Source organism: Lactuca saligna, chromosome 2 (assembly GCF_052625555.1).
Source record: "Lactuca saligna cultivar CGN05327 chromosome 2, ASM5262555v1, whole genome shotgun sequence".
NCBI classification, from domain to species: domain Eukaryota; kingdom Viridiplantae; phylum Streptophyta; class Magnoliopsida; order Asterales; family Asteraceae; genus Lactuca; species Lactuca saligna.
In genome coordinates this window covers 27065584-27137672 of record NC_136418.1, presented here as the reverse complement: position 1 = coordinate 27137672, position 72089 = coordinate 27065584, and the positions used below count along the sequence as shown (strand labels likewise).

The window sequence follows — 72089 nt, the reverse complement described above, 5'->3', positions numbered from 1 at the left end:
AAAAGTCCATCCTTAGAAATTGTTCCGGTGAAGTGCAACCCAAATGGACCATGCTACTGTCGGGTCAAGTTCATATCAAATATAGTTATGGAGTTAGACACCTTATCCAACAAATCCCTCATTTCTGCCTCACCAACCACCTTACTCCCATGTGTGAAACCCTAATCGTCCATATTGAGCTAAGAGAGAAAAAGAGCTAATTTTTTAATGTTTTTGTGAACTATTGGAAGAAAAGATAAGAGAATCAAAGCAAGGAACAAGGAAGGACTGTGGTATCCAATGTCATCCACTTTGAGCTTCGATTGGAAGGTAAAGGTCACCACCTTGCTCATCATATTGATTAGATCTTGTTGATAGGAAGATTTTAGGGATTTTTCCATATTTCCTTGATATTTTGAGAGAATTGAGCTTGCTAAGCGTTTGAGACATCAGATCTAGACCTTGTGAGGTCCCTTAAGCCCAAAGGTCCAATCTTTATCCAACTAGAGGAGAGTTTTGTTGCTTTGGACCATAAATAGAACTTGTTTTGGCATTTCAAGCCCTAAGTGTCACGCATAGACGTAAAGCTTGCAGCTTTACATGGTATCTCAGCCTTGGGAGGCTAGACCTAGAGTTTGGGGGTTGTAAATTTGCGTTAAAATATCTGGATGAGAAAAGTTATGCTAACCAACGATGATCAGATCTTGAGTTTCAGGTGAGGTATTTCGTGTTGTTGAAGGTGTTGCCCTGGAAGGGGATTATCGGGTTTTGGAAGAGAGGCAAGTTGGGGACTCGGTATATAGGTCCATTCAGGATCACAACCTGGGTGGGCAAGGTGGCATACCACTTGGATCTGCCGGAGGATATTAGCCAAATTCACAACACCTTCCACGTGTCTCAGCTTTGGAAGTGTGTCACTGATGAGTCTATAGTTATTTCGTTGGACGATATTTAGGTGGATAGGAGCCTGAACTACGTCGAGAGGCCGGTTGCCATCTTAGATAGGAAGACAAAGGGTCTTCGGAATAAGGAGGTGAAGCTGGAAAAGGTGCAATGGTAGCAACGAAGAGGCTCCGAATAGACTTGGGAGGCAGATATGGAGATGTGGGAGCATTATCCCGATCTATTCACAGCCACAGACTTCAAGGACGAAGTCTAGTTCAAGTGGGGGAGAGTTGTAACACTCCAAATTAGGTATACTTTGAAACCCTTGAAGAAATCAAATTTTTGTATAATAGTCCTTTAAGTACGTTAGGCGTACTATGCATGGATGATCGCAGAGGGGAAACACGTACGCTGGGCATACCAGAAGTATGTTGGGCGTATGTGCCGGATGACCAAACCCTAATTTTCAGACTTGAGGCCTATTTAAACGTCCTTAAGCCCCTTGGACTAAACCCTAGAGAGCCTCCATAGCTTTAAAACGTCCTTTTACTCCAGAGAGAGCTTGTGAGACCATTTTAAGCTTAGAAGGGGTGTTGGTGGCCATTTTTAGTGACATTCAAGAAGGAGAAGTTGTCAAGGAAGCTTGGAGTGGTAGTGAGCTTCAAGAATCTGCATCTAAATCACCTTAAGGAGCTTCTGGTGGTATAAAGATTGCACCTTTCCACCTTAATCACTAGATTAGCTAGGGTTTTGTAGTTTTGTCCCCTTTGTTGATTTTGGATCTTTTCTTGTGAGTTGACCAACTGCATAGGATGGGAATGTTTGATTATGTGAATCCCTAACATTGGTTAATATTATTATTTAGTGCGGGTGGTTACAGACTGTCAGGAGAGCAGCCTTTGGATTCTACAGACAAAAGGTGAGTCTTCTCACCATACCAATGGGTCTAAGGCACCAAGGTCGGCCCGTTTTATGATAGTTTGGATACTTGTTGTGTAGAGGTGTGTGGCATGATTATGTGGTAATATGCAGTAGAGATAGCCTGTATGGTTGATGGTAGAGATAGTGTCTAGGGCTATGGTAGAGATAGCTTTTACAGCTAACGGTAGAGATAGCCTGCATGGCTAATGGTAGAGATAGCTTTTATAGCTAACGGTAGAGATAGTCTTTACGGCCGATGGTAGAGATAGATTTATAGCTAAGTTGATATGTGATATGTGGTAGAGATAGTTGTATAGCTAAGATGATATGTGATATGTGGTAGAGGAAGCTTTCATAGCTGATATGATATGTGTTATGTGGCTTGTATGTGTGGGTATGCTCTGGGAACTCACTAAGCATTAGCTTACAGTTTGTGGATTTGTTTCAGGTACATCGGAGCCCAAGGGCAAGGACAAAGCTTGATGATGCGGAGTGCACTCTCTCAGGCATTTCAGGGGACACTCTGATGTTTAGAATAAAAGTTGTATTTGACTTATGTTTTGAAAACAATTATATATGGATTTCTTGATGTTGGAAATATGTTTGATTATTCAAAAATGAAAATTTTCCATGTAAAAATTAGGTGGTTACAAGTTGGTATCAGAGCCTTGGTTTGAGGGATTCGGGCACACTCTCGGGTGTGTCGGGACTCAAACTAAGGAAATGCTAAAATTGTTTCAAAAATAACATAAAAAGCTTTTAAAAGAAAGGAAAAGAGGAGAGTGCAACATGCGTGATCAGCCGAGTCAAGTAAGTAGTTCCCCAATATGTTAGCCATGTTATACTGATATTTGAGCTTTGATGATTGTATGGAACTTGCTATGTGTATGCTTTCAAAATTGTATATGGTTAGGAGCTTATAGCCTTAGAATGATTGATTTGGCTTTATTTCCTGTTCCTTGTTTGGTTATGGTCCTAGGGTAGAATCTTTTATTTGAAAGTCTATTTGATCCTTTTCTGTGTATAATTTGCATGCATAAAGGCAACCTGTTATGATTGGTCTAGTTGATATGAGTAGAGAAAATCTTAGGACATCCTAAGAATTGATGTATGCGGTAGTTGGTGGGATATGGTTTAGTTTTGGGACACATTGAAGTTATCACATAAAGCATTGGGGAAAGGTACAAGTAGGTGTGGAAGGTAGTATTGGTCCCGTACTACTGAAAGCAGAGGACCTGTACCCGAACCAATGTTAGATCTGACGACTTCAAGGAGGACCGGTGTGGAAACATCCCTTATATGGAAATCCTGATCGTTGTGATTTATGACATTTCATTTCAGCATAGTTGTGACACGATTTGGAGCAGGGGGGTCAGGATCGGGATCTGGATCCGAGGCTGGATCAGGAGACACTACCAGTGACATTGATGAGAGGCTGTGCGAGCTTATTGCAGCTGAGGTTATCAGGGGCATCCTTGACTCTACCCCATTCATTTTCGGGGCGGTCAAGGAGGGTATGATGGAGATTATGGAGGAGAGACTCAGGGCATTTGGGGATGAGATTGTTGCGGGTCAGGTTGGGGCTCGAACTCCCTCATTCTAGGAGTTCAAGGCGTGCGGGGCACCAGAGTTTTTCGGTGTCCGGGACCCCATTGTTAGGCGATGCTGGGTGGCAGATATCAAGAACGCCCAGTGGACGATTTCTTGCCCGGATGTGGCAAATGTGGGATTTGCTTCTTGTATGCTGAGAGACAGGGCTTGAGATTGGTGGGGCGAGGTTACTAGCCAAGTAGGACAGCTGGTGTGGCTGAGATGTCATGGCCGAGTTCGTTCGGCGATTTGACTTGGAGTTTGCACCAGTTATTGAGGTGCAATGGCTTGTGAGAGAATTTCATGATCTGTAGTAGACCAATGAGATTATGGCGGAGATCACCGCCAAGTTTCGGGAATGAGCTTTATTGATCCCACAATACGCTACCGATGAGGATATGCGGAGGATGAGATATCATTCCATACTGAGGGATGATATCTAGGAGTTTGTGAGTTTTACAGGGTGTAAAACCCTGAATAAGATGGTAGAGAAGGCTCGGGAACGGGAAATGGAGTTGGACTTCCACACCAAGCTGAAGTCGGAGCAGGCACAGGCAGCGGAGGGTCAGGCTAAGAATCCTAAGACCTCAGACACTTCCAGCAGGGGTCAGCAGGGTCGGGGATGGTGTGCCAAGTGCAATATTGTGGACAGTGGAGCTTGTCATATCACAGGCTCGGGATATTATGCATGTGGCCAGCAGGGCCACTTGAGCAGGGACTGCCCCATGAGGAGCTTGATTTGTTTTCACTACAACCAGACCGGCCATAAAAAGGTAACATGTCCAAGGTTGCAAGGAAGAGCGGTGGTAGCGCCAACTCCCACCACATTGAGCATTACCGATGGCTGCCTTGCCATGGTGGATGTTCCAGCAGTGAAGAGCTACGCATTTCAGTTGACCACTGAAGAGGCTCGAGCAGCGCCAGACGTTGTAGCTGGTACGTATCTATTATTCTCCACTCCTTATGATTTTTATTACTTATGTGTACATTATGCTTGTATAGGAACTTTTTTGGTCAATGGTATGTTGATGCATGTTTTGTTTGATTCGGGTGCTACCCAATCGTTCGTGTCTCTTGCGCTTAAAAAAGAAGTTCTGGAACGCGCCTGGAACTCTGGTTTCCCCACTCGAGGTAGAAATTTCAGATGACCGCACCGTTAGTGTTGCGAGGGTGTATTGAGACTGTGTCCTAAATGTGCTTGGTGAGAGGTTTCGTGTCGACCTAGTCCCGATACCGTTGCGAGGGTTGAAGGTGATTGTCGGGATGGATTGGATGTGGGCCAACGGGGCCATGATCGATTGTGAGCACCAGTTAGTGAGGGTTCGAACCCCAAGTAGGGGAGAACTGGTAGTACTTGGTGATAGGGCATTACAAGGGCTGACTCTATGTTCGGCTGCGAGGGCTAGGAGATTTCTGCAGTAGGGATGTATGGGATTTTTGGCTTATATCTCAGATACAAAAGTTGAGACCCTGGCGAGTATGGGCAGTGTGCCAGTTTTACAGTAATTTTGGGATATCTTTCTCAAAGAGATGCCACGGGTGCCTCCGAAGAGGCATGTGGAGTTTCACATAGATTTGGTGCCGGGTACCGCACCGATATCAATGGCACCATATCGGTTGGCACCGCCCAAGATGCAGGAGTTATTTACGCAACTTCAGGAGCTGCTAGACTGAGGGTTCATCCGTCCGAGTAGTTCCCCATGGGGAGCACCGATCCTATTAGTGAAAAAGAAGGATGGATCATACAGAATGTGCATCGAATACCAAGAGCTGAACAAACTAATGGTGAAGAACCATTATCCGTTGTTGAGGATCGATGATATGTTCAATCAGCTACAGGGTACGTCTTGGTTTTTCAAGATTGATCTTCGTTTGGGGTACCATCAGATGAGGATTCGGGATGAGGATATACTGAAGATAACTTTCAAGATGTGGTATGGGCATTATGAGTTTGTGGTGATGCCGTTTGGGCTCACTAATTCCCCTGCAACATTCATGGAACTCATGAAAAGGGTATGTAGACCGATGTTGGATCGGTCGGTGATCGTTTTTATGGATGATATCATGTTCTATTCTAAGACCAAGGATCAACATTTGAGGGAGGTACTGCAGACCCTAAGGGCGGAGAAGCTTTATGTTAAATTCTCCAAGTGCGATTTATGGCTGCGAGAAGTACAACTTTTGGGGCATATCATCAATCAGGAGGGTATTTCGGTTGATCTAGCCAAGGTTGAGGCGGTGATGCTGTGGGAGGTACCGAAGAATGCATCATAGATCCGTAGCTTCTTGGGTTTAGCGGGTTATTATTGGATATTTATCCAGGATTTATCCAAGATAGTTGTGCCATTGACCCGCTTGACCAAGAAGAATGTGACATTTTGGTAGGGCACGGACCAATAGTTTGCTTTTGAGACCCTGAGATAGAGTTTATGTGAGGCCCCGATCCTAGTACTACCCGAGGGTTAGACGATTTTGTGGTGTATTGTGACGCATCGATTTCGGGGTTAGGTGCAGTTCTGATGCAGAGGGGGCACGTGATAGCTTATGCCTCGAGGCAGTTGAAGCCTCATGAGGCAAATTACCCTACTCACGACCTGGAATTGGGGGTAATGGTGTTTTCCCTTTAGATTTTGAGGCACTATTTGTATGGAGTGCGGTGCACAATTTATATTGATAACAAGAGTTTAATGTATTTTATGGATCAACAGAACCTCAACATGCAACAAAGGAGGTTGCTGAATATGTTGAAGGATTATGATTGTGAGATCGTATACGTTGAGCCGCAAGACGGCGGGGTCCCTGATTGGTACCATTTGTATGAGGATGACAGTGGTTTCTCCTTTGTTGTATATGATCAAGAAGGCCCAGGTCGAGGGAGTGAAGAAAGAGAATTGGAAGATAGAGAAAATTCGGGGACAATATCCTCCGTTTGTTAAGGATAGTCGTGGCCTTTTGATGTAGTGTGGTCAAGTGTAGGTACCTGTGACCGGAGGAGTGAGGTAGGAGATATTAGAAGAGGTGCACAAGTCCAAGTTCTCTATACATCCATGGGATACGAAAATGTATAGGGACTTGAGACTGAGTTATTGGTGGCCCTGCATGAAGTGAGAGATCGCCGGGTACGTAGAGCGGTGCTTAACCTGCAGGAAGGTCAAGGCCGAGCATCAACATCCTCATGGAAAGTTACAACCACTACCCATTCCCATGTGGAAATAGGAAGAAATCACTATGGTCTTCATCACAAAGTTACCTAAGACGGCGAGAAGTGTGGATGCCATATGGGTGATCGTGGACAGACTGACGAAGATTTCCCACTTCATTCCGATTTCTGAGAGTATATATGCGAAAAAACCTGGCGAATATTTATGTATGAGAGGTGGTGGCTAGGCACGTGGTTCCCGTATCGGTAGTCTCTGACCGGGATGTCCGTTTTACATCTAGGTTTTGGAAGAAGTTCCACGAGGATCTGGGCACTCAGCTACATTTTAGCATGACGTACCACCCCAATACTGATGGCCAAAGCGAGAGGACAATCCAAACACTATAGGACATGCTTCGAGCATGCGTGTTGAATTTTGGAGGTAGTTGGCACACGTACCTCCCACTGGCAGAGTTTTCATACAATAACTGTTATCATGCCAGTATCGACCGAGCTCCATTCGAGATGTTATATGGTCAGAGGTCCAGGACCCTGGTTTGTTGGGACGAGGTTGGGCACCAGGTCATGGGGAGCACTGAAGTAGTGCTCAAGACCACCAAGCTGATTCAGCAGGTGCGCAACCGACTGCGGGTCATGTAGAGCCGTCAGAAAAGTTATGTTGATCGATGACGATTAGATCTTGAGTTTCAGGTGGGGGATTTCATGTTGCTAAAGGTGTCGCCCTGAAGGGGATTATTAGGTTTCATAAGAGTGGCAAGTTAGGGCCTCAGTACATAGGTCCATTCAGGATCACATCCCGGGTGGTCAAGGTGTCATACCTATTCGATCTGCCAGAGGAGCTTAGCTAAATTCACAACCCCTTCCACGTGTCTCAGCTTCGAATGTGTGTCACTAACGAGTCCGAAGTTATTTCGTTGGACGATATTCAGGTGGATGCGAGCCTGCATTAAGTCAAGAGGTCGGTTTCCATATTAGATAGGAAGACAAAGGGTCTTCAGAACAAAGAGGTGAAGCTGGTAAAAGTGCATTGGCAACATCGAAGAGGCTCCAAATGGACTTGGGAGCCGGAGGAGGAGATGCATGAGCATTATCTCGATGTATTCACAACCATGGACTTAGAGGACGAAGTCTAGTTCAAGTGGGGGAGAGTTGTAACACTCCAAATCAGGTATACTTTGAAACCCTTAAAGAAATAATTTTTTTATAATAGTCACTTAAGTATGCTAGGCGTACTTATGAGTATGCTTAGCGTACTATGCATGGATGATCGCAGAGGGGCAGCACGTACGCTGGGCGTACGTACCGGATGACCAAACCCTAATTTTAGGACTTGAGGCCTATTTAAACGTCCTTAAGCCCCTTGGATTAAACTTTAGAGAGCCTTCATGGCCTTAGAATGTCCTTATACTCCAAAGAGAGCTCGTGAGACCATTTTGAGCTTAGAAGGGGTGTTGGTGGCCATTTTTAGCAAGGTTTTGAAAACCGGACCGAACATCGAACAGCCGTGTTACAGGTTCAATGGTTCAAGTGGTCCGACCGGTCCTAAAAACCAGAAAAGTGTGAGTGTGTGTGTGTGTGTGTGTGTGTGTGTATATATATATATATATATATATATATATATATATATATATATATATTCACGTTTGTCCATATGAAAAGAAATGTTTTATGAGTTAAAGTTGAAAGGAAATATGGCAGGTTTCATCTTTAAAATGAATTGATAAAAAAAAGAACAACTATATATGTAATAAGTAATAAGATACAAAGAAGAACGGAAACAATCCCACATCGATGAAATGTAAGAAGTATGGAGGTGTGCCTTCATTATATAAACTTCTCCCACTCCAAGCATTTGTTAGTAGTATTGGCGTCCAACTGTATGGCAGTGGGCCATGTTACTAAAGTGGGCTTGTTTCTATTTAAATGGACCCAAAGTTTAGTCTTTTTAAATTTTAAATTTTGTGAAATCCGATTTTCACTGGTTCAACCAAGCCGGTTCTGACCGGTTTTTTACTAAACTGACGGTTTTTTCGGTTCATAAACTGATGGTTTTTTATGGCCACATAATGGTGTTTATGGCCAAGGTGTTCACGACCCTATGACTTTACGGCCATAGGGTTTATGGCCCTATGATTTTACGGTCGTAAACTCATGAAGTATTGCTCCAAAGAGGTGATTTAAGGTCTTGCAAGCATCAAGGAAGTGTTCTAGACCCAATCCAATCCTTAAGAAGAGTTTATGGCAAACTAGTAGCCTTAACAAGGGTTTACGGCCAAGGAAGATACTCCTGGACGTAAACTCTATTTGTTATTGGGATTTGGTTGATTTCAAGGATGTAAATCAAGGGCTTCTACTAGATAACAAGTATAGGGGAAGGATACTAACGATATGGAAGCAAGAAGGGTTGATTTCGGCCCAAAGAACTTGAAACATCCCAAAATACGACCCAAAAATTTTTGTTTAACAATTACTAAAAACACTAAGATAATATCATAAAATAGAACTCATACGTCAATATCACAAAACAGTCGCAAAGTATTATGTAGAACTGTATCAAATCACATTTATGCAAAACTAAAAACATCTCCCAGGACAACTGAAACTGTGGTGTATGCGATGCCATCAACCCGAGCTCTTCCCTTTGCTTACGGAAGTACCTGAAACCAAAACTGAAACTGTAAGCACAAAGCATAGTGAGCTCCCCCAAACTACCACATACCATGCAATACATATAAACACATACTGGGCCTTGCCCACTGCATCGGACCGAAGTCCGGGAACTGCATCAGACCAAAGTCTGGAACTAACCAGGGCCTTGCCCTCTGCATCGGACCAAAGTCCGGAACTACTGAGGCCTTGCCTCCTGCATCCGACCGAAGTCCGGAACTAACTGCATCAGACCGAAGTCCGGAACTAACTACATCGGACCGAAGTCCGGAACTGACTACATCGGACAGAAGTCCGGAACTACTGAACATAGCATAGCATAAATATATCAACTAGCATGAACACATAAACTGCATACTGCATCGGGCTGTAACCCGGAACACATAACACATAAATCCTGTCTGAGCCACGAAGGCATCAAACATACTAAAATCTGCATCAGACCGAAGTCCGGAAACTACTACTAGCTAAACGGGCCGGCATTGTGGCCTTAGACCTGTTCCTTCTGGAAGGAAACTCACCTCGTGATCTGGCTACTGAGTGTATGGCTCTGGAAGCTATCTGTTGCTGCTCCGGTATCTCCCCGACTACAATTCCACAAATACACTCAATCAAAAACTAATAACTGCATTGGGGTAAAATGACTCTTTTACCCCTGGCTAAAGTCAACTCTCCTGGTCAAAGTCAACTCTTCTGGTCAAAGTCAACTTACAGTTGACCTGACTCGCCGAGTTGGGCTGCCAACTCGCCAAGTCCCTACTTTCATTTCTCAACCCTGCTCGCTGCTACTCGTCGAGTATGGCATAAACTCGACGAGTTCCCATTCGATTCTAAAACTCAGGCTATCTGCATCCGACTCGCCGAGTTGTATGAACAACTCGACGAGTTGTTCTTGAATCTAAGAATATTGTCTCAGACTCGCGGAGTTGTATGAACAACTCGTCGAGTCCCTCCATTACTGAGTCTAACCTCCGACTCACTGAGTCCACGCTACTACTCACTGGTCCCCACTAGGTATCACTCAAAGGGGAAAGATCGGGGACTCGCGACTCGACTCGCCGAGTCCGAAGAACAACTCGCTGAGTCACATGCATGCAGTTACTAAAAAATCGATTCTGCTCAAAACCACTGCATACAATTTATAGATCTGAGTTTCTAAGGCTGGTTTACCACATAAAGTTTCCAACTTTACGTGTACATATGCATGAAAAAGGATATAAAGGCTAAAAAGGCACTTAGAAGAGTAGATCTAGGGCTATCATGCAAAATGGCTCCATAAAGGTGATAGATCTACGTTTTTGGAACTGAAACATGGCTATATCCGAAGGCTAATCAATCTAATGTGATCTCTCTACTATGAACAATCGAAGGAATGGATAAAATGGGCTAAATATGCTTATAAAGGAGAATCAATCATAGAAACAGAAGGAATCCGATTATTACCTCAATAAACTCTGAAATGGGTGCAAGACCTTGGATCTTCTTCTTCTCCTTTGGATCTAGCCTCTTTCTTCTCTTCAAAACTTCAAGATTCACACAAGAAATGCTCAAATACTCAAGGGAATGGTTAGGGTTTGCTAAATGATGCTCTGAGGGTGAAGGAGACGATTTTGGGGCTCATATGATGGTTTAAATAGGGTGCAAACCCGGGGATTTAGGGTTTCTACCTGGCAGGCGGACTCGCCGAGTCGCCGATCTAAACGCTACTCAAGATCCCGTCTCTACTCGATGAGTCGGGTAATAGACTCGCCGAGTCCCTCTGCAAACTTCTAAATAAATAATATAAAAAAAACAACATACCATAGACGGGTCGTTACAATTCTCCCCCACTTGACTCAGACTTCGTCCTCGAAGTCTGCTTCGGCTGAATCTGCAAATAACTTTGGGTAGTGGTCTCTCATCTCATCCTTAGCCTCCCACATCCACTCAGACCCTTTCTGGTGCTCCCACTGCACCTTCACTAGCTGACTTACCTTATTCCTCAAGGTCTTTGTCTTTCGGTCCAGAATCGCGACCGGCCTCTCAATATAATTCAAGCTGATATCAACCTGAATATCTTCTAAGGGAACAACTGCTAACTCATCCACCAAACACTAGATCGATCTTGGAGAACCAAGACGCTCCCTGAAGCTGATCAAACAAATCATCTATCCTCGGAAGTGGGTAACGGTTCTTCACCGTTACTTTGTTCAACTCCCGATAATCAATGCACATACGATGCGACCCATCCTTCTTCCTCACAAATAAGATCGGCGCTCCCCAAGGCGAACTGCTCGGCCGAATGAAACCCTTGTCTAACAGCTCCTGAAGCTGTGTAGACAACTCCTGCATCTTAGGGGGAGCAAGTCGATACGGTGCCTTGGCTATCGGAGCCGCACCAGGAACTAGGTCGATCCTGAACTCAACCTGCCTCTCTGGAGGTATCCCCGGCAAATCCTCAGGAAACACATCCGGGTAGTGACGAACAACAGGAACATCATCAATCGCCGTCTTTCCCTTCTCCCGGGCATCCAAGACGTAAGCTACAAAACCGGCGCAACCCTGCTGAACATAGCGCCTCGCCCTCGCGGAGGAACAAAAGATCGGTCCTCGCTGGGGCCTCTCGCCCTGAATCACTATCTCTCCCCCACTGAGAGTGCGAACCCTCACTAGCTGTAGTTTACAATCAATCACCGCCCCATTAGGGCTCAGCCAATCCATGCCCACAATAACTTTATTCCCACGCAGGGGAATAGGAACCAGGTCCACTGAAAACTGCTCATCAAATATATGAAGGGAACACCCTCTATGTACTCTGCCGACCCTCACGGTCCTATCATCTGCTATCTCAACCTCTAGTGGACAATCCAGCTCCCCGGGAGCTCTGCTAAATCTCTTGCTAAGCGCAAGCGATACAAATGATCGGGTAGCCCCCGAATCGAACAATACCAAAGCAGGGATGCCGTTCACTGAGAACGACCCTAAATAAAACATATCATCAAGTAACATTCAAACGATATAATAACAATTAAAGATGAAGGAAAGATTCATACCCGTCACCACATCAGGAGTCGCTCGCGCCTCCTCTGCTGTCATCTGAAATGCCCTGCTCTTCGCCACTGGCGCATCAGCTCGGCCCTGCCGGCCATCCGTAATCCTCAAGGTGGCAGGGGCAGGTGCAACCACCTTCCCTGCTGCAGCTAAACTGGGACACTGGGACCTTTTATGTCCCCTCTGATTGCACTGAAAGCAAATCAGATCTGATGTTGTAACCGTAGTAGAAGGGGCCGTACAATCCCTACTCAAATGCTCAGTCCGACCGCACTTGTAGCAGCCGGAACTCCCTGCCTTGCACACCCCCCTCGTGCAATCTCCCACACTTGCCACACCGACCGTGGCTCTGCTGACCCCTAGACCTGTGATCTGAAACCTTGGGCTTTTTGCCCACACTGCCTGAACCCGAAAACACCTCCGGTTTCCTCTTCTTCTCCATCTCGAGATCAATCTCCCTCTCTCTAGCTCTGGAAATCACGTCGTCCAGCGTTTTACAACTGGACCGGCTCACAAACATGCGAATTTCACTCCGCAACATCTCATGATAACGGGCCTTCTTCATCTCCTCATCGGCTGCATACTGAGGAACAAGAAGGGCCCTCTCCCTGAACTTGGCGGTGATCTCCGCCACTGTCTCTGTAGTCTGGGTAAGGTCCTGAAACTCCCTAGCTAACTGCTGCACCTCAATGACTGGTGCAAACTCCGCCCTGAACCTGGTAGAGAAATCAGCCCAGGTCATGGCATCCAATGCCGCATCATCCCCGATGGCATGTCCGACCTCCTCCCACCAATCCCGTGCCCTGTCCTTCAGAAGACAAGACGCTAATCTGACCTTGTCCCCCTCGGGACAACTGCTAGTGCGGAAAGCGTTGGCCACATCCGCCAACCATTTGGTACTCGCTATGGGGTCCCGCGCCCCATGATAGTCTGGAGCCCCGCATGCCCTGAACTCCCTGAACGTAAGTGTGCGCGACCCCATCACAGCCGCCATCTCTGCACGGAAAGTACTCAATCTCTCATCCATCAGCTCTAAAATACCCTCCTTGATCGAACCGAAGATCACAGGAGTCTGCTCTAGTATGATGCGGGTAACCTCAGAAGAAAGGAACTCCCTAGTCTGCTTATCCATCTGCCCGGCCTCCGGGCCTGATCCCGATCCTGATCCCCCTCCGGCATCTGAACTGTCGGCTGCTGGCCTCGGACGCAAAACTACCATTCTGAAACATATCATAACAACATCAGAACACTGAAATATCTCAAGGGATCATGATACTACTACTAGCTTCCTGGTCTTGTCTTGGCCTTCCTTAATTCGAGTACGGATCCTATGCTTTCAGTAGTATAGGCCCCTACTACCTTCCACATCTATCCGTACTTTCCTCATGAACTGCCTTGACTCCACCAAGTCACTTCTACTACTGCTATTCTCTGCTACTCTCATCCTAGGCTTGCCCTAGAGAAGCCTCAAGCTCAACACGACTGGTCCTCAGCTGCTGTAGGTCTCCTCATAATGTCAGCTAGCCACCACCTAAACACCATCACATGTGATGAGGATCAGATAATCCTTCAAGTAAAAGATCTGTCCCTACAACGATTGGACTCAAAGAAGAGCTGCGCAATAGGGCCAGTCCCAACACTCTGGGATTATTCAAACCTGCTCACATGTGGTGTGACGTGTTCACCCAATGGCTAACTCCCACTACTCAGAACCCCACCAAGCACGAAGCAAGCAACATTCGGACAAGGGAAACAGACTCAGGCAAAACTATTCTTATAACAAGAAACTGCACTAGCATAGGATGCTAAGCTCGTACTATCAGGCATAACCTAAACAGGCTATCCTACTGCTGTCTACTCAATTCTAGCATGCAATACTCATAAAGCTGTAACACATAAACAGGCACATAAGGCATTCTCCTAGATCCTTAGCCCTATACTAGCATGCTGTTCTACTGAAACTGAAACTGAACATATAACTTGTATGGGTAATTTGGAAGTACTTACTTGAGCTCGGCTAACCGCATGCACACACACCTCTATCTTGTTTAAAACAATTCTTTCTTTCTAAGTGCTTTCAAAATTCTTTTTGTAAAACGTTTTTATCTTACTAAAATCTTTTATTTCCCTTAGTTTGAGTTCAGATACACCCGGAAGTGTATCTGAATCCCTCAAACCAGGGCTTTGATACCAGCTTGAAACGACCCAAAAACACGACCCAAAAATTTTCGTTTTTCCATATAATCAAAACCATCATATAAGTATCATAACATAAAACATATGCGATGTATCCCCAAAACATAATAAAATATTGTGCGGAAAACTGTATCATACTACATCAATCCAAAACATCAAGAGACATCCCCAGGATAAAAGCTATGCTGTGGTGTGTGCGATGCTGTCACCCCGAGCTCTTCCCTTTGCTTGCGGAAGTACCTGAAACCAAACTGAAACTGTAAGCACGAAGCTTAGTGAGCTCCCCCAAACTACCACATACCATACAATAACACATAAACACATATTAGGCCTTGCCCACTGCATCGGGCCGAAGCCCGGAACTGCATCGGACCTAAGTCCGGAACTGCATTGGACCGAAGTCCGGAACTGTCTGGGACCTTGTCCCCTGCATCGGACCGGAGTCCGGAACTAACTGCATCGGACCGAAGTCCAGAACTGACTGCATCGGACCGAAGTCCGGAACTGACTGGGACCTTGTCCCCTGCCTCGGACCGAAGTCCAGAACTAACTGCATCGGACCGAAGTCCGGGACTGACTGGGACCTTGTCCCCTGCATCGGACCGAAGTCCGGAACTAACTGCATCGGACCGAAGTCCGGAACTGACTGACTGAACATGGCATAGCATAACACATCATCTAGCATAACACAAATACGACATGCTACATCGGGCCGTGGCCCGGAACACATAATACTTAACACATGAAACATAGCACACAGATCTTGTTCGAGCCACGAAGGCATCGAACATACTAACTACTGCATCGGACCTAAATCCGGAAACTACTGCTAACTGAACGGGCCGGCATTGTGGCCTTAGACCCGTTCCTACTGGAAGGAGACTCACCTCGTAAGCTGGCTGCTGAGTGTGTGGCTCGGAAAGCTAACGGCGGCTGCTCCTGAATCTCCTCGGCTACAAGTCCATAAACACACTCAATCAAATACTAAACACTGCGCTTGGGGTAAAATGACTCTTTTACCCTTGGTCAAAGTCAACTCTCTTTTGGGCTGACTCGCCGAGTTGGGCCACCCAACTCGCCGAGTCCTACTCTCACTTTTCACTTTTACTCACTGCTACTCGTCGAGTTTGGCATCGACTCGACGAGTACCCTCTTGATCCAAGAACTCAGACAATCTTCATCCGACTCGCCGAGTCGTATGAACAGACTCGACGAGTTGTTCTTGATCCCAAGAAGATTGCCTTGGACTCGCCGAGTTGATGAACAACTCGCCGAGTCCCTCAATCACTGAGTTCACCCTCACTCGCTGAGTCCACTCTCTAACTCACCTCGTACACTCGACACTGATAAAACTGAAGAACTCGGGACTCGCGACCCAACTCGTCGAGTCGTTCTTCCGACTCGCCGAGTTGCCGCCATGCAACAGATTTTTACTCGATTTTGTTTGAATCCAATGCATACAATTGATAGATCTGAGTCCAATAAGCTGATTTACCACGTAAAGTTTCCAACTTTACGTGCACAACCTCATGAATAAGGGAAATAAGGCTAAAAGATGCATAAAATGGGTAGATCTATGGTTATCATGCAATATAACTCCAAAAAGACAGTAGATCTGGGCTCTACAACACCCCAACATTCAGATCCATAGCTATTTCGACTTAATAAGATGTTCATGCAAGTGTAAGGCTTGGAACAAGCATCAACTAGCTCTTAGGAGAGCTCTAATGGAAGTTTAAAGCATATAACAAGATGGAACTCCGAAAATACCTCAATTAACTCTGATTTGGCCTTGGATCTTTGCACTACAACACTTCTCCTTGCTTCTTCCTTCTTCTCCTTCTTCACACCTTCACAAAATGGCACCAAAACACATATAAGCTCTTCAAGGGAGGTTTAAGGCTCTATCACTGCGTTCTCAGGGTGAGGGAGGCGAGAATGGGGGCTATAAGGTGGTATAAATAGTGGGCAACCCGGGGATTTTAGGGTTTCACCCAGACAGATGGACTCGTCGAGTCAGAGATATGGACTCGCCGAGTCCCCGGCTCGCGCGTGCCCTAAGGCGCGACCCTACTCGGCGAGTCAGGCTAGAACTCGCCGAGTCCCTCTTGAAAAACTCACTATAATTACCAATAAATCAACATACCGGGAACGGGTCGTTACAACTGCCCCCAACTCTAAATCGCGGGTAGGATAGTTAGCCTCGTGAGGCTTCAACTGTCTCGAGGCGTAAGCTATCACATGCCCCCGCTGCATCAATACTGCTTCCATACCTGTGATTTAGGCATCACAATAGACTACAAAATCCTCTATTCCCTCTGGCAGGGTAAGGATCGAAGCCTCGCACAACCTCTGCCTGAGGGTCTCAAATGTCGCCTGCTGCTCAGGCCCCCAACGAAACACCACCGACTTCCTAGTCAGTCGGGTGAGCGGTACTGCTATCTTGGAGAAATCCTGAATGAGTCTTCTGTAATACCCTACCAAACCTAGGAAGCTCCGAATCTCAGATGGAGACTTCGAGACCTCCCACTGCATCACAACCTCTATCTTGGCCGGATCTACCAAGATACCCTTCTGGTTGATGAGGTGACCCAAGAACTGCACCTCATGCAACCAGATTTCACACTTGGAGAACTTTGCGAAAAGTCTCTCCCTTCTCAAAACTTCTAGCACCTCCCTCAGGTGCTCCTCATGCTGCTCCTCAGTCTTGGAATACATCAAGATATCATCTATGAATACTATCAAAGACCGATCCAACATCGGTCTGCATACGCGATTCATGAGATCCATGAACGCGGCTGGAGCATTAGTGAGCCCAAAAGGTATCACCACGAACTCATAATGACCATAACGGGTCCTGAAAGTAGTCTTTTGCACATCTTCACCTCTAACTCGCATCTGGTGATATCCGGAGCGTAAATCGATCTTGGAGAACCAAGGCGCCCCCTGAATCTGATCAAACAAATCATCTATCCTCGGGAGGGGGTAACAGTTCTTCACCGTTACCTTATTCAACTCCCGGTAGTCAATGCACATATGGTGCGACCCATCCGTCTTCTTCACAAACAGGATCGACACTCCCCAAGGTGAACTACTCGGCCGAATAAAACCCTTGTCTAGCAACTCCTGCAGCTGCGTAGATAACTCCTGCATCTCAGGGGGAGCTAGCCGGTACGGTGCCTTAGCTATCGGAGCCGCACCAGGAATTAGGTCGATTCCAAACTCGACCTGCCTCTCAGGAGGTATACTCGGTAAATCCTCCGGGAATACATCCGAAAAGTCTCGCACTACCGGAACATCATCAACGGTCGTCTTGCCCTTCTCCCGGGCATCCAAGACATAAGCTACATAACCGGCGCAACCCTGCTGAAAATAGCGCCTCGCACTCGCGGCTGAACAAAAAGTTGGTCCACGCTGTGGCCTCTCGCCCTGAATCACTAACTCTCCCCCACTGGGAGTGCGAACCCTCACTAGCTGGAACTCGCAATCAATCAGTACCCCGTTGGGACTCAACAAATCCATGCCCACTATAACCTTATTCCCTCGTAGGGGAATAGGGACCAAATCCACCGAAAACTGCTCGTCGAACAACTGAAGAGAACATCCTCTATGCACCCTGGCGACCCTCACGGTTCTCTCATATGCCATCTCGACCTCTAGTGGACAATCCAGCTCCCCTGGAGCTCTACTAAATCTCTTGCTAAGCGCTAGCGATACAAACGATCGGGTAGCCCCCGAATCAAATAATACTGTAGCAGAAATGTCGTTCACAGAGAACGACTCTATACAAAAAATATAACCATAAACAATAATCAATAATAATATAGAGATGCAGGGAAGATACATACCCGTCACCACATCAGGAGTCGCTCGCGCCTCCTCTGCTGTCATCTGAAAAGCTCTACTCTTTGCCATTGGTGCCTCTACTCGGCCCTGCCAGCCATCTGTAATCCTCAAAGTAGCAGGGGCAGGTGCAACCACCTTCCCTGCTGCAGCTAAACTCGGACACTGGGACTTTTTATGTCCCCTCTGATTGCACTGAAAGCAAATCAGATCTGATGTTGCAATAGCGGTAGCAGGAGCCATTGTGACATCCCCAAAATCTCGGCCAGAAAAGACCGATTTCATTTATGCTTTTTAAAATAATTTTCAGAGTAAATCCTTTTAATTTTAAAAGAGATGCGGAATTTGTTCCCAAAAACAAAACATGATAAAATAGATATTTATCAAAACATTTCATAAAGAAATATGATTTCATTTCATAATCAAAAGTCGGGATGTCATGTTCCGATACAGGTCATAAAGCATAAACGATAACATTACAAGTCGTTCAACAAATATATACATATACAGACTTGTAAACAAAAACAACTTGATGTTCGCCCATCTTAAGCTCTTGCGCCACTTCCTGTAAAATAAATCAACTGAGTGGGTCAGGCTTGGGAGCCTGGTGAGCATATAGGGTTTTCAAACCCACAATAATTATATTTAATTTCAACCATCAACAATAAACCCGATTACCCATTCCCGTTATCCTCACCTTACGTTCCTAAAAATAACGTCTATCATAAGGAACTTATTTTAGGATTTTTCATCGGGACGGATATTACTGCAGAGGGGCTTCCTCAACAATAAGTATCCTAAAGGCAACCATGTGGGGGATAGAGTACACCGGTGAACACGTCGTTCACAACACCTACAGGTAATGAGCCTGCTAGTGTTCCACAGGACAGTCTAGAATAGTCTGTGGTCGTCATCCATACTCTGCTGAATGACTAGAATAACACCAATAACACCGAGGCCTCTCATCTGTTTATTACACACCAATTATCTACCCATGTTCTACCCAACATATTAGTAGATACAAATATACGTTTTTATACATAGTTTAAAAACCTGTATAACATGTTTTAATCAACACATCTTCCACATAACAGATGAGACATGCACACATAACACGTATTTCATAGAGAATACATCAGATCTATAAGATAGAAGAGAGTGAATATACACTCACACGTATAACAACCAAGTATATACACATAACACGTATTTTATAGGAAATACTTCATAATATTGCGTTGGAATGAAAATAACTACACACTCACCTGATCAGAAGATGATCGGGCAGCACTACGGCTTGCAGAAGAGGTATTTCTCCGTAGATCTGGAAGATCTTCACAAAACCGGGCTCCTCGCGGGCAGCGTTTCGGCTCGGGAATAACGCTCTTCGGGATCCTCGGGGCTTCGGATCTTACTTCGGGGCTCGGGAATATTACCGGGGCTTTGGGGTATGATTGGCACGCAAATCGAGGAAAAACTTAGAGAGAGGGAAGAGTTTGAACAAGAGAAAATGGCTGAATTCGAGTTCTATTTATAGGCTGCTGGGTCTGGGATTACGCGGGGCGTACTCAAATTACGCGGGGCGTACTCGGGTTACGCGGGGCGTACTTTGACGTCACTGCGTGCGTCGACTGGTGGCACTCGAGTATTGGTCAGACAAGTTGCATCCGACTGAGTACGCGGGGCGTACTCAAATTACGCGGGGCGTAATTGACTTGTCAAACTTCTAAATTGCGTAACTTTCGCATACGAGCTCCGTTTTCGACGTTCTTTATATCCACGCGAAGGTCAGACCATACTCTACAACTTTCATTTAGACTCCATCGGCAAATTTTGACTTTTATTTTTATTATTTATTTTTAGAAGGCCGGGACAGAAAAACTTCGTTATAAATTCATAACTTCTTCGTCTGACGTCCGTCCTCGCCTAACTTGTCATCGTTTCGCTACTAACAACGAGATCTTCGATTCTCATTTAGATTGTTTCGGCTAAAAACCGCTCGATCTCAAATCGAGTATTCGGGCTGCATACTGCCACGTCGAAACTTCAGAAAATCATAACTTCCTCATACGAAGTCAGATTTGGGCGTTCCTTTTATGCATGCTCTCGGTTTAACGAAATCTACGACTTTCGTTTAGATCGCTAAGGCTAAATATCGCTCTATCTTAAATTCATATTTTACGTCACTCAGCGTCGTACAGGTTCTGTCGCGAAACTTCGACAGGTCATAACTTCTTCGTTATAACTCGGATTTTGGCATTCCTTATATCTCCGGAATCCTTGTTTCGACCACTACAACTTTATGCAAAGATGTCGGGCTTATCTCACACTTAAATTTTGACGCTTATTTTATTCTTAATTCATTAAATTATAAAAATTAAGAAAATGCACACATAAATCACATAATTCAAATAATTCACAAATAATACATTCTTATTATTTCAAGTTGAGTTACAAGGTTAACCTAGACTATTACATTGCTAAAAATGGCAAGCCTAGAAACACGGGCGTTACAGCCGTACAATCCCTGCTCAAATGCCTAGTCCGATCGCACTTGTAGCAGCCGGAACTCCCTGCCTTGCACACCCCATCGTGCAATCTCCCACACTTGCCACATCGACTGTGGCTCTGTTGACTCCTGGATCTGTGATCTGAAACCTTGGGCTTTTTTCCCGAACTGCCTGTACCCGAAACCGCCTCCGGTTTCCTCTTCTTCTCCATCTCAAGGTCAATCTCTCTCTCCCGAGCCCTAGCAATCATGTCATCCAGCGTTTTACAGCTGGATCGGCTCACAAACTGGCGGATATCGCTTCGTAGAATCTCATGATAACGGGCCTTCTTCATTTCCTCATCGGTTGCATACTGAGGAATGAGAAGAGCCCTCTCCCTGAATTTGGCGATGATCTCCGCCACGGTCTCTGTAGTCTGGGTGAGGTCCTGAAACTCCCTGGCTAACTGATGCACCTCGATAACCGGTGCAAACTCCGCCCTGAACCTGGTGGAGAAATCAGCCCAGGTCATGGCATCTAAGGCTGCATCATCTCCAATGGTATGTCCGACCTCCTCCCACCAATTCCGTGCCCTGTCCTTCAGAAGACAGGACACCAATCTAACCTTGTCCCCCTCGGGACACCTGCTCGTGCGGAAAGCGTTGGCCACATCCGTCAACCATGTAGTACTCGCTATGGGGTCCTGCGCCCCGTGGTAATCGGGAGCTCCACATGCCCTGAACTCCCTGAACGTAAGTGTGCGCGACCCTATCATGGCCGCCACCTCGGCACGAAAGGTGCCCAATCTCTCATCCATCAGCTCTAGAATACCCTCCTTGATCGAACCGAAGATCACAGGAGTCTGCTCCAGTATGATATGAGTAATCTCAGAAGAAAGAAACTCTCTGGTCTACTCATCCAACTGCCCGGCCTCCGGGCCTGATCCTGATCCCCCTCCGGCACCTGAACTACCGACGACTGGCCTCGAACGCAAAACTATTATTCTGAAACAAATCATAGCAATCATCAGAAAACTGAAATATCTCAAGGGGTCATTGATACCAATACTAGTTTCCTGGTCTTGTCTCAGCCTTCCTTGATTCGAGTACGGATCCTCTGCTTTCAGTAGTACGAGCCCATACTACCTTCCACATCTATCCGTACTTTCCTCAAGAACTGCCTTGACTCCACCAAGTCACTTCTACTACTACTGATCTTTGCTACTCTCATCCTAGGCTTGCCTTAGGGAAATCTCTGACTCCATTCAAAACAGTCCTCATCTGCTGAAGGCCTCCTTGTAATAATAATTAGTCATCACCTGAATACCATCACATGTGATGAGACTCAGATAATCCTTCGAGTAAAATACTCGTCCCTACAACGGTTAGACTCAAACAAGAGCTGTGCAATAGGGCCAAATCCAACACTCTGAGATTATTCAACCCTGATCACATGTGATGTGAAGTATTCACCTAATGGCTAACTCCCATCACTCAGAGTCCCACAAAGCACAAAGCAAGCAGCATTCAGATATAGGAAACTACTCAAGCAAATCTATTCTCAAAACGAGATACTGTACTAGCATACAATCCTAAGCTCATACTATCAGGCATAACCTAAACAGGCTATCCTACTATTGTCTACTCAATACTAGCATGCAAATTTCGTAAAGCTGAAACACATATAGCAGGCACATAAGGCATCCTCCTAGATCCTTAGTCCTATTCTAGCATGCTGTTCTACTGAAATTAAAACTGGCAATCATAACATAACTTGTATGGGTAATTTGGGAGTACTTACTTGAGCTCGGTTGATCGCATACGCCACACCATTTTCCTTTTATAAAAACTCTTCTTCTTTCTAAGTTCTTTTTCAAAAATCATTTTCAAAAACATTTTTCTTTTGAAAATCTTTACCGTTTCCTTAGTTTGAGTTTAGACACGGCCGAAAGTGTATCTGAATCCCTCAAACCAAGGCTCTGATACCAACTTGAAACATCCCAAAAATACGACCCAAAAATTTTTGTTTAACAATTACTAAAAACACTAAGATAATATCATAAAATAGAACTCATACGTCAATATCTCAAAACAGTCGCAAAGTGTTATGTAGAACTGTATCAAATCACATTTATGAAAAACTAAAAACATCTCCCAGGACAACTGAAATTGTGGTGTATGCGATGCCATCAACCCGAGCTCTTCCCTTTGCTTGCGGAAGTACCTGAAACCAAAACTAAAACTGTAAGCACAAAGCATAGTGAGCTCCCCCAAACTACCACATACCATGCAATACATATAAACACATACTGGGCCTTGCCCACTGCATCGAACCGAAGTCCGGGAACTGCATCGGACCAAAGTCCGGAACTAACCAGGGCCTTGCCCTCTGCATCGGACCAAAGTCCGGAACTACTGAGGCGTTGCCTCCTGCATCGGATCGAAATCCGGAACTAACTGCATCGGACCGAAGTCTGGAACTAACTGCAACGGACCGAAGTCCGAAACTGACTGCATCGGACAGAAGTCCGGAACTACTGAACATAGCATAGCATAAACATATCAACTAGCATGAACACATAAACTGCATACTGCATCGGGCTGTAACCCGGAACACATAACACATAAATCCTGTCTGAGCCACGAAGGCATCAAACATACTAAAATCTGCATCGGACCGAAGTCCGGAAACTACTACTAGCTAAACGGGCCGGCATTGTGGCCTTAGACCCGTTCCTACTGGAAGGAAACTCACCTCGTGATCTGGCTGCTGAGTGTATGGCTCTGGAAGCTATCTGCTGCTGCCCCGGTATCTCCCCGGCTACAATTCCACCAATACACTCAATCAAAAACTAATAACTGCATTGGGGTAAAATGACTCTTTTACCCATGGCTAAAGTCAACTCTCCTGGTCAAAGTCAACTCTTCTGGTCAAAGTCAACTTACAGTTGACCTGACTCGCCGAGTTGGGCCGCCAAGTCCCTACTTTCATTTCTCAACCCTGCTCGCTGCTACTCGTCGAGTATGGCATAAACTCGACGAGTTCCCATTCGATTCTAAAACTCAGGCTATTTGCATCCGACTCGCCGAGTTGTATGAACAACTCGACGAGTTGTTCTGGAATCTAAGAAGAGTGTCTCAGACTCACCGAGTTGTATGAACAACTCGTCGAGTCCCTCCATTACTGAGTGTAACCTCTGACTCATTGAGTCCACGCTACTACTCACTGGTCCCCACTCGGAATCACTCAAAGGGGAAAGATCGGGTACTCGCGACTCGACTCGTCGAGTCCGAAGAACGACTCGTTGAGTCACATGCATACAGTTACTAAAAACCCGATTCTGCTCAAAACCACTGCATACAATTGATAGATTTAAGTTTCTAAGGTTGGTTTACCACGTAAAGTTTCCAACTTTACGTGTACATATGCATGAAAAAGGATATAAAGGCTAAAAAGGCACTTAGAAGAGTAGATCTAGGGCTATCATGCAAAATGGCTCCATAAAGGTGATAGATCTACGTTTTTGGAACTGAAACATGGCTAGATCCGAAGGCTAATCAATCTAATGTGATCTCTCTACTATGAACAAGCCAAGGAATGGATAAAATGGGCTAAATATGCTTATAAAGGAGAATCAATCATAGAAACAGAAGGAATCCGATTATTACCTCAATAAACTCTGAAATGAGTGCAAGACCTTGGATCTTCTTCTTCTCCTTTGGATCTAGCCTCCTTCTTCTCTTCAAAACTTCAAGATTCACACAAGAAATGCTCAAATACTCAAGGGAATGGTTAGGGTTTGCTAAATGATGCTTTGAGGATGAAGGAGACGAGTTTGGGGCTCATATGATGGTTTAAATAGGGTGCAAACCCGAGGATTTAGGGTTTCTACCGGGCAGGCGGACTCGCCGAGTCCCGAATATGGACTCGCCGAGTCACCGATCTAAACACTGCTCAAGATCCCGTCTCTACTCGACGAGTCGGGCAATAGACTCGTCGAGTCCCTCTGCAAACTTCTAAATAAATAATATAAAAAAAACAACATACCATAGACGAGTCGTTACAGAACTAGTGTGTTCTTGGTGTTCTTGAAGATCTAACCCAGAAGACGAAGTTAATGGATGAAATCAAAGAGTGATACTAGTTAATAAGATGTATCAACTAATCAAAGGATGAAACACTTACATTTTTTAATATAAAAATGAAGATCCTTATGATACTTGAGAGAGAAAATGGTTATCTTGACTTGAAATGGTGAATAATGAGGAAAAGTGAAGGAATATCATGTTTAATGCCATGAGTTTATGGCCACCTTGAGTTACAGCCATAAACTCATATTATGTGGTCGTAAACTCATCATGATGGAGTTTATAGCTTGTTTGGTGGTTTTGAACTTCAGCTGATACTTCTTAACACTCGTTCCTTGGATGTACTAGGCTTAGAACGCTCAAATAGACTCTAAACAATGCTCAAAGATAGTAGAAACAAGTCTGAATTTCATTGAGTTGAATAGATGTACAAGATATAAATTTTAGGTTGTCACAGTTATTTGATAAAAGAGTTTCGTTTGAGCTTTAGAGCCCAAGGATATCGGTAAAGGCGTTGGTTATGGCCTTTGATGAATTTTGAATATGAATTCGAGTGGATTTCAGGAAAAATAAAGTTGATAGAAGTGTAGGGATTCTCGTTACCTTTCTGTGGATATAAAGAACGTTAAAATTGGAGTTAGAACGAAGAAGTTATGACCGTTTGAAGTTTGGGTGGTTATGGGCCAAGCTGAGTACGTTGGGCGTACAAAAAGGTGTACATTGGGTATATTAAGAGAATCCTAATTCCGCTGGGTGTACTATGAGTATGTTGGGCGTACGCAATCAGTTCCCAAACCCTATTTTTGTGGTTTGAGTTCTATTTAAGCTCCTTAAATCCCCCAAACCCACTCCATTCTCAGCCTCCACCCCTCCAACACCCCTTCCATGAAACCCTAACCCTAGTTGAGCCTTGTGAGCTAAAAGAATGTGTTTCTGAGTGCTTTGGAGTATGCATGGTGCACGTTGGAGAAGAAGGAACTTCTTAGAGAAGTCTTGGTTGCTTTGGAGCTTGTAAATATGGACTTTGTTCACCCTGATCTTTCTTATAAAGGTGTAAAGTTAGAATCTTGATGATGCATTTGTTAGAACTAGCTACTTTTGGGCGTTACGAGCTTTTGGTCATTTTAGTGCATAAAGTTTAGATCTTTAAAGTTTGTGACAATGTTATAGATAAAGTTGGAAACTTTATCCATCTAAACATGATTTTAATTCAGATCTGAAGGTTGAAGACTTGGACTTAATGGACTAAGTTGAAAAAGAGGCACTTTTGGTCCCATTTGATGCTTAAAGGCTAGATCTTGGTGGTTTGGACCATTATAATGGATAAAGTTGGAAACTTTATCCATTATGGAGCATTTATGATCCATAAAAATGTGATCTTGATCCTTCTATACCTTCCATAAAAGTGTCATGACATCTTAATGGACTAATCTGTCACACCCCCAAACCAAGGATGGCGGAAACATCTGGGGGTGGAGGACTTCATGTGTAGTATCATAACAACAATTACAATAGTGCTCAAAGTATAGACAACCAACATAAATATAATTGAAAAAGTTACATCATAATATATGTTTACATGTTTCCAAATCAATTACATTATGTTGACAAAAAGAAATGAAATGTTTGACGCCTTAGCGTTCCATCCTCAAAAGCTGTCGATTACCTGTTTTATTTATTCCCTGAGAATACAAGTAGTTTTGAAAAGTGTCAACAATTAAGTTGGTGAGTTCATAAGTTTTTGAAAGTGATACTAAAATTCTCTTCTTGTAAAAGTGATGTTTGTTTGAGAAAAATCCAATATTTTCCTTATGTAATGCATTGTAATCTTAAATGTCAAGACCGAAGTGTAAGTATTTTACCATAATTAAGAAATTTATGCAAGTTTGAATGGACATAAACTCGTTAAATTTAGAAGTAGAACCCGTAAATCTTATGTTTCGTTAATACCCCATGTGAGTTATTATAACCATACTCTGACTTAGACGACCTCGTAATACGACGTTCTTCAGACGCCGTAAGTTAAGTGACACTTGTCATCACAGACCTGCCGGTCTAGCTATTGCATGCAGCTCAGGTGTGGGTTTGTCAGATCCAATATAGATCTATACACAACTATCACGTTCTCCCTACAAGAGACTCTGGTTACAATTTACAGGACTTTTGATTTCATTACTTTGGATGTAACGTGAAGCGAATGTCTCACAAATTTATTCATTAACGAATTTACATGAACTGAACTGAAAACCTTTGGTAATGAGCTTGAAATGTAATTGATACATAAACTATACCTATTATAGTTTAAAATAACTATTTGTAATGTATATGTAACATAAACTATACCTATTATAGTTTATCAAAAACGTTTGTAAAGCAAATGAATCCCATTTTATGTGAGTCGAATGTATAGCAAAAACATAACCCTGTTTATCATGCCTTATCTTGTATTATTTGTAATGACAAAGGACTCTTACCAATCAGTGAGTATTTTCTTTTATATAATTATACCACAACGGAAAACACAGCTAAAATATGAAACCATCAAAGATTAACACTTTGCTCAACATGTTACAAAGTGTGATGAAAGTTGTAAGTTGTTAATGTGTTTTAACATTTCTACACTACTTTGGAATAAATCACATAAAAATCATACGAAGTCAAAAACTAAATCCGTAAACTCTGGGAGTTTAAAAAATGTGTCTAGTTTGTTCATAAATTTTATTATGATTTTTAGATGTCTCTAACTTGTGTGAAAATGTCCATATTCACAGACTGGTCCGGATTCGTAGCTACAATGATAGGCAATTTTGTAAAAATCGCCATAAATTGTAGAAAAATTGTATGGACATGTGCAAGTAGTCATTTTAAAGGTATAAACCTGAACTATTTTAATCTAATACAGTTTTGAAAACTAAAATGTTTAAATCGACCAAAACAGTCCGTGAATGGAGTTTTACTTTTATGATGAAAGTTGTTGGATGAGTTTAGTTATGTTCTTGGTGTTTTAACTTGTATCCCCCCCCCCCTAAAACTTGAGAAAGACATGAAAATATAGGGGTATGAACTCACCTTGTGTTTTCTTAGTGTATGGATGTTGAAGAAAAGAAGTGTTCTACTCAAGAACACTTAGAAGATGCCTTGAAGATTCGAAGATCTAACACGAATGTGATGATGTTTGTGTAAGATATCCATGATTTGAGTAGAAAGAAGTGAAATAATAATATAGAGGATGTTAATACTTACCAAAAGCAGAAGAAAAGCTTGGAGAATAGCCTTGAATCTCGAAATTTTAGAGAGAGAGAAGTGAGAGGGAAAGGTGTTTGCTCTTTGGTGGAGTAGGAGTAAAATAGGAAGGGAGATGAGGATTTTTCCAGCTTTTGATCAAGAGTGTGGCTGGAATAATGGTGGGAAAAAGGAAATTGATTGACCAGGTATGGGGGACTAGTGACTGGGTATGGTCTTGGAGTGAGTGTGGGAGGTTGCTTGTGTTACACACTAAGGTAAAGTCACCACTCCATCCATAAATCTTACCCACTAGATTTTATTCTTAGGCAATGATTTCCCCCAAAATATAATTAAAATATGAATATTTACGATTTATTATCTTATAATACGAGTTTGGGTGAAAATCCCGCGTTAAAATCACAAAAAAACGGGTTTAAAACGTGAAAATGGTCAAAAACCGGGAAAATATGCGAAAATCCGAGATCAGGGCCGGAGGTTCGGTCCCTTATGATTGGAACCGAAAGTAGGAGGGAGCCGAAGGGAGGGCTCGGTCGGAGGAGGGGAACTGGGAGAGGGGTTCGGCTGGGAGGTGAGAACCAAGAGCGAGGTTCGGCTGGGTACTTTCGTAGGCGAGGAACCGAACTCGGAAGAAGGAAGCGAATGTGAGGTTCGGCTCTAACATGATTGGCTCTGACAAGTTCGGTTCAGCTCCCAGGGTTTCCGCTGATGTGAGGTTCGGTTCCGGTGCTTCCTGCGAGGTTCGGTCTCGGCTGATCAGGGAGGCTCGGCTTCGGCTGCTTCTTGGTTCAGGAGGGTTCGACTCCTTAAAGCTGTTTTTCGCATAAACTTCCATTTTCGAGAGGTTTTCGACTAAATTATAGGTCGGGATGCCCCGAGTGATTATAAGAAGTTGAGAGAGATTTCACATACTTGGGGAGGTTTCTCACAAAGAGAGAGAGAAAGAGAGAGAGATTTAGGAGAGATTTCACATACTTGGAGAGATTTCTCACACAGAGAGAGATTTAGGAGAGATTTCACATAATTGGAGAGATTTCTCACACAGAGAGAGATTTGGGAGAGATTTCATATACTTGGAGAGATTTCTCACACAGAGAGAGATTTGGGAGAGATTTCACATACTTGGAGAGATTTCTCACACAAAGAGAGATTTGGGAGATATTTCACATACTTGGAGAGATTTCTCACACAGAGAGAGATTTGGGAGAGATTTCACATACTTGGAGAGATTTGGGAGAGATTTCATATACTTGGAGAGATTTGAGAGAGATTTGGGAGAGATTGAGATTGATAAATAGGGATTGAGAGTGACTTAGTTTGTGACCTTTTTGAGTGCTTAGCTTTGCAATGCAAGGTCTGCAACCCCGTTTAACCTTTTTAAGAGTCTTACATACCCCCGAAAGGGTATGTAATAGTGTTTTATCGCTTTGTGATCTCACTTATCCAAATTAGGGTTTAAGAAATCTAAAAATACAACTTTTTTCAAGTGACGATTTCTTATTAAAATAATGAGTTGTACAATAATTACATAAAGTGAACTCTAGTATACACAGGTTGGAGGAGTTGACCAGTTTGACCAGTTGAGTTTGACTTGATCGGAAATTGACGGTTGTCACAAATAAGTTAAGGTTTTGGCTTTTAGACCTTTTCTAGACTTGGAAAGTCATAAAGGTGGAAACTTTATGACTTAGAATGATGTTGTGGGACTAGCTCTAAGTGTTGGATGAAAGGAATTAAGAGATTAAGCACCTAATGGAAAAGTGACTTTTGACTGAGTACGTCAGACGTACCTTTGAGTACGCGCATCGTATGGGGTCTCGATTCTGGATGGTGAGTACGACATACGTACGAGCTGAATATGATGGGCGTACTCAGCCTGAAGTTGACTTGTTGACTTTGATTTCTATTGATTGTTGACTTTTGACTAAGTTTGACCTTGGGTCAAACTTGAGGGTTTTGAGTTATTAATTAAGATTTTATATGGTTATGGTATTAGTGGATCTGCGGGTGTGAGCAATGCAGATAAGGGATCGTGTCGTAGTGTTTCAGGGTTCGTCGATTCAGGTGAGTCTTCTCACTATACTTACCTGTGTGGTAATTTATGTATGACCGGAGGGTCTTATTCGTGTTATTGACCGGAGGGTCTTATTTGCTTATACTGAAATATGTGTTATTATGCATATTGTCTTTGTGACTTATGTTGTTATATTGTTCTATGCATATATTAAGTTATGACCAGAGGGTCTAAACCGATACGTGAGACCAAAGGGTCTTCACTAAGACACATGACCGGAGGGTCCATACCGAGACGTGAGACTGGAGGGTCTTCCTTGAGACACATGACCGAAGGGTCCTTATCAAGATATAGCCATGAGAGGCTAATTATTTGTGTATGTGGTATTTTGGGAAACCCACTAAGCTTCGTGCTTACAATGTTAATTTAAATGTGTTTCAGGTACTTTTGTAGATTCCGGGAAGACGGATGCATGATTGTACACATTTGCCGGCTTATGAAGATTTGAGGATTTTGGGATACTCTGATATTGTTTTGATAATAACTTACAATTTATGTGATGAAATGAATTTATGAGTAATATTTGGAGAACTAAAAATGAAAAATTTGTCTTAAAATTTGAGGTGTTACATATATATAAGTTGTAATTTACAAGTGAGTTGTGTAATGGTATTGCAAAAACACATCAATAACATGATGTTATAAAACATAGTGTCATGTATGATTTGGTGAGTAAAGGTTGGAGTTATGTAGTCAAATTTTATTCGTTCATTTTTCCTTATCAGAAAAAATGATATCTTTGGTCCATTCGGTGATTTGAGTTAATTTTGAAAACCAGACGCCTGGTCCAGACTAAATTGATGTGTTCGATTTTATAGTCTAAATTGGTCACAAATTAGGAAATCGATAAACAAAATAAATGAACATGAATTTGATCATTTAATCCATGACTCTCTTCATATGATATCTTATAGAACGAATGAATAGCTGACCACTTATCTTTGAGCCAACGCTTGATTTGAATCAGAGTTCGGTAGTGGCTTGGAAAGTGCACTTTGTTGTTTGGTTTAAGGTTATATTTGCAATTGTATTTATAGATTTATCCAAGTGGTAGACTGTTGGATTAAGGTGTCTAAGCTCATACCTAAATTTGTATATTCTTGTAATTGGAAGTAAAGTCCTTTTGGGGTTACCTTCATAACTAGGAGTTGATTAAAATGACATTCGTAGGGAGAGAATGATTTATTAGATTATTATATGATTAATAAAATAATTGGAATCTATAAGGAAAAAATTTATTAATATATTATATGATTAATATATTAATTTGAAACAGACAATTGGTTTGTTAATTTATTATGTGATTAATAAATTGATTTATTAATTTATATGATTGATAAATTAATATGATATCAATTAGAATTTATTAATTATCAATCTTGAATTAATTCGGGATTAATTATTATTAATTAAAGATACGAGAGATGAATTGTAATTGTTAAATAATTGAACAAAAAAGACAATTCTAGAACCATCCTCGGGTGGACGGTTTTTGGAGCTCTTCTAAGATTTTCAGAAGCCTCATGGATGTCAATAAGGAAATGATTTGAAATGTTATTACGTCTATTATTTAATAATTCAAATATTGCTTTTTTCTTAAGTTTCCTAAACTATAAATATGACCTATTGGGCATCAAATTTTGTGGATAATCTTTCCGAGGAGTATATGAACCAAATTTATACCTCTCATCCTTTCTCTTCAATTGTCTTCTAGTTTTAGGGTTTTGATGTGAGCCATTAGAGACATCAACCTTTTTTGTGCTAGCTTTCCAAACTCTTCAAAGGAATGATTGGAGTGATTTGTTTGATACAACAAATCAAATGTATGTAAACTCTTAACCTTCTTTCTTAATTTTGAAATTGTTAGGGTTTATGTTAGTCTTATTATTCAAAGTATGTTGCATTCAAAGTGAAAGACATAAATCATTTTATGTTGCATATTCCCTCTTCTTAATTGTTAAGCTTTTTTTTTTTCCGCATTGACCTAATAAACTCATCAATTGTCTCCAGCAAGACTTGAACCCTCAACCTTTGGTAGAGAGACATCTTTTCCATCAACTCCTGATACCCCTAAGCTAACTCAGTGATATTTGTTTGTCGATTTTATTAAGAAGAAAATGAAGGAAATTTTATTGATTTATTAATTGAAGAACTAAAAATTATTGTTATCTTGTGTTTTCTCGTATGGATACTCACGGAGTTGTTCATAGTTTTAAACAAAGTTTCTATATCAAATATCTTCAATGACAATAATATATTTCATAAAAAACCTATTAGAGTTGATTGCTGGTTAATTTATGAAATTCAATTGGATCCACTCTATTGGTAAATTGTTCTTTTAATTGTTTATTGTTTTTATTGCATGTAATAGCTTGTAAATTGTTTTAAGCAATCAAGAATTCCCAGCACCAACTAGTAATTAATTTATATCTCCAAATGTGGATTCAATAAATGGAATCAACACATTTGAAGAAGGCTTACAAACAAAGAAATTTTAAGGTATTTGATTGTTTCCATTGTGCATTTAGGATGTAGCAATTAATCATTCTCGTGTTAAATTTTTTGTTAATATTGGTTATTAATACCAAATTTTCAAGCATGGGCTTGAGTCATTGGGCTCATCAATTTCAATATTGAGAGCAACGAATGGAGTTTTAGCTTGGATCTTGGGCATACGCAAGAAATCTTGTTTTGGGTTTAAGTCTCATTAGTTAATCCATAGAATATCCAAAAGATAAAAGTAATCTCTCTTATTTCAACCTTAATATGAAGTTTTAAGGAGCAAATGTGAAGAAAACATTCAAATCTTTCAAATGTTTTAACGATTATTATGACATAAGATTTCAAAACTAGTGTTTCAACATCTTATAACGCTTCTATATCACTTGAAATAATTGTTTTCAAGTAGGAACCGAATGGAAATAAATGTTAGTACCAAACCCCTTAATAATGTGTAGTTGTCAAGAACCCTACTAAGTTGACATGATACAACCATGGTATCGAAAGCCATGAAACCTTGTAGTTAAATTGGTAAAAAGTTAAACCGTTATTTGTAAATTTGTAAGTCTATTTCATTGCATAAATTGGTAACAAAGTAAAACATGGTTTCATACATATACATTCAACCCTTTACTAAAAATGCAAGTAGAAATCACAATTCTCACAAAACAAGTATTACGATTAACAAGTTTTTTTTTCCACATAATACGCATTTCAATAATCAAAATTGATTAGGATACATGATATACAAAAGAAACACGCTACATAAATAATGATCATGATCATAAATTTTTTACATAATTTATATGCTATAATTCCAAGATTCGGGATAAGGATCAACCCATTCTTTATCCTCTTTAACAGCTGCTTGCCATCTTCTTTTGAATACCTTGTATTCATTATGTGAATGCTTTCTCACCTAAATAAATAAATATGTTGGGATTACATGATTCGATATTAATTGTATTCATATAGTAATTCCACTTATACTCATAATAATAATAAAAAACTTACTTCTATTCTAGCATTCGTAACACAAGAATTACAAGGGTTTTCCAGCAACTGTATTTGTTAATAAAAACTTTAGAGAATACAAATATAAAATCTTAACAAATTTTTATAAAATAAAAAATGATGACTAAATTTGACCTTGCTTTGACTTTCCCCGATAGTTGGGAAACCAAAGTGAACTATGTATTCAGCATCCACAACCCCAACATTTTTAGTTCTATCTCCCTACAAAAAAAAAATGCTGACGTCATCAACAAAGTGTCTAAAAATAAAAGAGTAAATTACACGAATAGTCCCTATGGTTTGGGGTAATTTGCATGTTTGGTCCCTAACTTATTTTTTTAACTCGGAAAGTCCTTATGGTTTGTTTTTGTTACGCATTTTGTCCCTACTGTTTATTTTTGTTACGCGTTTGGTCCCTGTCTTATCTAAAAAGACTATTATTTAAAAAGGAAAAAATGATGGGGTATGTGAGGTAAGGTGAGGGGGTGGGATTAGGGGTGTGTTTATTTAAATAAATTAAAAAAATCAAGAGCATAATAAGATAGGGACCAAGCACGTAACAAAAACAAACAGTAGGAACCTTTCGAGTTAAAAAAATAAGTTAGGGACCAAACGTGCAAATTAACCTAAACCATAGGGACCATTCGTGTAATTTACTCAAAATAAAAAGAGAAAGAGAAGAAGAAGAGAAGAAAAGTGTTTAATTACTTGTGCACAATAACCAAACATAAGATCTAGTCCCCATGCATGATTCAAGTCATTCTGAGAAATATAAACCAATCAAATTATTTTAGTGTAAAAAATTAAAACTAAAGGAAAAGACGTAAATACCCTTATCATTTTTTACCTGGATCATATACCACATACATCTCCATGCAGCTCTAGAAAAAACCGGAGCCATTAACTCTATCCACCTTCAATAAAACATCATCACATAACATAATCTATCTCTATTTTCTATTTATAGCAATATTTCCTTTTATAGAAATATTATATCTATATATATGTATCAAATGTGAAGTTTTATTTTATTTACCCTGTGCAAGGAGGATATTGACTAGTCCAATCACATCCATTTTTGTTGCCACCAGTTTTAACCCTCCTAAACAACCAACAAAAACTAGTTATTTACAAAACTGCCCCTGTAATAATTATTTAAAGAGAGAAGATTATATAACCTGTGAAGTGTTGAGTTTTTCCATCGTGAAGTAATCGCATGATGCACCTCTGATTTCTTTGTATCAAGTGCTGGTTGTGAGATTTCAAGCCCTTCCTCTTTCACAATTGACACATAACTGTGAATATCAAAATACTAAAACAATATTCAATCACATTTTCTCACATAATCATAGCAATTTTTAACACACAAAAATATTCAATTTTTTTTTTAATACATACCGGCCAGGGTCAAAATTGTCAATTCCAAGATCTTCATCCCATAGAAAAATATAATTGTATTTAGTCACTATATCCGGATGTAAAAACCGCTTGGCAAACCACCTGTGTATGTATGTATGTATGTATGTATGAATGTATGTATGGATGTTTGTATGGATGTATGGATGGAGGATTTAGGGTTTTTACCATTTTGTTTGATTAATTGCGGATACATGTATGACATTATCGGACCAATGTAAATCGTTCCATGCATCAACAACACCATCATAATGGAAAAGCATGATAGTGAAATTACTTGATAAAAACTGCATTAAAATATAGAAGAAAGAGATTATTAAAAATAATTTTAAAAAAGAAAGGAAGAGAAATTTTTTACCTTGGTAACCATCTTATCTACTGTTTCCTTTTGTTTTATACCAACGGCAGCAGTAAATAAGCTTGTTGAAGAATTTACTTTCTGTTGATAAGAATAAGGAATTAAGGATGGATATTTATTTATTAATTTAATTATATTTGATGATTTTAATTTTGGGAAAAAGATTGAATTACCTTACGTCGTCCCCATAGGGGTTGCATTTGTAGGTCGGAAGTATTAGCGACAAGTCCTTTAGGTAATGCCGCTTTTCCAGGAGGCCGTTTCTGGTCCCCCTGCGGTGGTTGTGGTGGTGATGGTGATGGCTGTGTTCGTCTTTGTGGTTGCAGTTGTGGTTCCGGTGATGGTGATTGTGATGGCGGCAGTTGTGTTTCCGTTTCCGTTTCCGTTTCCGGTTGCAGTTCTGGTGGTGGCGGTTGTTGCTCTGGTGGTGACGGTGGCTGTGGTTGTGGAGACGGTGGCGGCGGTTGCTCTGGTGGTGGCGGTTGCTGTGATTGTGGAGCCGACAGCGGCTGTTGTGGAGACAGAGGCGGCTGTGGTTGTGGAGACGGAGGCGGTTGTTGCTCTGGTGGTGGCGGTTGTGGTTGTGGAGACGGCGGCGGTTGTTGCTCTGGTGGTTGCACAGGTGGCGGTGGTTGCGGTTGTGGAGATAGGTTTGGTCGTACCTTTGGTTGTTGTGGATGTACCTGTGGTTATACAGAAGTGCTTATATTAAAAGAAAACAGTAGTAATTTAAATAATAATAATAATAATAATAATAATAATAATAATAATAATAACTTTATATACTATGATAATTAACTATAAGAGAAACAATTTATAATGGAAAGAAATATATAAAATTAAATTACATACAAGCTGAAAAAAAAACTTCAGTAATACAAAATGTAAACTAGTATTAGAAGTTACATTTTAGATGTACATGTATGCAAGGAATCTTAAATATAGAATTGTGCATTGAAAAGTTGTACATTGAGCATTAGTGTTTGCATTACTCAAAGTTAGCTAAATAACTTCAATATGAAGGAAAAACAAACCTCACTTGTTTTTGGATATCTCGAGCCTCGTATAAAGTCTATACCCGATTTAACCGATCTCTACATAGAAACACCAAACTTTATTAATATATACAACAAATCTCAAGACAAGTATTCAAACATCAATGATAGAAATGAAGGGAAAAAAATGTTTCAATTTCATAACATAAAATTTAAAAAATCAAGTTTCATAAATTTCCCTTCCAACTTTCCGATTAAATGTGTGATAACTTGACATTAAAGAAGGTGACAAGGAAACAAAGTACAAATTCTATTCAAAGGAGTTAACAGTACACGACAAGACAAAACAAAACATTATAATCTTGTACTGTGTGGGACCGGGACCGAGACCAGGACTAGGACCAGGACCGAGGCCAACACAACAAAATTTGATAATTTTCGGTCCTACCTAAGTGGGACAGTGACTTTCTCTCGATCTTTCGTGTGTGTAAAAGACATGAATGTCTTTTTCATCCGTCTTAAAAAGTAAAAAGATAAAAATAACATGAATACCTCTGTACTATCTTTACCAACAAATATAGTACTAAGTAATAAGGCTAGGCATAGTAGAAAAGCAGCTGGTAGAAAGAAGCTATATAATGCTCCTGTGTTTCTTGGACTTTTCAGCCATGACACCTAAGATAATAAAAATCATTTTAGTATTGTTTAATCAGAAAGTTTCAATAAGTATCAAGAAGATGACACCCTTAATGCAGCATATTTTGAAAATGGTATGAACTTGAACCCTAAACCCTAAACGTCCCTCACAATGTCACACAAAATAAAGCCTTGAGCTTGAGATTTCACTTATGGATTCTCATTGATTTTAGTTTTCCTTTCAGTATTAAAATTTTTGGTTGTTGATCCTTCAAATGTTAAGAACTAAATTCTTATCCGTTTCTAATAAAAACTTTATCGCCAACATGATTTTAGGATGTGTAATGCAAGTAATTATCAAGTTTCTCCCAAAAATAAATATCGGATCAATTATCAAAGGATTAAGATTTAGCCATTTAGATTTTAGCCTCAAAAGTGAAAGATTTCCTGTTTTTCATGTATATGAGAAACATACAGTAAATTATCAACGTCAATAAAATTAGGCAAATGATTTTTTGTTGATTGAAATTCAAAATTCATAAAATTAACATAATTATCAGTTTGTGCATGTAGGAATCGAGATATAGAGAGATGGTGCTTACAAATCTTGACGCCATTGTCTTTCATTGAAATCAATATGATCCTTTTCACCTTTGTTATAATATTAATATCAGTTCAATCGTTCGAACATGAAATTCCCTAAAATGGAGTGAGAACAGAAGTGAAAGAAATTAATAAAGTATGAAATCGATCAGAAATTTGGGAAAGAAACCCACCGTAGTACATTGGATTGAATAGAAATTGTACGAACCCCAAAAGACAGAGAGGAAGAGCGGAGAATTTACCGATTTGGAAGGAGAATTACAGGGAACAAATAGAGGGTGCTCTGCAATCTCTCGAGTCTCGATTGTATTGGTCTATTAATACGTTTGGGGTTTTTGTATATGTCCGTTTTTACATGTTACAGAGTTACATAATTAGTCCTTAGCTTATACACCAATAGACAAGTTTAGTCATTATTTTTGGTTTTATGTTTTCTCTTACAATCTTCATTAGTCCTAGCCCACTTGCCACATAGGTTTCAAATGAACGTTTTATCTTTCATGTCACTTTCATCTTTTTCTGTAACTTTCATCTTTTCAACCCAAAAGGCCACAACACAAGAAATCCATTTTTCTTAACCAACTATTTAATGTACAAGTAAGACTGTAAACTAACTGAAACATTCAAGGAAAACTCATGAACCGTTTAGTGAAAACTTTGTTTATGTTTTTTTATTTAATAAATGAATGAATATGAATACAAACTGAAAGAAAATAGAAAGGGCCTTAGCGAGGGAGTGGTGGGCAACCTTCTCATTCATTTAATTAAATAAATAAACATGAACAATATTCTTGTTCATTTAGTTATGTTAACTGAATCGTGAACATCCGTTTATGTTCGTTCATTTAAGTTTCTTTTATACTTATATATGTTCATTTATGTTTTATTACATTACTATAGTATATGTTTGTCTATGTGCATTTATGTTCGTATAACATGTTCACGAACATAAACGAACAGATATAAACAAGAAAACTTGATTATCTATCTGTTCATGTTTGTTCGGATGACTTAAACGTACGGCATCATCGTTCGTGTTCCTTTACATCCCTATGTACAAGTATTGAAGCAAAGTATATAAGTTGGTAGAGAAAAAGTTGAACATGTTAATGAAACCGCGGACCACCACCATTTTGAACCCGCTCAAAGGGTGGAGTCATGAGTACTAAAATATATGGTCTAACCTAACAAATCCATTAGGTTTTCCAAACACTAATGGTTGATTTTTAGAAATCCTCCTAACTGGACCGCTCCACCCAACCCCAGTAAGCATTATGTGACAAGTAAAATAGATTTGTTCAGATCGTAATACCAATCCAGATGTTGATTAACTTGTTAGCAAAGTACTATAAAAATGAGACCTCACATTTGCAATTGATGAACTTTCGTAAACCTCAAATCCCACCTTAAACACTATCTTTTATGTTGACTACATTAAATTTTACTGCTATAGGCTTGCTTATAGTTGTTAGATTTAATCAAATATATTTGTTGATCATGAAAATGAAACAAGAATGTTTAATTTGAGAGAAAAGAAAAAAATATATATATTAGAGAAAATAATATAAATGTCTCCACTCTTATTATTGATGATTTATGGTAAAATAATTTGATTATAAAAGATTTCTTTTAAATTATTTTGTATCAAAATACATTTAGTCGTTTTTTTTACAATTAATTGTGGAACATCTTTACCATTTCTTACAAGTTGGCATGAAAATCCCCAAAGAAACCCTGGAGAAAAAAAGTTCAGATCAAATGTTCAACTCTTCGTTTTGTATTGAATGACCTAAAAATAGCGGTGGAAAAATGTTGCATTGGATTTCTTTCAAACGATGAATATTCTTGTTAGAAGATTCAACTCCATTCCAACTTCACAACAAGATACGAAACTTATAAGAAAGATCAAAGATTTGATCTTGCAAGGACTGCATGTTGAAGCTCTTCATCTCTACAAAAACCAACTACATCTCCATGTAAACACATTCACGCCCATTATTCCTTCAGTTATAAAAGCCTGTTCGCTATCCCAAACCCACCATGTCTTTGGCCTTCAGCTTCATTCTCACTCCCTCAAACTGGGATTTAATTCAGAATCCGTCATTTCAAATTCAATCATCTCTTTTTACGCTAAATACCACGACATCAACTCTGCACGTAAACTGTTCGACGAAATGCCTCAAAGAGACTCTATCTCCTGGAACTCCATGATAAACTGCTACACTCAAAACGGGAATTGCCTCGAATCTTTACAGATGTTTAAGAGAATGTACGAATGTGGATTTGTAGCAAAACCAGAGCTGATTGCTAGTGTTCTTTCTGTTTGTGTTCAGCGTCAATGTACAAAATCAGGTAAAATGATCCATACTCTTTCCATTGTTGATGAGAGAATTGAAAACTCTGTGTTCCTATCAACAGCTCTACTAGACTTGTATTGGAGATCAGGTAATTCAAGAATGGCTTTTCATGTTTTTGATTCAATGGATGACAAAAACGAAGTCTCCTGGACTTCAATGATTCAGGGCTACGTTGGAATCCATGATTCCAACATGGCAATTGACTCTTTTCGAAAAATGCAAATCAAAGGAATTAAACCTAACATCGTTACACTAATTTCTATTCTGCACATTTCTCTTGAGTTAACCTTAAACACCATTAAAAGCATTCATGGGTATGCTTTTCGCCATGGATTCAATTCAGATATCCGTATTTCATCATCTCTAATTCACCTCTATTCATCTCACACTTCTTCATTACCTCTCATTGACCTAATCTTTGAAAAGTCAACACAAAGAGATGTAATACTTTGGACTTCCATCATCTCAGCCTACTCTCATCATAAACAAACTGCCAAAAACTCAATATCACTTTTCAACAAAATGCAAAAAGAAAAATTCCATCCGAATTCCATAACCTTATTGGGAATACTCAACGCCTGTACTAACATTCCATCAATAACCTCCGGAATCGGAATCCATGGATACATAATCAAAACCGGTTTCGATTCCAACATCTCCATTACAAATTCCCTAATCAACATGTACTCAAAATGCGGGTCCCTTAAAGATTCATTAAAAGTTTTTCAAGAAACACCAACCCCAGATCATGTTTCATGGAGTGTGATCATAAACACGTATGGCATCCATGGCTATGGTGAAAAAGCTTTGGAAATCTTTAAAGAAACGAAAGAAAAGGGAATAGAACATGATTCCATCACATTGGTTTCTGTTTTATCGGCTTGTAATCACTCTGGTTTAGTTGAAGAAGGAGATAGAATTTTTTCAGAAGTGAAAAATGATGGAAAGTTGATGAATTTGGAGCATTATGCTTGTTATATTGATCTTCTTGGAAGATCAGGAAAGGTGGAAAAGGCTAGTGAGGTGATGAGAAAAATGGGTATGAAACCGAGTGTGAAAATAATGAGTTCTTTGGTTTCAAATTGTAGGATTCATGGAAGATTAGATGTTGCTGAAAATATGTTGAGTTGGTTTATAGAATTGGGAAGTGATGATGCTGCTAATTATGTGTTGTTGAGTATGATTTATGCTGAATTTGGTAAATGGTTGAATGTGGAAGGTGTTTGGAGGGATATGAAGTTGAGGGGGTTAAAGAAAAGTTGTGGTTTTAGTAGGGTTGAAACTTGAAAGTTGAAGAAAGTTTAAAGGAATGTGATTTCTTTTATGTTGATTGGTTTTTGTTATTCCATTATGGAATGGTATGAAAGTTGTAATATACTAGTAACATAGTTTTTTTATGTAATTAAAAACTAGGAAATATATTTATTTACGATTTTTCTTGGGTTTATGTGAGTTTTTACCGACTTAGAAACGACTATAAATATTCTAAAAATGCAAGATAAATAATAACAAAGCTACCATTTTAGTTGTGGAAAATGTTTTTTAACTAGTATTTGAGACTGTGTTTTGCCATAGGTTTTTACTTGCTTTTTTTTGCGTATTAGCAAAGTATAGCATAGAATGGTAGCTTTGTTATATATATATATATATATATATATATATATATATATATATATATATATATATATATATATATATATATATATATATATATAATTTTAAAAATAAAAGGGTTAAAAGTGATATTTTAAAAAAATAAGGGATTGAAAACATAATTTTACAAAATAAAAGGGTTACAAGTGATAGATCATTCAAATACGAGGGATTAAATTCGTCATTTATGCTTTGTAGTTCTATATTATGCACTAGTTTATAACCCGTGAGAAACACGGTATAAAATTAATTCAATTTTCATTTTAAGAAATTAAAATTATTAATCAATCATTTTAAATAAATTATTACTTAAGAGATATTTTTTGTTATATAAAATTATAATTGTTGATTTAAATAAATAGTTGAAGTTATATCACCATATAATTTTTTGTTATATAAAATTATAATTGTTGATTTAAATAAATACTTGAAGTTATATCACCATATAATCTGTATTAATTTTATTTTATTTTTCAATCTAATGTTATGAATTTAATATAATTAGAGTGAAAATTTTAAAATTTAAAATGGATAATCAATTATTAATTAGTGTAATTATAGTGGAAATTTAAATTTTAAAATTTAAACTGGATAATTAATAGATTGATAAATGGTATAATTGGTGATATATAACATTAATGAGAAGCTCTAATTATATAACATTTATCAACAGGAGATTAAACTTATTTTTTTTTTATTTATTAAAATAGAGATTCACAACGGTAATATTAACTACAATACCACTATCTCACATGCAAAAAAACATATAAATTAGGAAACATTAATCACCATTAATTTATTTAAATGATAATCTGTTGTTGCATATAATTTATAATAATTAAACTAATAAAAAAAGATATTCTACTATTTATTTTTAAAAGTAAATTATTATTTTGAGAGAAAGAAAATATATATATATTTATAGTTCTTATACCAAATAAGCATCGGGCCAATTTATGACGAAAAACTCGTAGGCCCAATTTGAAACCACGGGTCAACAATTTCTGCCCACGTGAAAAGACCCGAATAGAAATCGCCAAATCCCAACATGCCAAGTTGAACAAAAATCCTCTTGCACAAATCAGTCAATCAATACGCAACCCAGAAAAAACCCCAAACCAAAAATCGCAGAAATTCGATTATACAAATCTAGGGTTTCAGAAATCGTGAAGGGAATTCCTGTTTGTTGCTTCCAACATGAGTCTCACCCAATTCTCAATGGTAAAGCGTTCTTGTTTATGTTTATCCCTTGTAGATGCTGATGCTAATCCTTCCGATATGTTAATATTCTATGCTGTAGTTTGCAGGGGAGTGTATATTGAATATTCAACTGGAATCTTTCCTTTTGCTCATTGAATTGCATTCCTTTATACTACGCCACGTATGAAAACTTCATAATTCTTTTCTTAAGGATGTGAATTATGATTCATGAACGTATGCACGATTAAGCAACTTTCAAATATGCGTTTGAGTAGTCTAAAATGGCAAGAGGAAACTTTAATTACCTGGATTTCAAGGATATCCGTATGAGGATTAATATCTACATGAAACCCAAACCAATTAGGGTGTGCGATATTTTAGTTAGAACCCATCGATGAAGCTTTCTTCTTCACATTACTTTTCTATTTTTGTTACATAACATTAGTAAAATTTGATCTAATTATTACATATTTTAAAACTCAAAACCTGTTGTTCTGATATGTTTGTCTGCTTGAACTACATAATAAAAAGTGCAGGTTGAAGAATTAGCTTTTCTAGTAAAAGACAATCTTCCTTGCAAGCACCTTGTTCTATCAATGGAAGATATGCTAGTTGATTTCCTTCAAGATGATACGAGGTTTGTTTGCTTCTTTTTAAATAGTAAAACTCAAATCTCCTTGAAATACACTTCAAATTGGCAAATGTCAAGACTTTTCAATTCAAATTCTTTTTTCCTCTTTTACTTATTGTTTCCCTACATTTTCCTTTTCTCAAAAGATCATTCCAACATAATTTAACTTAACAAAATCTTATTTTTTCAATGTTTGATTACAAATTCTGTTGGTTAAAACTAAATAAAAGCCATGTAATTGTGATATGAGTCAAGGTTTTTTCTTGCATTTTACCCTTTTGAGTAATTTTACATCATTCTAAACTTCATCCTAATAAATAAAAAGATTTATTTTCACAATTTGTCGATGTATTGCAGCTTAGATGAAGAGCTAGAGTTGCAGCCAATGAATCCCTACAATCGTCTTCTCCTACATCGCCTTGCTGATATTTTTGGGTATATTTCTTTTCATTATTTTATATAATTTATTGTTATCACTTCTTAAAATGTTACATTTTGTGCTTATCATGTTAAAAAAACCTCATTTTTTTTGTTGCAAGATTTTCTCACCAATCTATAGGTGAAGGAGATGAAAGACATCTTGTTTTAAAGCGTTGTGAGGACACATCAATGTATGTCTACACTCTACAACACTAATTTTTAACAATTTTTTTTTTATTTTGACCACTTTAACCAAAATATAGTGAATGTTCTGTATTATTCCCAAAATTAACCGAGGGCAAATTTGTAAATAGTCATGACATTGTGGGAGTTAAAAAGATGTGAATGTCCTACTCATCTTTATAGTAAACTATCTGAGGTAGAAGAAGGTGTGACATGGACTTGTACTTGTTCTAGATTGCCTGTTTGTGCAAAAGACTAAAATACCCTCATCCTGATCATTTAAAGTAGCTTTTCAAAGCATGTTGAGTAGTGTCATGTCATTTGTCATTGTAACCAATAAACACAAATTTAAGATTATGATGAGAGACTTTTCACATTATTCTCTCTTAAAATACCCTCTAGATCTCTCGTCTGTGCAAAAGACTAAAATGCCCTCTGCTTAAATGGCAGGCCTTCCATTCTTGTTTCAGATATGTTATGGGAGCATGATGAATACCAATCTCCAATTACATCACAACTCTTATCAAGACGAGAAGATGGTTCTCCCGGTATTTTTATTTTATTTTATTTTTATTATTTCTTCCCAAACAGACAGTCTTGTAGTGTGTTTGACATGCATTGGACTGAAACTGATATCAATGAAACAAAAATTGCAACTACAAGACAAAGTTGCACCTTTTTGTATTCCACAAAGTTGGGATTGAAAATTGTTCTCAATCTATTGTTTGTGAAAAAGACTAAAATGCCCTTGTCAACGTCATCACATAAAATATCTTTAAAAAGATTGTTCAATCCACTCTACTCCTGCAACTTTCATATGTCTATAGAAGTATCAAATTGATTATTCTTATTCTCTCAGGGACAAAAGTGGAAACTTTATCTTTAGCTCATGTATCTCTAGAGGACAGAGAGGCAGCTTACCTGGCAGCCCGAAACCGTATCTTCTCAACAGAAGATGATGACGTGGCATCACTTGATAAAAATCGGCCTCGAAATAATCCGATTGTTGCTCGACGTATGATCGCACATGCACTTGGTCAAAAAGTCAAACAATCTAATCAAGAAGGGTTGAAAAGTCAAAAGGGTGGTCAAAGTCAAACCGTTGGTCCAAGCTTGCAATTACAAACTCGTCCGAAGTCAAACAGTCAAAGTCAAACTAAGATATATGCGAATAAGAAGGTGCCTCAACAAAATACCGAAAATACCCTTTCAAGTGCAAGAAAATGTGAAAATCTAAAAGAGGAACATATTGGGGCTGCAAAACGGATGTTTGCTCATGCCTTGAGAATGCATAACACAAAAGACAATGTAGTTTCAAAGGGTACCCAAATCAAGCAAAATGACAATCTTACCCCTTAGGTACTTTTTCCATTTTTGACTTAATGGACATACTTGAGACATGTATATATGATTGTTTCTTTTTGGCTTAATGCATAAAGAACAACCTAATACTAAAAAAAATGTCTTTTTAAGTCTAAAAAAAATATAGCAATATATTATCTTACCTTAAATTTCTTTCTATTACAACATTGCTATTTCTTCTATTACTTGCATTCTAACTAAATTGTTCCATGTAAAGCTTAGGGCATTTCAAACATGAAAACAACAAAAGGAAAATAGAATGTTTTTGATGATTCCTCTATTCTTAGAAGACGAATTACAACAAGATATAACCACAAGATCTTCCTCTAAAACCATGTGAAAAAAGAAAGTGAAATTTGGGAAGTGGATCTTTTGATGTTGAAGAAAATTTTGCAAATGATGTCTTGATGTAGGGGCTTTGGAAAATGGTGAATATTTGCAAGAAATTTTTTTCCCTCTTTTTGTGTTCAATTTTAGCAATGTTTATTAGCTAAGTTTTTGTAATGATGTTATGGTGAAAAGAGGGTGAACTTAATGTCCTTTGTATAATACAAGATGTGCATGTGAAATTGAAGATGGAATTTGCCTTCTCTTTAATATTTCTTTTGTCTTGAAGTAATGTTTGCTAGATTTGAAATTGAAGTTGGTGCCTTTTTTCCTATGATTTTGGTTATGAACGAAATGATTTTATCATTTAAATTTGAATGTAATGGTTTTATGCGTTTAAGAGTGTGTTCCATTGGTGTAACTAGTTTAAGTGTTTCATGTAAGAGGATAACAATCTTTAGGTCTAATTCTTTAAATGATTGCTTTAAAGTATTCAAGAAAATCACAATACGCTTGATGAAATGGAAGTAAAAACTAAATAAGCCTCATTTCTCTTTCTTTATTTAGATGTTTTTTTACATAGAAGTAAAAAAAAGAAAAAACACTCATAGTTTACATAAAAACAAAAATATCACCTAAATATACATTGTGTTTATCTCAATCCATGTTATAAAACACCATTTGGAATCATAGCAACCTCATTATGTACATAAGAAAAACTTATTCCTAATCACCATCTTAGAGTACTTTGTCTTGTAAATATACTTATAGAAAACAATCTTGATTTTGGCTTTCAAGCTTCACTTCTCCTCGTCAAAGTGGAATCACTTGCACATCCAACGATTTTATTGTTGTGAACGTCTTCATCTCCCTCTTTGCTCGCTACATTAAACGAAAATGGTTAATTTTTTCTTATTAATGCATTGTAATTAAAAAAATCTATCAAATTATAGTGTTGTACTTGAAAAAAAATGGTGTTAGGGCATAATAGTTAAAAAAAGTCTACCTACTTATAGCAATGAAAATTTTCACTTGCTTTATAGTGTAATTGAATAAATAAAAATGATAATAAGCAAAATATGACAAATTACAGAAAAACCTATATTTCGGACAATTTTGCGGTTTAATAATTTATTGTGTAATTTTTTGCAATCAAACATTTTTTTAGATTAACCATTTTGATCTTTAATAAACATATCAAAATGGTTAATCTGGAAAAATACTAGTGAAACATAACATAACAAAATCACAATATAATAAAATTACTGTGAAACATGATATTACAGTTTAAAATGGTTAGTTCGGAAAAATGATCGAGACTTTTACGGTTTGATTGAGAAAAAAACTAAAGTATTACCGGTTAAATTGCAAAACATCCTAATTGTAATATAATGGTTTTTTGCAATTTCTTTGAGATTTTTATGGAAAAAAAATTAAAAATAAAGTACTAGTGGTTAAAGTGCATAACATCCCTTCATAGTATAATATTTTTTTATATAATTTTCTTTGAGACTTTTATATAAATTTGTCAAACAAATCAATGAAAGAATATTGATTTTTCTTGCATGGGACAAATACATGACAATGCTCCTAAAGGTGATACTTGATATCTTATCTCACTTACACATTGTCACATTCTTATAAAAAATGATAGTAATGATACTAATATTGTTATAAAACTATACTAATATTATTATTATTAAAAAAAAACCAAAAATGGTATTGCTTACAATATCGGCGGCTGTGTTTTGCCATGCTTTATCCATTTCCCCGAACACAATATCTATCGTTGGCCTACCTTTACTTGATTTAGCAACACATAAAACCGCGATTTGTAGTATGGCTTCAAAATCCACCGTGTTTAGATTCCCATTTAATCTAGGATCTTCAATATCAGTCAACGGGCGTCTTCCCAAACTCACATCTTTTGCCTTTTAAAAAAATAAAAATTAAATAATAACAATGTAATATAATTTGAAATATTTTTCAATGTACTTTCGTTTATTTGTTCATTATCCTATTATCCTACTTTCAATTTTTTCTTATATCAATAATCTTCATTGTGACATTTTTTAGAATCTTTATCGAAAACAAATAAACCATAGTGTCACTACCTTTCTTGTAAGTTGGTCTCTTGCTTCAAGATCAAGTTCAATAACTTTTTGACCCGAAAGAAGTTGAAGGGCCACAATACCAAAACTATAAATATCACTAGCACATGTTAATTTAGCATTGCTCATATATTCGGGATCCATATACCCAATTGTACCCCTAACATCTGTAAAAACTTTGCTTTCTTCCATCCCCAAAACTTTTGCTAATCCAAAATCTGAAAGCTTCGGTTCTAAATTCTCCGTAAGAAGAATATTTGTAAGCTACAAAGAAAAAAATTATATGTTTTGAGTGTTTTATAAATTTTGATTGTTTAATGAATATATAAGTTAGGTTTCCTAAATGAAAAAAAAAAAAAAAAACTAAGTATGAGAATTAGATTACTTTAATGTCTCTATGAACAATGCATCCGTCTATGTAATGGTGGAGAAATCGTATTGCAAGTGCACAATCTCTTAGAATCTTGACTCTTTTTTCCCATGGTAGAACACTATCCCTTCCTATAAAAAATTTAAATATGGAAGTAAGTATAGATTAGCCCACTTAGGTTTAATTTGTTACACAAAATAGGATTTTGATTCAGAAAGATAAAATAATCATTTATTCTCGCTCATTAAGTCCAAAAAAGAAACATTCTTTGTTCATACAACACCTACTCGAAACAAAATTCATTTAAATATTTGAAAACTTTACATACAGCAATAACATTATCTTTATCCGAAAATTTTAATTTTTTGGTGAGAGCCACTCATTAAGCAAATTTACAAAAAAAATTATTTCGCAATTTGTTTTTTATTTTATTTTGTTTTTGCAAAAAAGGCTATGGTTTGTAATAATGTTCAAAAGATGGTCACGTGATGACCTAACCTTTCCACTTTTTGTCATTTTTTTTTTCAAATACTTTTTGAATCGGCTAAAAAAGCATTCACTTTTAACATATACTCCATAATTAATTTCTGAAATACTTTCATTGATTGAAATTACTCTGTTTTTTCGAAAAATATAATTATAAGTAGTTAATTGTAGGCTGACTTTTCATAAAAATATCAACTGTATGTCTAAGAAGTGTCTTATTATCAGTATCCATACTTTTTAAACATTATTAAAAAAAAATCCTTACTCAAAAGATGATGCGCAAGATTTCCCTCAGGACAATACTCATAAACCAAATACTGTTCCCCATCTTCAATACAACAACCAAACAAACACACAAGATTCGGGTGTCGAATCCTAGAAAGTCCTTCAACTTCTCGTGTAAAAGAATCCGAATTATTCCCATTACTTATTTGTTTAACAGCAACCGCTTGTCCACTTGGCAAAATCCCCTTATAAACTTCACCCGCACTTCCCCTACCAAGACACTTTTTTTCCTCTGAATAATTTATCGCGTGGTCTATTTCAGCTTTTGAGAATCGGTATAATCCCGACCATGTCGTTGGGATTTCTTTTGTGTGGAATTGAGAGGATTTGTTTTCTTGTTTTTTTCGTGTTACGTATTTTACAAGCATGATAACAAGTGTTAGACCCATGCTAGCAAGAATTATGCCTAATAATGTCTGGAAAATCGAATCTGAGAAAATAATAAAAAAAAGTTATTTGAATGATAGTAAAATGAGTAAATTATTGAAATCGTCCCTATGGTTTGGTCCCTAACTTTTTTTTTTTTGCACTCAGATCGTCCCTGTTGTTTGATTTTGTTGCATTTTTCATCCATATGGTTTGATCAAAATTGCACGTTTGGTCCCTAACTTTATGTATTTATAGGACGAAAAACGCAACAAAATGAAACCACAAGAACGATCTGAGTGTAAAAAAAAAGTTAAGGACCAAACGTGTAATTTTGAACAAATCATAGAGACCATTTCAGTAACTTACTCTAGTAAAATATTGTAATTTACTCTAGTAAAATATTGTATTTTTTTTTTTTTGATGTGGGATTGATTAGACATATGATGTGATTATTATTTAATGTACAAGAAAATAAAATGTTTGAGGTACTAATTTGACAATATGTGAAACTTGGTTACTTTTTAGTGAAAACCCAAGTGACTTACGTTTGAGTTTGATGTAGCCTGGATCTGTGACAAAAAGAAGACAAGAAAAGAAATCCAAAATCGTTAGTTGTTTGAATGTTTGACAGATTTTGATAATTTTAAGGAACTTTGGCCTAATTTAAATTTATAAACTTTTTTTTATCGACTATAATAATACTTTCATATTGTTTATCAATAAATTAAGTAAATTTGTTGTTGTAATTCAAAGATTCCTTTTCCCAATTGAAATATAGTCATTTTCCTTGAATAATCTAATTATATTAAAGCCAAAAACTGATTATCAGAATAGTTAAACAATCAAAATTATACCCATTGTTTTAAAAGCATAGAAATCGATTATTAAATTAACAGATAATTTTGAATTTTTGAGTATTGATAATCTGCGTAGAAGAAGCTATGAAGAAATTGTTACCATGAACATCCAATACACGCAAACACCCATAGAAATCATCAACAGCAGCTAACGAGCTCTCATTCCATCTCTCGGAAGCAAGAGCAGTGACAACAGCAACTCCACAAATTTCGATCTCCGTTTGATTCGCGCTCACTCCCAAATTCCTCGACAACGAATCCCTCGCCTTCAACACTTCACGACTGCAATTCCTACAGATCTCAGCAAACGAAGCTGTCGATTGCTCAAATTGACCGCAGGTTGCAGCCGCATCATTGAAGCTCTGATCCTTCTTGAGATCGGCGATGGAAACCCCCGAACAATGCATCGCTTCTTTGAAGAAATTTTTGAAGTTACAGTCATCGAAATTGACGGATTCCTGTTGGGTTTTGAAGATTGATGGGTTGTTACAGTGTGACCATTGATTGGAATCGGGGAAAATTGAGGGGTTTGCTGAATTGGAAGATAATCGAGCGAGGGATTTTGAGATTAGGGTTAGAGGGGATTGGCAACAAAGGGTTGTTGAGAGAATTCCCCATGCTTTGATTTTTAGTTGCAGTTCAGGGTTTATGCAGTCTCCGTTTGGTTGATAGGGTAGTGATGTGAAGTTCAATACACATCCTGCAAATAACAAATTTGTAATATTTTGATAAATTTTACATTTTTTCAATTTAAGATAATCTATTTTTTAAAGAAAAATATAAAGTAGTATTTGTATTTTCTTTACGAAAAACATTATAATTTACATGTTGTAGTCAAGTATTTGATTATAATTCTTGAATGTTACAATCATTTGTTACATAACAACACATGGTATATGAAACATTGTAAAAAATCATTAACACTCACCTGTGGCGAGTGTAGAACGTAAAACCACATAATTCACTTATTAAAGAAACCAATAAAAAAAAGAAAAATACTAAAAAAAAATATTATTACGGATTCGAATCAGATTATACCTTAAAAATATTGGGCTATTAAAACATAAAACAATATACATATATATATATATATATATATATATATATATATATATATATATATATATATATATATATATATATATATATTGTTTGGTTAAAAATATTAAGATAGCTCACACATTTTTTTGAGGTGGGTCACAATAAAAAATTATATACAACTTGTTATATATATATATAAAAGTGGGTCGAATGACCCACCCTCAATACATATAAACTCAGCCACTACACTCTCTAAAAATATATTTAATTATTTACACATCCATATTAATTTTGTATTCCATTTTAATTGAACCTTTCGTATTATTTACTCCGATAACATAGTGTTCTTACTTTTCTCGTAAATTCTTTTGTAATTTAATTTATAAAATGTTAAGGTTGATTTTCTACTATTAATATTATGTATGTTGAGAATCTAGGAAGATAATATTCAAAACTCCATTAGTATATATCATATACATAATCTATACCCAATCGATTTTATCATCATCTTTAGGAAGATAATATTCAAAATTCCATTAGTATATATCATATACATAGATCTATAACCAATCGATTTTATCATCATCTTTTGTGTAAATAAGGGTACGTGAGTGGTTAACTATTATCTATTTTTGGAGAAAACCGATGGAATTAAAGATATTATGGAAGATTAGTAGGTATTTTCTTGAAATGGATATATGTAAGGGTGAAAATAATACCTGCATCATCTCCATGTGTAGGTGAAACATATAATTGAAACAAGAAAATTGATATATACAAGAAGAAGAAAGAGAGGCCCTTCAAACATTGCAATGTTTTATCCATCATGAGAGGTAAACAAAGTCTTCATGCTTAAATGGTTGTATATATAGAGGTGAAAGAGATTATTGGATATTCTTAGGGAATTTGTGAATTCTTTATGTGTAACTATGTAATATTTAATTGTTTTTAATGAATGAGAAAGTTGTAAATTTTTATTTAGTCATGACAAAATTCTATTAGAAAGAATGAAAATACACAACTCCAATGTGTTGAATGCAATGAGGTCGGTTGACAAAGGAGTGGAGTTGTTTATATCGGCATGTGAAGTGTCAAAGGCGAAATTCAAATTGTTTTTTCGTGTTATTTCTGTAACAGAGATAAGAAAGATTTATATTTATTGATAGTAAACAAAATAATATCTTGTAAGATAGATTATAGACCTTTTATGCATTACAATATGCCTTCTAGCAACTAATTACACACATATTTTGCAATAATACTTATACGATTTATTTGTATATTTACATATTATTTAATATGCACGGAGTAGGCCTATATGAGATTATAACTTTCCTACACCAGCATTTTGCTACTTTGTTTCTAATGTATTTATGCCCTTCCATAAAAAAAAGGTCTATATTGTTGCTCCATTGAAAATTTGGGCCCTATTGTAACAACTTATGAAAATACAAAGTTCTTTTAGTCATTTTATCTCCCTTAAAGTTGGAAATAAAATTGATAATCTATTATTTGTTGTATTAGATATATATTTTCATAATATAAGACATATATAGTGTTTTGAGTGTGCCTTCACTTGGCATAGTTTTTTTTAGACAAGATGATAATAAAAGTTTTAACCTTTTGGGTATACAATATCATGGAAAATACACAACATTTCTCTTTCTTTAATGAACATTTCACCATTTTCAACATATAAAGCAATCCGACTCGATCGTTATCAACATTACGTTTCTCTATGAATGAAACTTGCTAAATATAATTATTCAAGAACTGTCCTTAATATATTGCTATGAAATTGTGAAGAAGCATGTGATATGTACATCAAACATAGTGTTAATGAATTGTTTATGTAATAAACCTATATTGGTTTTATCAATTTATGTAACAAAATATACTTGTACCAATTATACAATAATGTTTTAATTCTACACAAAATTTGTAATAAAGTTGAAACATGTCTATATATCTAATGAGAAATTCACTTCACTGCATGTTTTACTAAAAATAAATATAATCTTATTGTATTAACAAGTCACTAATCTTAGACATGAGATACATTTTTTACTTCGCATATTTTTATAATAAAAGTTGATTTAAAATATATTATTATTGTAATCATCTATGAAAAAGAAATAACAGAATATATAATCTTATCATTTGCATAGTGATTTAGCGGGGTTTACTAAATTAAGAAACTTAGGAATTCACTACCACCATCCTGTTCATATGCCAGCATACGCTCATATGGTTGATTGGTTTCTTATACTTTTCCTCATTAAATAAATAAAACAAATACATAAATGGTCCCTATAGTTTATAAAGTAGACCAAATGTTAGTCTATCTGATTTTTTTGACACAGGAGTGAATGAGTGATTCCAAGATTTTGATATGAACCAACTTATTAATTGATTGTTACCAAGTTGATGCATAGTGCAACTGATTATTTGGTTCTTTTTGCATCTCATGATATGTGTTATGTTTAATCTTTATGAATTATGCTTTTAACAAAATGAACACATAAAACTTTTCAAATTTACATACATGACAAACATATATCGAGACCATTTCTTGCTCCATCTTTCTTAGTCGTGATGAATGTATGAAAACAGCAAAAAGGGAATAGAAGAACTTAAAAGTGGTGAGCGAAAAACAACTAATGACGATAAGAAAGTATGGTATATAAAGATGGTGAATATTGTGGGGGCAAAATTGAAAATATCAAAATAATAATACATATAATTGTAAAATGAATTTATTTATCTTTTATGAATCATTGAAATTGCATTCATACAATTTTGTCTTTTATGAATCATTGAAATTGCAAAATGAATTTATTTATCTTAATTTAATAATAAATAAATATAACAAAAGAAAATATATAATAAAATGAAAGTGACAAAAAAATAAAAAATAAAAGAGTGTATTGGTCTTCTATTAGATAATAACTTAAAAGAGTAATATATTTTTTTAATTTATACATGTTTGGTCATTGATTTTTTAATTTATAGTTTGTAAGGGTGTATGCGTAGTCACCTGGAGATTAAAAAAAAAAAAAAAAAACCGTTATAAACACACCCTTGAAAGCTACATGTATATTCCATCGCATTATGCTCTTGGATTTAGAGAATTATGTTCTTGGATTTGGAGAAAAAAGAAAAACAAAATATATGAAAGGACACATAAGGGGAAGAAAACCATAACAATTTTATAAGTTCTCAAGTAAATTTTAATTGACTTTCATGTTTTTGATTTAGATGGAGATATATTAAATTAACTTCTTACAAGTTATATGATACATGTGTAGGCCATTTCTTAAATCAGAGTAATATCGCCGGGGGAAATATACTAATTAACTTTCATGTTTGTGATTTAGATGGAGATATTTGAAGAAGATTGACTATCATCTTGTAAATGTAATATTGCCTATTGGTGGGAAATATGCTAATGAGACTTTTATAAAATTTATAAAGTAAAATCCCTAATCTAAATATTTCTTTGAGACAAAATAGAAATATTATATCCAACCATACAATTATTTATACAAGCAAATATAAAAGAGTTGAAAGAAGAAAACAATTTCAAACCGAACATCTAGATTTAACAAGTTTCACCCTAGATGTGTAAGTGAGAAAAGCCAACTCGTGAAAAATTGGAGACTGACTCGACCTTAATCGAGCCGAGCTCGAGCTTGAGCTAGGAGCTCGAGTATTAGAATACTCAGCTTGTAAGGCTCGCCAGCTTAGTCAAGCTTAGTGCAATTTACATATATGTCATTTCTTTATAATTGTTCATTTATAGCATATATGTCATTTATTTATAATTATTTATTTATAACATATATGGTTGATGTTATATTGATATTAGGTGATTAATAGTGGTTTTTTAGTAGTTTGGACATTTGCATGTGGAATTTCTAATATTTCTTACTCAATTTAGTGATTTTGATTTTTAAAAAAATATTAGTCGATCCGAGCTTGAGATTAAAATCAAGGTTCAAGTCGAGTTCGAGCCGAGTTTCGAGCTCAAGTATTTTAGGTGAGCCGAGCTTCGAGCTTAGTAGTATTCGGCTCAACTCGGCTCGTTTACACCACAATTTACCCTTTATGGTTATATCCTTACTTTAGTTAATTCATCGAACAAATCTGTTGTACAAAGAGCTCTTTATAGTAGAGCTCAAACCATATTACAAAAGTCACACTTGGTAAATCAAACTTATTAGCAATTAGTTTAGTAAATTCAACATTCAAGTGAGAGAATATAATTCGTCTATAACTGGACCGAACATAACTTGACTAATTTATCATGTATCGTTTGGTAAGTGTTGGGCGGAACACTATATTAAAATTATCATTATTGTCCTTGATATTATTTTATTTTTACATAGATTGTTTATAATATTTGTATTTACAATATATATATATATATATATATATATATATATATATATATATATATATATATATATATATATTCTTGTTGGTCCACTTTTTAATTTTTTTTTTCAAAATTTGTCTGTTTCTTTTCGGATTAAGATCCACCGTCCTTCTAAACCAACAAAGATGAGATTAGTGTAATCCATCTTTCTATTTCACCGACTCAAATACAATTTCTTTGATAACATCCTCCATTGTATCGTCTTCTCCTCACTCTTACATTTTATCTTCATTGCTCCAGAAGATTTTTAAAGGACTATTTTTTTCTCTACCGATTTCACGTTAGGGAAGCTGCCAATGATGACGGTGCCGGCCACCTCCAACAACGTATGAACCATTATGGAAGGAAAACGCATAGGAACAGGGGGTTTGGAGTTGAACTGGGTTTCTTCTTCAACACCTGTTTTCCACGGCCTGTATATTCCATTAACCTTTCTCGAAAGAAAAACCGGCTTCAAAAGGTCCGAAAATCGAGATGGAGAGCCACAATCGATTTTCGTATTTACTTTTAAGACGTAGAATCAAATATGAGTGTCCATAATTGACTAACCCCCGCCTCTACGACCGCCGTCGCCGCCTCTGTGAAACCTATCAGAAGAAGAGTCGGTTATAGTAAGTATATTGATGGGTTTATGTGTGTTTTGTTATTGGGATTGGTTTTGATTTCTCTGTGTGTCAATCACCACAAAGAAACAAGATCTGCTTTTCAACTTCATGCGTTTGAGCCGGTGGAAGGCTAAAAGGTAACACTTACGTCTCTTTTAATCCACTTATCTTCATATTGAATCTTTTTTTTTTAAATGTAGAGTGATACCTCCCAATATCGTAGACACCTTTCGATTAAGATATTTCTTTCAAGTTGATTTCTGTAACGCCGCAGATCTGGGCTAGTCAATTTAGAGATAATAGGGGTCGAAAACAACTTTTCTACAAAAGATTATTTAGAATAAATAATCTTAACCAAGTTGTAGAATATGTTTCAAGGGTTCCGTACATATAAAGAATGCCGAAATTCGAGTTATAACAAATAAGTTATGGTCTGTCGAAGTTTTTCGGCAAAACCGGCACGACACTGGGAGATGTAAATAGTAAATTTACGATAGAGGACTTTTTGGCCTAAGTGATCTAAAAAAAAGTTGTAGTATACGTTAAATCGACAACATACAAAAAAAAGAACGCCCAAATCTGACTTCGTATGAGGAAATTATGAATTTTCTAAGATTTAGCATAGCAGTGCACGACCCGAAACTCGAATTTTAGTTTGATTGGTTTTTGGCCTATGCGACCTAAATGAGAGTTAAAGATCTTATTAATAGGAACTCAACAATAAAAAGACAGACGAAAACGAAGTCCGTATGTAGAAGTTATGAATTTTACGCGGACATTTAACAATATAATCTCCTCCTACTGTTAAATTTAATATCAGTCGAGAATTAGCCAATGGAGTCTAAATAAAAGTTGTAGATCTTGTTTTTACCTACGCGTGGATATAAAGAACGTAAAAAACGGAGCTCGTATGAGAAAGTTACGGGGTTTAGAAGTTGGTAGGGTGCTGCTGCGAAAGGGGTGACGTGGCTGAATATGGACCAAGACTTTCTCCCTAAGAAAAGCCACTAGGTGATGACACATGGCACTGACTCGGCGAGTCCATCAGGATTTCACACTATAAATAGATGTGTCGGGTTCCATTCATTCTCACACCTTTCCTCTCCCACTTTCGCTCTCTAGACTCTCTCTAGCCTCCCTTAAGCCCCCTAAAGTCTAGGTAAACCCCCTAGCATCCGAAGGAAGCCCCGAGGCTCCTGTAGTCCCGAGAAAAGAGCCTTTCGGCTTGGGAACGCTGCTCTAGCGAAGCCCGATTTTCGAGAAAACCCGTTGTAAGTGAGCCATGCCTACCCTATCTTTTGTATAGCTTATGTTTCAATATAGTAATGTTATTAGGACCTTATAATGAGTATTTAGGATATTATTATGAGTTATATAGTGTCTTTATAATATCTTTTTAACCACTCGTGGTATGGGGAATCTGGTTTAAAGGGCTGCATAAGGTTGTTGGATATCAGAAGTGCTATATGCCAAAATGGTCCTGCCCTCCGGTGTTTTATGTCTGGCCACTGTCTGTACATAGTGGGTGAAGAGTATTGTTTAACACTTATATAATAGTAATAACAAATAGAATATGAATTAGTCTCGTCAAACATTAGACTAAACCCTAATGGTAATGATACTAGGTTCTGTCGAAGGAAATCATTTTAAGAGTAACGAAGCGCTGTCTGAGTTCGGAATCATCACCTTAACAAGTGAGTGCATAGTTACTTTCATCTTACACATAGATATGAAGTATTTTATATTAATTACGTGCTATGTGTGCATATTATCTGAATACTTGTCTATGCTGGATGAACAATTTTATACACGTTTTAAATGATTTAAATTGTATATGTATTTTATATCTACAAAATGTGTTGGGTAAAACATGGGTAGATTAGAGGTGAGATAAATGATGAGCGATGAAAGATGAGATGAATGATGAACGATGATATATGAGTGATAAAATATGGTGTGAAGCGATGAGCCAAAACAATGACCCAAGCGATGGCCCCCATCATCTAGCAGAATATAGATGACAGCAACGAACTATTCTAGATATTCAAGTGGAACACTAGTAGTGTTACACCCCAAAACCGAGAACAACGGAAATGTTCTGGGGTGGAGGATGTCATGTAATGTATCACAATAATGTAAAGTAGTAAACAAGCAACAACATCATCCATTTCAGCAATAGTATAATTTTAATTACCAATGTGTTCTTTCATATTATAAGACAACATAATAAATAATCAAAATAAAAGAGGAGTCTTGATTTCTCCGGCTTCACAAAACCTGGTCGTCGTACCTGTCTATTTGTGACTTAAGAATACAAGTTATTTTGAAAGCGAGTATCAGCAATAAAGTTGGTGAATTCATAAGTATTAATGTGTCTTTGATTTGTAAAACTGGAAAGTAAAGACTTGTAAACATTTGGAGAAAAGTTTGTATAAGTATGAAAATGTTTGTAAGTAGTTGTAAACGTTTGAAAACCCTAGAAAATCCCTATGATTCCTACTAGTATAAAAAGTAATCTTCTACCAAGACTTAACTGTTTTGAAAGTAGCCTTCTACCAAGACCAGCCTATACGCCTATTATTATTATTTTCTACCTCATCGATTATGTGAATATGGCACATGGTAAAGGTATTAATAATATATTAACCAGATTTTTAATCCATTTGCAATTGTCGTATGCAACGTGTAAGTACTGTAGTATTTGTAATAAGTGACTACTTTGTACTAATTTTCCTTAATTGAGGGTTAAGGCATAATGTGATGGATAGAACCCATACTATACGCTATCTATCAAGAGATTTCGGGAACCAAATGCGAACCTGCATGACTGCAAGCCGTGAACATCCACATTACTATGATCATGTATACCCAATATAATTATCACAATGCAGTTGTGATTCATTGGTATAGTTAGATCCTGAACTTGTTCCATGCTATAGCACCTTGTTATGTTAGTTCTGTTATCGTACAATGTAAGCGTAATCGTGTAAGCATATCTATGTAAGCGTATTCATGTAAGCGTATCGATGTAAATGTATTCATGTAAGCGTATCTATGTAAACGTATTCATGTAAGCGTATCTATGTAAACGTATTCATGTAAGTGTATCTATGTAAACGTATTCAAGTAAGCGTATTCATGTAACATATAATGTATTAGTATATACTCATGAATGAACTGACTCTTGTGTGATTCCTTGTACTTGGAATGGTAAATAGTATCTCATAACTACACCTATTATAGTTACTAGTGATGTACGAGTATAACCGGAAGTATACCTTTGATACCTAAAGGTACTGACCTGACTAATGGAACCTTTATACCTATATATGTATACACGATATATAACTAATATTTAGACGACATTCGGACGAGCAACCGATGCCCTAAGGCCACATCCCAACGAGGAAAAGGAAATAAAGCGAGCTAGTCGTCCTAAGTCATTTAAAAATTATTTATATAACTATACATATCTAGGCATGCATTTTACAATATAAAAGTATAAAAGAAGTTTTGTAAAACCTTTGAAAAGTTTAATACTAAGAAACAATGACTTGATGTCAGTTTATAAAATGATTTGAAAGTATTTTGTTTGATAAGGCAGTTTAAGTATAAGGAAAACCTTTGTTTGAAAACACATTTGTAACAGAGTTTGAAAGGAAACTTACAGTATGTAAGACAGTTTGATAAAGAGTTTTAAACATGTGAAAACGTTTAAGAAAGTCATTTGAAGAAATCTGTTTGGTAAAACAGTTAACGTATAGTAAATCCATTTGCATGCTAGTTATTAATCACATGTGATTGATATAAAAATTAGCATGATTCAACTTGTATTCCCCCCATAAAGCATTTGTAAACATTTAAAAGGTTAATTAAGGGGTATGAAGTCACCTGCAGTGAGCGGATCGGATGGAAGCGTCGGATAAGTGCTTGGTGTCAAGTGAAGACTTAGACACACACAATGATCCTAATAACATATGAAGACATATGTATATATATATATATATATATATAATTAGTGATTATAACACTAATTAAACATGTATAAACATCCTAATGTGAGGAAAACACTTTGGTCAAAGTGTTAGGAGGCTATCGGGTTGCAACAAGGTGTGTAAGGCCTTATACAGAAGTTTATGGTCAATAGACCATGTTTGTTGGAGTTTACGACCCATGGGAGTTTATTCCTGGATGTAAAATCTCAATTGGGTCACCAAATGAGGCTTAAAACTATTATAACTTAAGTGGTTAAGTGTTCCAAGGCTTAAACAAGAGGTTGGGTGAGTTTAAGGTCCAAGAATGGCCTTGTATGGTGTTTACTGTCTGGGGACCACTTCCCCATGAGTTTACGGCCGTAAAATCATGGTAAGAAGTACCATTTAGTGTATTGAAGTCCTTATTTCAATGTTTTAAGGTTCTATGCTAATATCCAAGGCTTACTAAGGTGTTAGGGGCATCAAAACACCCTTTGGGGGTGTTTACGGTTTTGGGAGATTCCCAAACCGTAAACTCATGTTCATGGGGGGGGGGGGGGTTTGGTGTTTTTCAAGTGCTAAACTCATCAAGGAAAGGATCTATGCTAGTTATCAAGGCTTAGAAGGAACTAGGGCACACTTTGGCACCCATTTTAGGGTTTACGATCCAAGAACACCTAGTTCTTGGTGTTTCTTAGGTGATTTCTTAATATAAGGAAGTATAACAAGCCTTAATATACTCTAGGATAGAAGTACTTACAATTGGGATGAAAGCTTGAAGATCATTGGGAGAGAAATCGAGTTTTCTCTAGTTGAAATGGGAGAAATGAAGGAAAATGGCTAAGTACCATATATATAGTCCATGAAGTTTACGGTCCAAATGCCATTTGGGCCGTAAACTCCAAACTCTTGGAGTTTTTGGAACTTTATGATGCACAAAATGCCTTGGAGTATACGTCCTATGTTTACCTTTTAAAGGGTTAAAGCTCAGAATGCTCAAACGGACACCAAACGTGCTAAAAGGTAGCAGAAATGAACTTGACTTTCTACGAAGTGTTTGACTGTACAAGATAGAAAATTTTGGGTTGTCACAAGCAGGCTCACAACCTGTAGGTGTTGTGAACGATGTGTTCACCGGTGTACTCTAAAAACCCATTGACATGTATTGCAAATGGACTCTCGAAAATGATACGATCAATAAACGAGATAAACCCCGATGACTATGGAGTTAGCGCCTGTTCTGCAAACCTTGGTAACTATGTATTTAGTGACCGTTGATTAAACCCTGGAAACGATGGATTTTGTGCCTATTCCTTAGGATAACCCTGACAACGATGGATTTCGTGCCTATTCCTTTGGATTACTTTAGCTTTTCTTTGGTTTTAGTGTTCGATTTGGGACTTGAATTCGTCACTTTAAATCCATAGTTAGGTTCTGATAAAATTGTATGCGTATAGTTCCCTCTTTCATCTTTTCTGGAATATAAGGAGCTTGTCCTAACGATTTTCGGTTGATTTTATACAAATTTTACAAGTTAACCATCTTGAGCTGTTCCTTTCTGGACTCACATGCAAACTCGGTAACTTTTAATCTAGGAGGGTTAATATTTAAATCATAGGAAAAACTCATGGTTAACAAGACATTATTCTCTAACCATAACCTCTGAAATTTCATGAATCGGAGTTTTGAAGAATTAATTATGCACATCACAAGTTGATGTATAATTTCTGCAGCTTTCCTGACCACTCAGTACTCTTTTAATAAACTGTACAATTTCACTTGGAATTAAATCAAGATCTTGATACGGAGGAAATTAGACATCCATATATAACTACATGCTTTGAAATTTTAGCATTTAGAGTTATGAGAAATTTATTTTGACTTTTAGAAGACAACACATGAAATTTGTAACAGCATAGACCCTTTTGAGAAAATTGACCATTTTACCCTTCAAGGGTTTGGAATTTGGAAAAGTGATTCAAAGTAGACATACTGAGCTTTCGAGAAAAGTAAGTCTCATGATTTTTTGTGACAATCGTCAATTTCGGGTCAAATCAAAGTCACACAAAGTCAACAAGTCAACCCGGTCGACTCAGTTAGCCCTTGTATATTAGGGTTTACGTTAGGTAATTACTGTACAACTCACTATTTTAATGAGAAAACATCATTTGGAAAATGCGTGTGTTTAATTTTCCTTAGCCTTGATAGTGCTAAACAATGAACCAAAGTGATAGAACAATGTTGCATACTCATCGGGAGTGTGTAAGATCCTTAAACATGGCCTAATGGGGCTTGCGGATCTTGCGTTGTGAAGCCAAGCACTCAAAAAGGTCACAAAAGAAACCTCTCTCAATCTCTTTCACTCTATCTCTCTATATTAGAAATCTCTCCCAAATCTCTCCAAGTATGTCAAATCTCTCCCAAATGTCTCTAAGAATGTGGAATCTCTCCCAAATCTCTCACAAAACCTCTTTTGATTTATCTTAATCATTTGGGGCATCCCGATACTTGACTTGGTGAAAAACCACTCGAAAAGGGGTGAAATCTTAGGGCCGAAGCATCCCTATGGGGGCCAAGTCCTCCCTGATATGAGGCCACAAGAAACGAGACCGACGTCTCCTTGAGTAGCTGTAGCCACCGAGACCGAAGTCCCCTTGAGCAGCCGCAATCATTTGGCCGCAGCCACCAAACCCGTAGCCACCGAACCCGGAACTAGCACCGCATCCAAGTATCGTCTTCGGACCGCAATCCCCTTTCGCCCCTGGACCGCAGCCAGCAACCAAGCCACTCCGGTGCTTAGGCTGCTGAGACCGAACCCTTGCCCATACTTCTAATTTTCCATCCTTTTACCCGGTTTTCGACCACGACTTCGTTTTAAGCCCGTTATTAATTATTTTAAGGGGGGATTTTCACCCAAACTTATATTTTGGCTTATAAGGTCCCATATATTCATAAATTCAGCATATTTTTAAGGAAAATCTTATTTAAGAATGAAATCCATTAAATAAGATTTTGTGGTGAAGTGTTGACTCTTCCATAATGTTTGACACAAGAAACCACCCCATACCCATTCCATGACCAGCCATTGTCCTCCCCACCATCCCTAGTCACTTCATAGTCATTTCCCACTCATTTTCCCTCCATTCCCATGTCAAAAGAGTTTAAAAAACCCTCTCTCTCTCTTTCTCTCTTCACTTCACTCACTTCACTCACTTCCACCAAGGATCAAACACCACTTTTCTCTTAAATTCTCTCACACAAATTCGAGATTTCCAAGGCATTTTTCAAGCTTTCCTCCTATATTTGGTAAGTATCCTCACCCTCCTTATGGTTATCACCTTTCCTTTTACTCAAATCATTGATTCCTTACACAAACTCCACCAATATTGTGTTAGATTCTCGAATCTTCAAGCAATCCTCTAAGTGTTATTAAGTTGAACACTTCTCTCCTTCAACATCCATACAATGAAATCACACAAGGTGAGCTCATACCCCTATATTTTCATGCTTTTTTAAGTTTTAAGGGGGGGGGGGGATACAAGTTAAAATACCAAGAACACAATTAAAATGTTTCTAACAACTTTCATCAGAAAAGTTGGGCTCCATTCACGGACTGTTTTGGTCAACTTAAATATTTTAGTTTTCAAAAATATTTTAGGTACAAGTAGTTCCAGTTCTTATCTTTAAAATGGCTACTTGCACATCTCCATGCTAGTTTTCTACAATTTATGGTGATTTTTACAAAATTGTCTATCATTTCAAGAACCAATCCGGACCAGTCTGTGATTATGGACGTTTTCACACATGTTGGAGACAACTAAAAATCATGAGAAAATTTATGAACAAACTAGATACGTTATCCAAATTCCAAGAATGTACGTATTCTGATTTGGACCTATTATGAATTTTCTATCAATTTTCTAAGAACAGTAATAGAAAATGTTATCATCAGAAAAATACTATCAATTTCATTTCACCTTGTAACATGTTGAGCAAGGTGTATATCTTTATGTGATTATATGTATTGCAATATATGAAATTTCGTCCTAGTATATAAACATGCATCAGTTGACAAATGGATTTTGATATATAGGACATAGAGAATAACAAATTGTTGTAATCAAAGTACATCCATTACATATAAACATTAGAATAAACTATGTTAAGTATAGTTTATGTATACTACTACTACTACCCTTGTTTTGATAAACTATAATAGGTATAGTTTATGATACATTACATAACACATTCATTACAAAAGGGTATATTTATACAAAAGGGATTTTCATTACATGATATGTAAATTCGTTAATGACTTTTGTGAGACATTTGCTTCACTTTACCAATAAGTCCTGCATTGTAACAAGAGTCTCTTGAAGGGAGAGCGTGATAGTTCTATATAGATCTATATTGGGTCTGACAAACCCACACCTTAGCTGCATGCAACAACTAGACCGGCAGGTCTGGGGTGACAAATGTCATAACATTTCCGACGCCTGAAGAACGTCATTTAAGGCCACCTAGGTCATAGCATGGTTATAATAACTCACATTAAGTGTTAACAAACATAGAATTTACAGGGATTTCACTGAAATTAAAAGAGTTTATGTCGATTTTAACTTGCATTATTTACTATAAGTAAGGAAAGATACTTATACAATTCGGTCTTTGGGATTTTAAGACTACATTTGAACATTAAGAAAAATTTTGGATTTTCTGGAATGAATGCCACTTTTACAAGAAAAGGTTTTTATAACTACATACCAATGCTTATGAACTCACCAACCTTTGTGTTGACACTTTTTCAAACTACCTGGATTCTTAGGAAATCACTAAACAGGTAACCAAGTGCTTTTGAGGATGGGACGTTAAGGCGTCATACATTTCACATTTTTGTCAACATATTGTAATTGATTTGGAAACATGTAATTCATACAATGATGTAACTCTTTCAATTATATATATGTTGGTTGTGTTTACTTTAATCACTATTGCAAATGTTGTTATGATACTATACATGAAGTCCTCTACCCCCGGATGTTTCCGCCATCCTTGGTTTAGGGTGTGATATTTTTAGATGTTCAGATTACCTTGAACAGATTTTCGAAGTTGAAGGGCATAATTGGAAAAACATGCCATTTTAGCTTTTTATTCACTTTTGGTGTTTTATTAAGGACTTAATGGTTAAGGTTTAACCTTAGAACTTTAGACATCATAATTGATTACATATTTGTTTATGAAAATGTATTAATGTAGTTTTCCCAAAGGACTTAATGCTTGGCTTAATAAGGTCTCAAAGTTATGGATTTTCAATAATATATCATTTTCTTTCTCATATTAGGGTGAAGTTGATAACTAAACCCATTAAGCTCTTAAAACACCAAATGGCTGGAAAATCGAGTCCTTCTCAGATTTATCATTAAGTGGTGATCTAATGGTGGAGTTGTGCTGGTTAATGGTGGTCAAACCACACACATATACATGAAAAATCTTAAAAGATAACGGACAAATCATGGTGGGAAAAACTTGCACTTCACAGGTGTATACACACACCATTACACATGTACCCACCAGTGGTGGTCGTTGGCGGTAAAGGAGCATACCGGAAGCTGGAGGCTACTGGCGGTGGGTGGTGGTAGAATTCACGCCGACAGCCTAGGCTGTCGGCCAAGGAGTGATTTATCGGTGGGAAAAGAAAAGAAGAAGAAAAGAACAGGAATGCAATATTACCTATAGGATGGAACAATGGCTAGCACGATATTTGCTTCACCCTCTTCCCTTCGGTGGTAGCTTGACCCGCCAACAGCCTTCTCATTTTTCTTCGTCTCAGCTTCCTTTTGGCATCTAACAATGAACGAGAATAGATATCGGGTCGATTAGGGTTGATGTGGGGCTAACAACGATCTTGGGCTACAAAGGGAAAGAAGCCTCATTCCTTAATCCAATTTCCGTTGACCAAGAGTGAATAAATTCCTGATTTTCACTTTAACCCCTTCATCTTTCCCATAATGACATATACTACCCTTTAAACAAACTTCTTGACAAAAGACAACATTAGAACTTGACAACTTCAACCACTTTTCTAGGAATGGTTTCAAATCACTCAATTAAGAATTTATTAATTAATTATTGTTATCGTTATTATCATTATTATTTATTAATTAATCCCTTTAAAATTTATCAAATCATTTTTATTCGTTTTGATCATCGATAAAATTCTTTAGAATTCTTATCCTTAATTATATAATTATTCTTATAAATTAACAAAATTGTCTTTGAAATTACTAACGAGAAATAGGGTGCTACATATAAAGTTTAAACCTTCACCATTGTATGCTTAGATTCAGGTTTGGGGTGTTTTATGTTATATTTTGGTCCCATAGTTGAGGTTCTTTGAGTTAAAAGAGTTTCACTCCATATGAGCTGTGCTTTTAGGCTCTTGGAAGTGTTAAGAGCCGTAAAAATCGGACCTTGATGGTTTAGCCTCAACCATGCAATTGCTAGGTACCAACTAAGTGTGTTTACAGACTTAATCTATGTCTTAATCCCCATCCATGCATGAAAAAGCATAAAGTGAAACATCCCAACAATACGGTCCAAAAATTTTGTTTTCAAATTATTACTAAAATCATAAATCATCCAAAGTCATAAGTAAAATCGTGTATCATGTATCATAAAACATCATAGTATCTGTCTCAAATCAAAATCTCATAACAAAACATCAGAGTAAACTCCCAGGCTAAGAATGTGGTGTGTGCCATGCTATCATCTTGAGCTCTTCTCCTTGTTACCGGAAGTACCTGAAACTAAAATTGAAACTGTAAGCACGAAGCGTAGTGAGTCTCCCCAAACTACCACATACCATACAAATATCATACAATTAGGAGATACGGGCCCCGCCCACACTCCACTATCTAGGAGATTCGGGCCCCGCCCGCACTCCGTTATCTAGGAGATTCGGGACCCACCCACACTCCACTACTAACATACATACAAGTATCACACTGACAACAAGGATTTCTACCAAATAATCACATATCTATGCTCAAGTAATACTAAGAGAATCGAGCCCCGCCCATACTAGACTACTACGAGATTCGGGCCCCGCCCACACTCACCTACTAACATATTATATAGACGGGTCGGCCTTGGTGCCTTCGACCCGTCCCTACTGAAAGGAAACTCACCTCGTATGACTGACTGCTGAAAACCTGAGTGAGGAATCCCTGTATGTTGCTCCGGTGACTCTCCAGCTATAAATTCCATAATGATACTTAGTCAAAAACTGATAACTCCTCCTTGGGTAAAATGACCATTTTACCCCTGGTTAAAGTCAACATCCTGCTCAAGGTCAACTTTCCAGTTGACCAAACTCGCCAAGTCAGCCTTGTAACTCCTTGAGTTCTAGAACTCAGAAGCCTAGAATCACGACTCGACTCGCCGAGTCACCCTATGAGTTGTCAAGTTCTAAAGCCACTTATCATCGTGATTGGTCGAACTGACTCGTCGAGTCGTCCTCAGACTCACCGAGTCCTAGCATAATCAGAAAAGGGACAAAATCATCCTACTCGCCGAGTACAATGAACATCATCGAGATTCCTTCATAGGACTCACCAAGTTCCCTAATGAACTCGTTGAGTCCCTTGCTGTAACGCCCCGATTCTTAGGTATTGATTTATGTAAGAATTCCTTTGATTTCAAGGTCCACTCGACGAGTTGGTTGCCCTACTCGTCAATTAGTAGCGGGTTAGTCCGCGTGTTTTAGTGATTTACTCGCCGAGTCCAAGAAGGGACTCAACGAGTAGGAGCTGGCAGATGAAACCTGTTGGGGTGCAAAGTTATTCATGCTTGACTTTGTAAATTTTTTACTTTTGTAAAACCCACTTGCATGTGGTGCATTAGCCTTATGACTTATGAGTTAGTGAGAGTGAAAGAGAGACACGTAAACACCTCTATATAAGGTGGGTTCATACCACTTGTAGAGGTGTGCTTGAGAGATGTAAAAGTTGAGTGTGTAAGTGTGTGTTATTTATGTAGACTAGATCTAGATCCCTTTTTGTGTAACACCATACATAATCAATACATCTCTTGAACACCCAAATCACCATGTTCATTGTGCAATCTTTAATTCCGCATGAAAAACCATGTTTTTAATGTCACTACAGTTGATATCACAACGGGTCTTCAAGATCAAAGTGATTTTTGAAGAACGATTCTCGGTTTGGCAACTTTTGTCACAATTGAAGCAAGTTTGGTGAGTCTCTCTCTCTATGATCTCTCTTAATCTCATTGAATCGTGCGTTGCGTTTTTGAATTGTGATCGTTTGACTCGTTGGATCAAAATTTTCTTCAAAAACCCCATTGATGTTCCATTATTTTTTTAGATCAAGTCCAATATCCAATTAATTTACTGTTCTTTTTGTATTCGAAGTCCAAAACAATTTTTTTGGTTAACTGTTCATTGTTTGTTATCCGATATTACAATTCATTTGTATGAGCCCAAAATTAATATTCATTTACTGTTCATGTATCCGTTTGAGCCTAAAAGTCATTGAATATGTTTGATCCAAATTCGATGTTGTTTATCATTCATCTTTATTTCTTACTTTACCCAGTTATACCATCGGACATTCTTGTCTCGTTCTTGAAGTTTTATTTTCAACTTCAAGTTTCTGTTAATCGATTTGATGTACTTGCTAATCAGTTATGATTTCTTCAATTTCATACTGATGAGGATCAAGTTTTGGCTAAGAAATTGACAATCAAATATTTGATTTTGATGGATATTGTCAAGAACATTTGAAGGTAATGAATAATAGTGAAATATTCATGTTTAGATATGAAATTTGACATCGATTTCGAAAAGTCAACCAAAGAAAAGTCAAAATTGGGTTCTTGAATAAAAAGCAAAGTTAATTTTGGAGTCAATCGATTGAAGCTTTTGTTATGATAATCGCTAATTTTGACTTGGGAAGAACTTTGTTGATGTACGAAGATTTGGAATCGAATGGTGTTTGTGTCTTTGTTCGACTAATTTGTTCATATATTGGCAACACAATGGAAGTCATTCATTCACATCTGGGTCTCGATTAAGTTTTGTAAATGATAGTGTTGGGATCGTGGTTCTCAAATCATTTCATTATTTCTAAAAATCGATGTGTATGTCTTGGCTTGTATCAGAGATGATGAATGGATTAAAGGTTAAAACTGTTATTCGAAGTCAAAGATAAATGAACAGATACTGATAGCAAAGGATGATGATTGATAGTTTAATAACGATGTTCATTAAATTGATGCTGAAGAATTGGATTGATTGCCGATAGCTTGGAGGGTCACTGTATTGATAATAAAGATCGAATGTTTGGATGATAATTTGGTGTAAACGAACACATGATGCATTCGTTTTTTTAGCGAATCAATGATGTATACGAAATTGGGATTAAGAATTTGTACGAAGGGTATTTTGAGTATACATACGAAGGAAAGAAGGATTATTATTCGAAGGGTATAGAGTTGAATTTCGTACAAAGGGGTAGTTTTGAACAAACGGTTGAATTTTCGTATTAATTGTAGAAGGAAATCAAAGTTTCGGATTTGACCCTTGAAATTTCAATAATTTGATACTTTTTAAAACCCTTCGTATGATTGTTTAAAAGTTTCCTATGATTTGAAGAAAAGCAAAAATTTTCGAATTCAGCCCCTGAACCTTCGAATATTTGGCACTTCGAAAATTAAAGGAAGTTTCGGATGTTTGACACTTTTCACCCAACTTCGAAAATTGTCTGAAGCTTCGTATGTTTGGGGTAACTCGTCGTATGATTTGAGCATAAAGGGCAGATTTGTCGAAAATAGTCCCTGATGTTTCGAATGTTTGGCAGTTCGTACCCAAATTCGAAAAAGGATTGTTTTTGCTGAAAATTGAAGAAAATGCATTTCAAGCCCCTGCAGTTTGTGCAAATTGACACTTTTAACCTAGCTTTGGAAAAGGTGGAGAGTTTTGCATATTTTGTTGTTTTGGGTGCACCGTGTCATTGCAGAATTTTGAAATTGACAATTTCTGCCTATTTTTGAGAAATTTTGTCAAGGGCAATTCGTGAACGCAATTAAAAATCGAATATTTTTGGGTTTTCTGGAATGAAACAAAAAGTTTATGCCACATGTTAAGGGGAAGTTTTGACACGAAAAATTCCGAATAGAGCACGTTCTCTTTCCTTGAAGGTTTTATAATCAAATTTCGATTATAAAAACGGGGAGAAATTTATATGGAAATTCGAACTTGAATTTTTCATATTATGCGGATTTGAAGACCGAAGTGATCTTGAAGTTTTGAAGATTACGAAATGATGCAATTGGATGTTCGGAAGTGATGTATTCGAAATGGGTTTGGTTTTCTTGAAGATTTTTAGGGTGTATTTTTATGCTCAACTTTTGGGTGATCAATTTAGAGTTTGAGAAGCTCGTGATCATTCGTTGATGCTCGGTTTGTATGGTCTCACATCCTAGAGCCCAAATTGAAGAATTATGGAAGAATTGAAGATTGAAGTTTGTTTCGACATGTGTGACCTTTGAGGCCTCATCGCGTAGTTGCTCGATTTTGGAAGAATTAAAGTGGGTCATTCACTCCTAACATTGAAGGGGAGAATGTTGGGGTGCAAAGTTTTTCATGATTGACTTTGTAAATGTTTGACTTTCGTAAAATCCACTTGCATGTGGTGCATTAGCCTTATGACTTATGAGTTAGTGAGAGTGAGAGAGAGACATGTAAACACCTCTATATAAGGTAGATTCATACCACTTATAGAGGTGTGCTTGAGAGATGTAAAAGTTGAGTGTGTAAGTGTGTGTTATTTATGTAGACTAGATCTGGATCCCTTTTTGTGTAACAACATACATAATCAATACATCTCTTGAACACCCAAATCACTGTGTTCATTGTGCAATCTTTAATTCCGCATGCCAAACCATGTTTTTAATGTCACTACAAAACCCTAAAGTTTTAAGGGCATTGCACCATATTTAAAAGATCATTGCCTCCCCCAGCTTCCCATTTACAACCTCTTGTTTCTCTTAAACCCTAGTTCGAGTGTGTGTGTTCTTTTGGCGAGTTTAAGCTTGGAGGAAGGATTTTTGGTGAAGAAAGCACTTGGGGGGAAAATAAGCTAGTGGAAACAAGAGTTTGTGGGATTCGAGATCTGCACTAGTAAGCATTCTTTTGAAGGCATCAGACTGTTTTCGTGGCTCATTTCCACTTAAACCCTCTTTTACATGAGTTTTAAGAAAGTTTTCTTGTGTTTAAGCCAAGATCTGAAGTTGTAACTTCAGATCTGGACTCCCTTTGGCCCATGGATTCATAAAGTTATCAGCTTTGCCTAATATGAGCCTTCTCTCAAGTGTGTGACTTCATTACAAGCTTAGTTTTGTCATTTTTAGGTCTTAAAGACTTGCATGCACGTAAAGTTTGCAACTTTATGTGATAAGCATGCCTAAGGAAGTTGGATCTTCAATTTGGAGTCTTTGCATGGCTTAAAAAAGTGTCTGTATGGTTAAAGAACTGAAGGGGCTCGGCAAGTCGCATGGTCGACTCGACGAATCATATGAAGATGGTCATGAACTCGATGAGTTGGATGAACAACTCGGTGAGTCCGATGAAGATTGTTGTAGACTCGACGAGTTGGATGAACAACTCGGCGAGTCGGTTAGGGTTTTTCCCCCAATTGATGGATGTGTGTGAACT

General features: G+C 37.5%; 4 protein-coding genes across 4 annotated transcripts; 2 read left to right on the top strand and 2 right to left on the bottom strand.

The window, feature by feature from the left end:
- Positions 1–33369: 33369 nt before the first annotated feature.
- Positions 33370–37999, bottom strand: LOC145028819 (uncharacterized). The gene is made up of 15 exons (XM_078977548.1): positions 37929–37999; positions 37686–37782; positions 37000–37122; positions 36487–36546; positions 35626–36135; positions 35453–35533; positions 35263–35381; positions 35077–35178; positions 34857–34973; positions 34715–34780; positions 34526–34592; positions 34387–34440; positions 33814–33900; positions 33679–33726; positions 33370–33583 (listed from the first exon to the last, which is right to left on the bottom strand). Exons 2-15 carry the CDS (start codon positions 37698–37700, stop codon positions 33467–33469), a joined length of 1566 nt encoding a protein of 521 aa, XP_078833674.1. The 5' UTR covers positions 37701–37782; positions 37929–37999; the 3' UTR covers positions 33370–33466.
- Positions 38000–39381: 1382 nt separating this feature from the next.
- LOC145030817 (PPR superfamily protein) lies at positions 39382–41488 on the top strand. Its single transcript, XM_078979239.1, has one exon. It carries the CDS (start codon positions 39522–39524, stop codon positions 41328–41330), a length of 1809 nt encoding a protein of 602 aa, XP_078835365.1. The 5' UTR covers positions 39382–39521; the 3' UTR covers positions 41331–41488.
- A 1258-nt stretch (positions 41489–42746) lies between these two features.
- On the top strand, positions 42747–46089 carry LOC145030816 (uncharacterized). Its single transcript, XM_078979238.1, has 7 exons — positions 42747–42917; positions 43433–43533; positions 43885–43962; positions 44067–44138; positions 44581–44678; positions 44990–45489; positions 45710–46089. The coding sequence occupies exons 1-6, from the start codon at positions 42894–42896 to the stop codon at positions 45487–45489; spliced, it is 873 nt and encodes a 290-aa protein (XP_078835364.1). The 5' UTR covers positions 42747–42893; the 3' UTR covers positions 45710–46089.
- A 252-nt stretch (positions 46090–46341) lies between these two features.
- On the bottom strand, positions 46342–52163 carry LOC145029621 (serine/threonine-protein kinase PBS1-like). The gene is made up of 8 exons (XM_078978116.1): positions 52058–52163; positions 50398–50997; positions 49986–50009; positions 49052–49501; positions 48316–48431; positions 47934–48194; positions 47550–47750; positions 46342–46701 (listed from the first exon to the last, which is right to left on the bottom strand). The coding sequence occupies exons 1-8, from the start codon at positions 52161–52163 to the stop codon at positions 46633–46635; spliced, it is 1827 nt and encodes a 608-aa protein (XP_078834242.1). The 3' UTR covers positions 46342–46632.
- Between the last annotated feature and the right edge of the window lie 19926 nt (positions 52164–72089).

Excerpts from the sequence above, each read along its gene's own strand:
- LOC145028819 (XM_078977548.1), bottom strand. Across the intron at positions 33,727-33,813 it reads TCGGGGAAAGTCAAAGCAAG|TTGCTGGAAAACCCTTGTAA; the intron begins GTCAAATTTAGT and ends TAACAAATACAG. Across the intron at positions 33,584-33,678 it reads TTACGAATGCTAGAATAGAA|GTGAGAAAGCATTCACATAA; the intron begins GTAAGTTTTTTA and ends TTATTTATTTAG.
- LOC145030817 (XM_078979239.1), top strand. The coding sequence starts at position 39,522 with ATGAATATTCTTGTTAGAAGATTCAACTCCATTCCAACTTCACAACAA.
- LOC145030816 (XM_078979238.1), top strand. The coding sequence starts at position 42,894 with ATGAGTCTCACCCAATTCTCAATG. Across the intron at positions 42,918-43,432 it reads GTCTCACCCAATTCTCAATG|GTTGAAGAATTAGCTTTTCT; the intron begins GTAAAGCGTTCT and ends TAAAAAGTGCAG. Across the intron at positions 43,534-43,884 it reads TTCCTTCAAGATGATACGAG|CTTAGATGAAGAGCTAGAGT; the intron begins GTTTGTTTGCTT and ends GATGTATTGCAG.
- LOC145029621 (XM_078978116.1), bottom strand. The coding sequence starts at position 52,163 with ATGGATAAAACATTGCAATGTTTGAAGGGCCTCTCTTTCTTCTTCTTG. Across the intron at positions 50,010-50,397 it reads GCGTGTATTGGATGTTCATG|ATCCAGGCTACATCAAACTC; the intron begins GTAACAATTTCT and ends TTTTTGTCACAG. Across the intron at positions 48,432-49,051 it reads TCTTGCGCATCATCTTTTGA|GAAGGGATAGTGTTCTACCA; the intron begins GTAAGGATTTTT and ends AATTTTTTATAG.